Genomic DNA, 72,089 nt, shown 5'->3' with positions numbered 1-72,089 from the left:
TTTTTTTTTTTTTTTTTTTTACCTTCATGACATGCCGTTCCCGTAATAGCTCGAGAAAGCGCGGCCACGTTTTAATCGTTCTGTGCTCCACTGTGCATATAAATAATGCACTCTCGACGCCGGTGGCGTCAGAAAGCGCACGGCTGTTAGCCAAGCTTGTATGGCTACGGTTCTGTGTATATTTCCTGTCTGTAAATAACAACTCCCGAGACTCCGTGTGACTTCGAAGCGCGCGGGGTTCTGTAGGCTGAGACTATTTCCGTTAACAGCAAGGGCAAGACCCACATGGGTCTGACCTTAATCACTAATTTTTATATGCGTGTGTACGTGTGCGGTTAACCATGGCGCCCGACACAAATTTGCTGCACCTTGCGACGCGTCGATGGTGGGCCCGATTCGCGCCTCGGTCAAACAGCGCGCGCGGCAGACGTGCCGCAACTGGGCGGCACACGGCGCCGCCAAGTCTACTCTCCTTTTCCCATCGAGACGGCCGCACCAAAGCATGCCTGGGACGACCGGCCCGCAAAAGACACGCAGGAAGTAGACCCTGGAGACGGCGCCGCTGAGTCGCCTTCCCTTTCCTGTCGTGGCTCGGCTGACGCAATGACTTCGCCTACATTCGAGACCTGTGCCCTCTACGGAGAGGCAAAACTTCGCCCTGTAAATATTTTCATATTAATAAACACTTTCTCTCTCTCTCTCTCGCCTTCATTCGCCGAATTCAAACTGCGGCCAGTGGTAGTCCTGATTGGAAAGATTCGAACTGCACGCGGCTGCGACGGAACTCCGGGGGTATAAAACAGGTCTTGAAGCAGCTGCTGTGCGGCGGCATTTCATCGGAGGCACTGAGTTGAGTAGTGCTATCGCCTTTGTGCAAGCCATGTAACAACGCTCTTGCTACCATTTTATATACTGTCTATAAATGCAGCTTAAAATCACCGTCGGCTCGACAACTTCATCGCTCTGCTCTGCGCCGCGTCGATGGCGGACTGAGCAGGGCAACGTCCCAACAGTGGTGACTGAGCTGGAATGCCCCAGTCCCAAAAGTGTGCGTGTACGCGTGCGCGCGTGTGCGTGTGCGTGTGCGTGTGCGTGCGCGCGCGCGCGCGCTTTGTGTACTGGAGAACACGTTTTGCTGACGCTTTTTTCGGAGGCGTGATAGCTTGCACTGCCGTCACTGTATTGCCGTGGTTGCACAGTGGAAATCTGCAGCTCTTATCTCGAGCAGCGCGGATGAAGCTGACAGCGATCGACCAAAAAGTGCGCTGGCGTCGTTATGTGCAATCCACATGTTTTACGAGACGTTCGAAGACGCGAGCTTAAGCGACGATCCCGGCGTCTGGCGTTGGCGTTCATCATTTCAAAACGATTCCTTCACGAGGCCTCCCACAGTGCGAGCTTAAACTCGGCAGTAGTTGCTAGCGAGGGGTGGTCGCCCCGCCTGTAAACAGTAGTGAAGGTAGAGGAATAGTAACAACCGAAATTCACCGTCATCGTCAGCGCCCTCATTACAAGGTGGCATAAACGAAGAGCGGCGAAGGGGGTTGCCACTCGAAAGTAAAGCCATTCGAAAGCAAAATGCTCCTCCAGCGGCAAGATGCCAGAGCTCTCCGACAAAATATGCGAGGATAAACAAAGCGTCGCACGCGTTCAACTGGATATTATGATGTCCGATTCACAACTCACAAACGTGCTTAGGTGTACCTGGATAGTTTATTTCCATTGTTGGGGCAAATTCCACCGCCGCGCTTGCACGGTGGGGTTATATGCTTACTTGTAAATGACACTACACGAGACCATATTGCTAGCGAAACTGAGCAAAATGTTTCAAAACGGGAACCTAATAAAAACATATGGGCGCACGTACTGTCGGGAGCAAAAGTCTGGATTCCACGCGAGCGGCGGCCGAAATGCATTGCAGCGCCACCCTGCGAAACTCGCCTGCTGTCGAGACACCGGCTGTAGGGCCTATCTTAACTGCACGCATGTTCGTTTGCTCGCACGAGTCTGATACGCTTTTTGTTCACGGAAAGACCGAACGGTGTCGCTTCGGCCGTGTCTAGCATTTACGACTGGGCAATTCCGTCGGCGTGTAGCATTTGCGATACGGTCTCAGTGAGTGGCAGTAAGCGGCCACTGATGCGTTGAACGGGTAGTTTTTCGTCACTCTTTATCAGCGTTGCACATCGAAAGTAGTTGCAATCTGCGACTGCACCGCAAAACAATAGTCTCAAACTGGTTTAAGGAAGCGTGTCGCTTCGCGACTGCTTTTATCGAATGAATCGAACGAACATGCGTGCAGTTAAGATAGGCCCTACAGCCGGTGTCTCGCAGCAGGCGAGCTTTCGCAAGGTGGCGCTGCAATGCATTTCGGCCGCCGCTCGCGTGGAATCCAGACTTTTGCTCCCGACAGTACATCATACAAATTGTCGCTTGAATACGCAGAGCGGAATGGTGCGGACAATTTCGGCGAGACAAACGTTACAAAACACGCAGTCGGTTTGACGCGAGTTGCGTAAATTAACTGCGACTCCAGAAATGAGCGGTTCCGCTCACGATACCACTACACAGCGTGACATGCGTCTACGGAAACTTCTGAAGACCGCAAAAGAGGGACTTCAGTAGGCCTAGTGCGTGCATAGTTAGCAGCCTCCACCGCCTCTCCCCTAAAACAACTGGAAGGGAGCAAGCGCAATGAAGCCACCACGCGTTCACAGGCCGCGTCAACAAAAATAACTGCGGCAGTCAACAAGTGCCATAGGAGAAGAGCAACTGCGGCCGCGTTTTCCGCTGGGCCCTCACCCCCTCGTTTTTCCCTCTTCACCGGGTCCCCTTTGCCAGCGACCGCCGAGAAACGCTTACAGCGCCAAACAGGGACCGGGAAAGGAGGGAGGTGCAGTTTTCGTTGTCTAATTTTACCATCCTTGCCAGTTAAGCTGCACAGCGGCACCGCTAAATGTTTGCGACTCGTACACGCGCGTCCGGACTCGAGCTCTTGATAAAACTTGTTTGCACTACAGCACTCACGTGTGCATATACTCAGGAGTGCAATCACTCGCAAAACCAGTAATCATGAGCATTGTACTCATGAGTACTGTGTACTCATGAGTACTGTGTATTCATGAGTACTGTGTACTCATGAGTACTGTGTATTCATGAGTATGTGTACTCATGAGTACTCATACTCACTAGTACTCAAACTCATGAGTACTGTACTCATGAGTACTCATACTCATGAGTAGTGTACTCATGAGTACTGTACTCACGATTAGTGGACTTACCCCTGTACTCACTCGTCATCGTACTCACTTTTTTTTATGGGTGTGTACTCACTCATGATTGTACTCACTCGTGAGTTTGAGTACAAATGAGTACAAATGAGTGCACTCACGAGTGATTACGCCGACCTATGCCTCTGTCTACGTCTAACTACCTCTGTGTACAATGATAAAGAATGGATTTGTTGGTTTGCAACAATGCCGAATTCACCTGTGTTTATGTAACGCATCCGCGAGGCTGACGTTGGTAAGTAGTAGCACGTGGCATGCTTTTCTGACACTATAAAAAATTCACAGCATATCCACGGGGTGAATGATGAAGAGTAGGCGAAGCTCCTGAGGGGAAATCATCGGTAAAACCGTGACTCTTCAGTGAAAGTTCGCCCACTACATCTGTGTCCGAACGTAACGTCTAGAAAGTCTCGCTTAAACCGCGCGTCGGCACCTTGGGGCTGAGCTCGCCTGATGCGTTTTGCAGACGCCTCACGAGCTCTCACTGCATCGGGGTCTGCCTGCCGATACGCGCGCTTTCTCGCCGCTTCCCGTTCTCTGACGTTTTGGAGATCCTCTTCGCGCCGCAGCCGTGCCGCTTCGCGTACGGCAGGGTCCTCGCGCCGTTGCCGTGACGCTTGGGCCTCTCGTTCTCGAACGCTGGGATCTTGGCGGCGTCGTCGCGCAGCCAGACGACACGCTTCGGCCTCCCGCTCTCGTACGGCAGGATCTTGGCGGCGGCGTCGCGCAGCTTCACGGAGCGCTTCTGCCTCGCGGGCTCGCACATCTGCAGCCTTATCCACCGGGCGACTCCGAGCACGCACCAACAGCGAACGGAGTTTATTACAACGCTCCCCGCCATCTAGTAAACAATCCAAGAAATAAACTAGAGGTAGCCACGCCATCTAGTAAACAATCCAAGAACTAAACTAGAGGTGGCTACATACATACGTCGAGGATGGACAGACCCACGCCCTAAGGAGCTTCGCCCCTAAAAAGAGGCGTGGCTCAAAACAAGGAGACATGTTAGGTGCTAAGACAAAAAAAATATTCTTCAGTCAATCAGTTCGCTGTTGAGGACAAATTTCCTCGAGCAAATTTCCGCAATAACCGCTCAGGATAACAATTTCTATTATTTCAAACAGAAAACTTTTGAACTGGGTTTTCAATACAACTGTGCGCGCAGACAGGCAAGCAGACGATAATAATTTTCGTGACTCGTAACACGCAGAAGTACTCTCCTCTGTGTGGTGTTGCGCTTGCTCAGTCGCCTGCCCGCCAGTGCTGTGTGTAACCGTTCATCGTAGAGCGTTCTTGGCTGCATCATTCGAGGACCACACGTTATAGCGGAACAATGCTCTGCTACTATGAGTGCGCCGGACAGGCTAAAAAAGCGGGGACCCCCATTTGGGCCTGTTGGCGCGCCACCAGCCAAAAGAGCAAGTGCCTCCGAAGTATACCGGTCGCGTATTGTAGATGCCGCTCGACGAGGTGAAGATATAAACAAGATAGCCCAGGCCCTCAGAATCAACCTCAAGACTGCCAGATCTGTTGTGGCGACCGACCGAGAAACGCCGAAGAAGAAAGGTGGCTCTACCCCGAAGTTTGGAATTGACGTTGTGGCGGTGGTTAAGGACATTGTTTAAGGTGGGTAAGGACACAACAATCAAATTCAAGAAGCCGTCCAAGAGGCCTTGCCTGGGCTGAGAATTAGCACCAGCAGCATCGACCGACTTGTCGATGCACATAACTACACCATCAAACTGGCGAAGTCGCAACCTATGGACCGCAACCGCACACACGTCAAGGAGAACCGGAAAAAGTATGCCCAGTGGCTACGAACCGATGGGCAGCAAGTAAGACGGTATTACTTGGACGAAACCAATTGCAACATATGGTGCTGTCGCAACTTTGGATGCGCGAAAAAGGAAGCCCTAGGAGTTCACACTACGACTGCAAGTAAAGGGGCAAATCTGAACATTATGGCGTGCATGTCGGCTCGTGGTGTCCTCCACTGGAACACGGTGAACAAAGTGACCTGGGTCGTGTTCAACGACTTCCTCTCCGAAGTATCGACCCATGTGCAGGATACGGAGCCAGACCGCGAGGCTGTATTCGTGTTTGACAACGTCCCAGCCCACAGCCGAGCTGAGCAGGCGACACTCGCTAGCTCCAGGCATTCTTGAAGCGACTGCCCCCTTACAGCCCCTTTTAATCCCATCGATGAAGTATTTTTTTAAATTCAAACTGGGCGTTAAATCACTTCTCTGCCACCAGCGGGATGCCATGCTGTCAACGCCCCATGGACAAACCAAACAACAGCGCAGGCGCTCACTGCTGCGCTGCTCCGCAGAGCGTTCAATGGTGCGGATCCAGCCGGCCGATTGCGAAGCTTACGATCGGCACAGTTTTAGCTTCATCCGGGCAGCCCTGCGCAAGGAGAACATGTGAGGGGCGAGTTTGTCACCGCTGGATTGCGTGTGGCCAAGGCGCCAAATTAACATGAAGGGCGGAGAAAGGAAAAGTAATTTCAATAAAGAATGTTGTGTTCTTGCCAACCATTAGGTTTCCTCCCACGCAACAATTACCCGCGAAGCTGGACGCAGTCCAAGGAGTGCACGAAAGAAACGACGCTTGTTGGTGATTTCCGATGAAGCACACTGCCTAGCTAATTAGCTGAATGAACCTTCGAAGGACCCAAGCTTTCTTCTCGCGTACAAACATGCAGCTGTCTGTGTCGCTCCCGCGTCTTAAACATATTACTGTTAGCCCAACACACTATCCCAATACTCTCAGTCACCAAGGTCACTAGAGTTTCGTTATTTTAATCTGTGTATAATCATAACCTTTTCTTTATCTCTTGTATTTTTGCTGCTATATATTTCACCCTGATTGAATAAAATTCAGTTGGAAGTTCCGCTTGTCCTTGTCTTCTGTGTCCGTGTATTTTTCTGCGCTTAAGATAAACGTTATGGAATACCAACTAGCCCGAACGCAAGCCCTCCTTCACTAGAGAAGTCCCGTTGGGCCATCTGACGTCCACGTTTATACCTCCTGGCTGCACCGCGGACATATCATTCATTACTACGGGCGTGAAACCAATAGCTGCGCATGCACGCCCCCCTCCTCTTCCCTATTCTCCACTACAAGCCGCATATAGCGCATATGCACGCCTACATCGGCAACCAGCCATGTGCGCGTGCTCAGAAGTGACAAAAGAGGTGGAAAATACCCTTCTGAAAGCCGTTAATCTGATCATGTGATATTGGTTTGCACCGGAATTTTTAAACTGACAAGTTGGTGTTCATCCGGAAGAGATTCTCCACTACTCGGCGAGCTCGCGCTTAAAGAGGTAACGGCGGTGGCAGCAGCTTTCCGTTGTTTTTGCGCCCCTTCGCGCTTCTCTTCGGCCCGACCCTTCTTGAATTTCCGGTGTACTTCCTCCAAGCGAACGAAATGCGTCCGTTCGGAAACCATTTCAACACTGGAAGCCTTTGAGATATTTTCTCGCGTACAGTCATGTGGCTGTTGTTTCCCTTCCTCTTCCCAGGCATCCTAACTGAATGTGTAACACATAAACCCAAACCCGTTCCACTTGATTAACAAGGACCTCGGACACGCTTCGGACACGTCAGATTGAGACGTGAGACACGTTTACATCACCCACGACCCAAACCGGCAATTCATCGGTAGCGGCTTGATAGCTGTGCGTGCGCGCTCCCTTCTACCACTCCCTAACCGTGAACACGTAAACTGTATCCCGTACTGTTGCATACTTAGGCGCGAAAGACACCGGCGAAAATGTCGCTCGGAAGGCCTTCCCAACTAAAGAGGAGTTGTGGGCTCACGCCGGCATTCCAACTGGGAAAGTCGCTCTTCAGCCGGGAAAGTTTTCCTGCTGCTGGGTGAGGTAGAATTTGAGCTGAAACTGCGGTGGCTACATGTTAAGGGACGGCGGCGGGTGTAAGACCTTTTTACGCATATCGACGCATCTGTTTATTCTTCGCAATCAGCTGATAACGTCACTACCATCGTTATCAACTGACTGCGCAACGTGTCAAAAAGGCATCCGTGGAAACGATGGGAAAATAGTTGTCAAAGCGCGGTCACGCTGGCGAGGAGCAGCCCTAGACGGCAGCGAGTAAATCGGCTTTACCGGAATGAAAACAGGGGGGGGGGGGGGGGGGGGTTACACATATACTGGTTTGTAGTAAACAGAATGGCATTAACACCTCAGTACCGTGCACCTCTGTCAATATTTGTTAGGAATGTCCGTGCTGTCAACAACGGAAATTTGCCCTCAAGAACAAACCCTTTGACTAAAGAATATATTTTGTCCAAGCACCTAACGTGTTTCCTTTTTTGAGCCACGCCTTTTTATATAGTGTCAGAAAAGCATGCCCCGTGCTACTACTTACCCAAAGTCAGCCTCGTGGATACGTTACACAAACACAGGTGATATCGGCATTGTTGCAGACCAAAGAAATCCATTCTTTATCATTGTACATAGAGGTAGTTAGACGTAGACAGAGGTACATAGAGGTGTTGCAGTTAAAGGCACTGTTGGGAATCGCGTAACAGAGGAAGACGCAGCTCCTGGCACCTAGGGCATGGGGATTATCATCATTGTTAGAGAGCCATCGCCATTAGAGATGTTTGATCAGAGGTCTCACGGTTCTGTTTCCTGGCGGCGCACCCGCAACGAGGTGGTCGCTCTGCAACATATGGTGCTGAAACCCCAAGGTAAAACGAGCGGCTCCCAACGACGTCGACAACGAGCGACGGCGACGACGAGTTTCTGCTAGAAACGGTCGCAAAAGCAACTTGAGCCTCCTCGGAACCGCGCCCAGGAAGACAACGCGCGGCCCTGACTGCCTGCCGAGCGAGTAAGCCGGACTTTTTCACCTAACGATGGACCGGGTGAAGGCGAAACGCGCGGCCAGGCGAACCCAAGCGACAAAGAGTTCGACCAAGGCGATAGCACTCATCAATAGCGGCTGCTGTGACCACCTCGCGCTCCGAAAGGTGCTGGACCAGCTCATGGCTAGTCACGACGAGCTTACCAAGATCGACTCCCAGGTCGAGGAAGCGATTCCTGTCGAGGAGCTGGAAAGGGAGTACGAGTCAGCGGTACATTACAACGACCAGCCGCTCGAGGCTCTGACTCGCCTTACGTACCGGCTCGAGGAACTCAGCGTCAGCGGCACGGCGAAACCCGCCCCCTCGGCTGCGATTAACACGCCACATGCCCCAACGACGGTTCTATCCCAGATATCGGGACCCCGTCTGCCCACGCTCAACATCAAGCCCTTTTATGGGGATGTGTGTCAATGGAGGTCGTTCTGGGAAGAATTCAACGGCGCAGTCCACACCAACCAGGCTCTAACCACCACCGACAAGTTTCACTACCTCCGAAACTACCTGGAAGGTGACGCAGAGGCGGCCATCGCCGGACTGCCAACAACGGAGGCGTGCTATAAGAGTGCCATCCAGCAGCTCCAGGACAGGTTCAGGAACAAGCGCCGGATCGTATAGCGGCATTTTCGAAAACTCCGCGAGCTACGCCACGTGACGTCTTCCACGGAGGAGAAGGAGCTGCGCAGACTTTACGACTGCGTCCAGCTGAACGTGCGCTGCCTCAACGTTCTGAACGTACCATCCAACACCGTCTCGTAGATGTTGTACGGCCTTTTGCTCGGGGTCTTGCCAAAAGAGATCGTCGTAGCGTTTCACCGACACGTCCGCCTCCAGGAGAAATCAACGGCCACGGCATCATATTCTTCTGGCGAAGCAAACGTAACGAATGCCACCAACTGCACCAGCTTTTGTGGTACATCCGAATCGAGCTCGAGGCGAAGAAGAGATGGGCTCCTATGGAAACTTCGACAGATTCAAGCCACCCCCTCCAACGTAACGGCCAGTCAACGTTGGTTTTTCACGCCTCGCAGGCTTCGATTACCGAAATTAACGAGTGCTTTTTTGCAAATCAGGAAAGCACATTTCCGGGGCATGCCACGCTGGACTGAGCATCCCAGAAAAGAAGAAACAACAGGAAAAAGCTATGCGGTGCTACCGACGTACTAGGGGGTGCCACCAATGGAAGTAGTGCCGAAGAAATGTAATGTGCACAACATGCCAGGGAAGGCATGCAACTTTCATGTGCGACCCAGACTGTGCGTGCAAAGTGAAGACAGAGATGGCGCACACTGACCCCGCACTCAAAGTCACGGTGCAGAAGGAGGACGTTAAGTCGGAATCCACCGCCCTCACGAGCTGTTAGCTGGACAAGGAGTCCACCTCCAGGCCTTCAGGTCGTGGATCATCAGTTCCAGCGACACCCGCTACATATGAGGCATTTTGGATGGTGGTAGCCAGCACACGTTCATGAAGGAAGACCTCGCTTCGAAGTTAAAATTAAAATTCATAGGAGAGAGAGGGACGCATCGCCGTCAATACATTTGCATCTACCTTTCCTTCTGAACTACGAAAGTGCAAAATAGTTGAGCTCCGTCTTCGTCACCAGTTGGACGATGCACATCGAGTGATCGAGGCAATCACTATACCCACGCTCTGCCGAAACATCGCGGATACGGACATCAACGGAGCTTTCGCTGCACGGCTGAGAAAGAGACCATCGGCTGGCAGACGAAAGAACGGTTCCGAGGTATGTGAGGAGCCAGGCATCAGCCTCCTAGTAGGCTCCGACCAGCTGTGGAGAATAGCGACAGGAGACACGATTCGGTGCAACAAGGTTAATGGTTTAGTGGCCCTAAACATTACGTTTGGATGGACACTGCAAGGTCCTGCCCAGAAACGGACCACGACACCTTGCCCCCAGAAGCAAACTGCTGCGTTCTTCAGGCGCAAGTACTTGAGAGCGGACAGGAAGGACAGGACTTGAGCGGACAGGAAGGCTGGCCCTAAAGGCATCACTTTGACTTTTAACCCAATTTGTGACTCATGCGACTATCATGACTATAACCGGGAAGTAATTTTTAATTTGTCCCACGTGATTCTCCTCATCGATACCTTTATCTGATACCTCACAAGCCCTAGTGGCATCACTTTGACTTTTAACCAAATCACTCACGTCACCTTCTCATGACTATAACTAGGAAGCGATTTTTAATTTGTCCCACGTGACTCTCCTCATCGACACGTTTAATTTGATACCACACAAGCCCTAGTGACATCACTGACTTTTAACCCAATATATGACTTACGTGACTGTGTCTCTGACTATAACTAAGAAGCGATTGCTAATATGTTCTACGTGATTCCCCTCATAGAGACCTTTAGTTTGATCATTTCAATTTTCATTTATTTAAACAGACCATGTCTCGGCAGGAGAGGCAAAAGGAATATTAACCCTGCCCGACGGCGGCCATCAACAACGGACATGTAACATTGCATCATAAGGACTAGTGGCGTCACATTGACTTTTAAGCCTATTTGTGAATCACGTGACTATCTGATGACTGTTACCAGGAAGCAATTTTTAATTTTTGCACCAGATTCCTGTCACCGAGACCTTTAATTTGATACCTTACAAGCCATAGTGGCATCACTTTGACATTTAACCCAATCTATGACTCAAGTGACTATCGCATGACTATAAGCAGGAAGCAATTTTTCATTTCTCCAACGTGATTCCGCTTATCGAGACCTTTAATTTGGCACCTCACAAGCTCTGGTTACATCAATGTGACATTTAGCTAATCAGTGACTAACGAATAAGGAATTAAGTACCAATATTAGGTAAACAATTAAACTGAACGCGTGTCGCCCGAACCAAATTTCTCACAAAAAATGTGAGTTTCGTATGGCTAACATCATCACGGTAACAAGAGGTTGCCCCTTTAAACAACACGGAAACTCGTGTTTTCCACACCTACACACCAGGGCATGTCCCTACCATTTTTCCGATTTTCTTCCGCGGGTGGCGCTGTTTAACGGCGCCAGCAGCGCCACCTGTTCCACGTTCGGGCCCGCATTGGGTTCGAGAGTTAGGCATTCCGGTAGTTTCCCCTAAAATTTCGAGGAAGTGAGCAATTTAAATGCGATAATTCATACCCATGATACCATCCTCGGATTGAGCATAGTAATTAAGCGAGAGTGCTGGATAGTCACGTGGCTGTTTTATTGCACAGTTCTTAGGTCGTCTGCATAAACTGGACATGCAATCTACTCCATCTAACTTGGATGAAAATACACTGCGCCCGGATTTGTAGTGGTTGCCAACTAAATTACAAAGCTCTGGCATGTGTTCTCCACTGCGTGGGTCCTGGATTATAGTGGTTGGCGCCTTGATTATATTGGTTGGCCCCTGGATTATATTAACTGGCGCTGGGATTACAATAACTGGCGCTGGGATTATATTAACTGGCGTTTGGATTATATTCAGCGGGAAATCCTATAGTTGTGGCATTTCTGAACCCTACGGTTGCATCCTATTACCCTTTATATTGTTGTGAACAGCATATTATGTTCTTATTAGTTTCATTGTACCAGAGCTTTGTATGTATTTCTGGGTAATGACGTACATTTATTGTATTTGAGCCTACAAGATTTTCGCACTGGAACGAACCCGGTAATTTCATGAGTTTCTTACTTGTAATGACTAGTCTCCAGACATTTATTATCCTCCTCAGACCTGGTGGAATGTGTGGCTACACAGGGACGAGAAAAGCACATTTTTGGAATGTCTGCAGATAGTTTGATGCACAATAAAAAAATTGCACTTCTAGATAAAGCGGATGTTGCGCATCAGGGTGTGCATTATAATGCACACTGGGTCTTAAAACATACTATTTGTACAACACTCATGTACAAAAGAATTCAACTGCTGCTCCTTACAAACAGACCTCTTATTTCGAGTGGAACTGCTTGTAGCAGTTTCGCATTGCTGTTACGCACAGGAAAATGTTGCACGTTGTGCACACGATCAGCTTCTTTATCAGTGAGCCCTAGGAGAAATAAACGCTAAATTTCACACCCAAGAGCAAGGAACACATGAGAGTGTAAAGCGGATAGGCATGCAAAAACATAAATTGCGACCGAGAGTGCATTATAATGCACACTGCAAGAAAACAGCTTGCGCGAACAAAAATGTAGGCATTTAAAGTTGCAGTTCGTGCGGCAATTACTCCTAAACACTTTGCGAGTAGATTAAAACAATAATTAAAAAGTATTACCCGACAGGTATAGCGTAAGTTGCAACTTAGTTGGACGCCTCGAGTAGAACGTTGATGTCGAGAAAGACGCCATGTTTCAAAGCTCAGAACGGCGCTCCCGCTGCGGTGCGCTTCCTGAATTCGTGGGCAGATGGCAGCACATGATAGAGGATGTGGTCGCACGCGCGGTCTTTGCTGCAGCAGGGGCGCGAAATTTAAAACCGAGGTTGAAGCAAATGTGCATTTTAATGCACGCGAGGTCTGAAGAGGTTATGGGCACTAGCCTATTTCGAGTACTCATAACTATATTGTTCTTAAACTTATCAGTTGTCCCTCGGATGTGTATTTGTTTAGGAATTTGTGGCAACCCCTTGGACTGTGCGCGAGATATGTAGGTGTCATTATTGTTATTTGAGACATTGTACTGTACTAGATTTTGTGTTTGTACGAACTGCAACTTTCCTGGCTAAGTGTGAACGACGCATACGCACGACTTTGTGAGTTTTGGGAATATTATTGAATGTGTCACAAACTCGAGCGTACGACGCCTAAAAGTACCGCAGTTTTTCGTATTTTTGTACAGCGCCTAATTCTTGTCCGATTCTGTCCGATTCATTCCGATTAATTCGGTTCTATTCGCCCCATGAAAACATTGGAACTCGCTCGAACGAAGCGGCGGTAACGCGAGCACTCGTCGGCTCGCCGGCAAGAAAATACCAAAATAAAAGCTCCGCCGCTCAGCTTTCACCGAAGCTTCGAGTACTTTCGAGGGGGCGAGTGTACCTTTGCCAGTGCTAAGGCGCGCCGATGATGCCAGAAGGGAGAAAGAGGGAAGTTGTGTGCTCGACAGCGGCGGGCGCGTTGTGTGTTGTGCCCTCTCTTTCCGCGCCGGCGCGGTTATAAAAAGAGAATCCGTGCATAAGATAATCAGCTACGTTTGGACGTCGTGAAGTGACAACGGCGTCTGCCAGTTTGTGCACCACACCATCGGCGACCCGCGCCCTGGCGGACTCAAACGTACTCCCGGGCCTCGAATCACCGTGAGCGTCTCCGACGGCCTGGCCTACGACGAAGCCAGGCTTCCCAGGTAGCCGAATCGCCTCCGACAGCGGTGCATCGTCCGGCCCGGTCGGTGAATACTGTGGGACGCTCTCTCATATGCATCGAACTATCTTTTAGTTACTTCTTTTACCTCGTAATATTCCTGGTCAAAGCTCCCTCCCTGTTGTACCGTTTGTATTGCAGCTGTTTCCCGCAATAGTATTCGTTTTTTGAGTTACCTCTCGTTAACGCTAATTGTCCTCGTGCTTGTACCGTGTTTTGCCTGTCTTAATATAAGACTCTGTTTGTTCAAGGCTCTGACTCATTCTTTTCACTCTGGTCGGCGAAAGCCGCACATTGCACGGCCACTCCCTTCGTCACCTCTGCCCTGTAGATTCGTTGGGGTTGTTTGCGCACTTGAGTCGACTCCCCATATCTTCTGACAGCGCACCCAATTAAGGAAAGGGTGACAGACACACAACGTAGCCTGTTGCTGTTTCCTTGTATGTGACTATAGACCTTTGCAGAGTACATTCAGTACAAGCTTTGAACTTTTTACTGCAAAGCAGTATGTGTCTAACCCCCCTAGATTTCATTCCCGTGTCATCGATTTACTTGGCGCCGCTCCGGGGCTCGTCCTCACCACGGCTGACACCTCTTCCACAACTATTTTCGCTCTTGCCTCCACCGATGCCCTTTGGCAAGTTGCACAGTCGGCAGTTAACGGCAGTATGGGTTAGCAGATGATTGCGAAAAATAAAAAAGCACGGATGACCGTAAAAATTCCCTGACGATTACTACAATCCTTAATATGAAATTTGTGCGCAAGGCGAGCTGCAGTCTTCTGGGTAACGGCGCATTTCTGCTGCGTCTCAGGAAGGGTTCGCGTGATCAGCGATCGTACCGTGGCGTGCGCTTGTCTGCTGCTACCTCGCAGTGCGCCGCCGCCAGCGGCCAGCATGTTGCAAATCGCGTTTGAACCTTCCGCGCAAATGTCATGTGGTTCGGATTAGCCCCACACAAGGTAGCTGCGATCATATTGTTGCATATCGTGTTTGAACCTCCCGCGCAAGCATCACGTGGTTTGAATTAGAGAAGAATGAAACAACGTCTGGGTCTGGGGAGAGTGTCAAGGGAAGGGCGCTTCTTGGTGGCGACACATGAAACATGTGTGAGGGAAAGGCAGTGGGAGATGACGCCGTAGCCGCACGTGCCGTACTCCACTTCACCCTTCGCTAGACGCTCCTCTCCGTTTCCCGTTGTTTTGTCGCTGCAGCGTTCACTGGGTAATGCGAACATAAACAGACGCCGCTAACGCGAAGCGATGTTAACGGCTGCCAAGGGGCTGCCCCCTAAAAGGACCGAAACCCGCCGTCACGGCGTTTGTCACTTCTAAACACGCGCACATGACCGGTGGCCGCTTTATGCGTGCGAAGGTTTGTAGTGAAGAATTTGAGGAAGGGAGGCGTGCACGCGCAGCTATAGATGTCATGACCGTACTGATGGATGGTATGTCTACTGTGCTGCTACGAGATCTAAACCCTAACGTTCAGCGGCCCAGTGAGACCTGTACGGAGTACTCAGTGGTAGAGAGAGAGAGAGAAATTTTATTGAAATGAAAAAACACAGAAAGGTCGGCCTGATGGTAGTATATCTGATTCTGTGTGTGGGAAAAGAAAGGGGAGGAAAGAGTGTGGATAGAGGACGAGAGAGATGAAGATGGCGGAGAAATAAATAAATGGCTATGTATAGAAGATGCCTATACCGATACTGTGCATGTGTTAAAGTTAAGCCGGACGGGCCTCAACTACAATATCTCTGAGAGGCCGCTGCTGCGCAGAAATGTCAGCACAGCTTTAATTAAATGCCTTGTAGAAACGCTTCGTGTCTGGCCAAGGTCCCAGCAGCACTTCCTCCGACACCACACGAAAGTCCAAACGGGCCAATGTTCTCGCTAATTGTACTCGAGGATGCACATAGCGTGGACAGTGGCAGAGAACATGCGAGATAGTCTCTGGTACATGGCATGTCTCACAGTCGGGGTCACTCGTAAAGCCAATGAGGTGCTTGTAGCGACGGGTAAAGGCTACGCCAAGCCGTAGTCGGTGAAACAGCATGGCGTAGTTTCGCTGAATACCAGGAGGTAACCGAAACTTGCAGTCGGGGTCCAGGCGGTGTATTCTTCTATGACGATTTTTTTTTAATTTTATTTGTCAAATCATACAATACAAAGGATCATCAGACTGCTTGGACCCATAGCCAATGGCTAGTTCTGGGTCCAAAAAGAAAATGTATGCGATGCAGGCTTTCGTCTAGAGAAAAAAAGAAACTAACACTCCAACACACAGGCTGTTGTACAGTACTAGTACAAGCATTTTTAAACATGCAATCTTCGTGCCCAACAACAATAAAATTTATAATCGCGATAGTGTCAAAAGGTGCACCAATGCAGGCAAATCTCTAAAGTGTACATAATAACATAAAAAACAACTAAGAAACATTTAAGTCGCCAACAATACCAGTACCGGTATTCCCAAATACAAAACAAATACAACATTCATTGCTAGGCCACAACAAGATTCACAATCAAGAATAGCGGCACAGATTTTGAAGAATGCACAAACCAAATAACCATCCAGCACGTATGATATTTCTGTGACTGCAACACGACATGCCAGGAAACAAAAAATCGCAAAGTTAGCTTGCATCATTCAAGCTTAGATAAAATTTTTTTATAGAAGTGTTAAAATTTTGGGCTTTCTTTATTTCAGATGGCAAGCTGTTCCATATTTTTGCTCCAATAAACGGCAACTGACGTTCTCCATACGCGTTGCTTGTGGGGGGCAGATTGAAATTACCAGACGCAGCATTTCTAGTGGGCCGAGAAGTAGTGTAGAACAAGGGTGCATCGAAAGGGTTGTTGTGCCGTATGATATTATTTACACAGCTGGCTGTCTTTGCTTGACGCAATGCATCAAAAGGTAAAATTTGCATATCATTACACAGTGGTTTACTCGGATGATCATGCTTAGAGTATGTTATTGTTTTTAGAGATCGTTTCTGTAATTTTCGAATAGGTTCTAGGTAAGTCTTATACGTCCATCCCCAAGATTCAATGCAATATGTAATGTGAGAATGAATGAATGCGTAGTATAATGTTCGTAAAATGTCTCTATCGAAGTAGTTACGGGCCTGCAGTAAAGCATAACATCCGGACGCCAACCTAGTACAAACTTCCGTTACGTGGTTTTGCCAGTTTAAGTGGTTATCGAAATAAACGCCAAGGTACTTGTAAGAGGTTGCGTGAAGAAGAGAGTGGTTGTCGATAGCTATATTGATGGAGTTAATGTTTACGGTCTTGTTACGAGAATGAAAAATTGTATATTTAGTTTTCTGGGTATTAATTGTTAATTTGTTGGCACAAAACCATTTGGAAATTCCTGATAACTCTGAGTTTGTTTTAGATTCAATTTCCTCGATATTGTTACCTGTAATAATTATAGCTGTGTCATCAGCGTACATCAAAATGTCAGAGCAATGTAAGGATAATGGCAGATCGTTTATATACAAAGAGAAGAATAAGGGCCCAAGGACTGATCCCTGTGGAACTCCAGTTTCTATAGGCTGCGGCAAAGAACATACATTGTTAATGCGAACTATCTGGTACCGGTCATGAAAATAACTTGAGAATAGGTCGAAAGATGTACCTCTAAAACCGTAGTGCTTCAATTTGCCTAAGAGGATGGAGTGATCTACGGTGTCGAATGCTTTTTTTAAGTCTAAGTACACAACAGCCACCAGTTTGTTATTGTTTAGGGCCGAGTTAATTGCTTGTGTTAAAGACAGCACCGCGGTTGATGTTGAGCGCTCGGAACGAAAACCGTGCTGTTGTGGGCAAATTATGTGGTATTTATCTAGAAATTTATGTATTCGGGTTGCAAGAATTTTCTCATATAGATTGTTAAGGACGCTTAGCACGGATATTGGCCGATAACTAGATGGGTCAGTGGGGTCTCCGTCTTTATAGATCGGTGCGACCCTAGCTTTTTTTAGAGGACATGGGTACGTAGAAGCATGCAGAGAATGATTGAAAATATTACATAAGATAGGGCACAGGATATCTATGTTTTCCTTAAGAAACCGCACCGTGATGCCGTCTGGTCCGGCAGCCTTATTCGTAGACGTGTTTAATACAACAGCTTCAATATCCTTGGATTCAATGTCATACATATAGAAAGTGTTGGTTAAACGGTGTTTTTGAAAGGGGTACTCAGTCGAATTGTCAAATTTTGCTGCCAAGGCACGGCCGACGCTCGTGAAATATAGAATAAAGCTGTCAACAATACTTTCGTCTATGAAGTCGGGCAGAACCTGCTGTTTTGGGCTGTTGCCAGTAACTTCTTTAACTATTTCCCCTATTTTTTAGTATTACCATTTGCGTGCTGTATAAGACGGCTATAATATTATTTTTTGCGTGTTCTAATAACCGACACTGATTTATTACGCAACATTTTATAATTGCGCAGGTAATACCCATTGTGTTTATTCTTCTTCCATTTATGATACCAGTAGTCTTTTTGTTTTAGGGTGGAGAGGATGTAATCAGTCATCCATGGGCACAGTGGTTCCTGGTAAGACCTAGTAGATATAGTTTTGCTGCTGTTGACAATGATGCTAGTGAGATTGTCAATCAAGTTACATAATTCGACGTTAACGTCGTCGTTGTATATTAAATTAGTGTCTAATGACAAAAGCTTGTTCCGTGCTAAAGCATAGTCGACTTTAGTTGAAGGTGCTGTTTTCTGTGGTTTTGGTTGGATCAGGTCTTTGATAGTCACGGAGATAGGGAGGTGATCAGAAATTGGCACATCATACACGTCAGCCTTGGCATGTGATGGTACATTTGTTAAAACATGGTCTAATAAGGTTCAAGATTTAGCCGTTTGTCTCGTAGGAATGGTAATTAGGTTCAAGTAATTATAGGACTCTAGCAGATATGTGTATTCATTATGAGTTGTAATAAGGGTGTTAATGTTGACATCACCAACGATAACTACTTGGTCATTGTGATTCACTAAGTAAAGAAAGATAGCTTCAAGTTTATCTAAGAAGGCAGCTATGGGTGAGTTGGGAGGCCGATAAAGTACGCCAACAACAAGAGAACAGCCGAGTCTGATAAATAAAGATTCAATTTCTGGGAAACTGAATGTGATCGGTGATAGCTGTAAGTATGTGTGGCGATTTTGAACAAAGAGGGCTACACCCCCTCCCCTTGATCTGGAAAGCCGTGGATTTGACACGGCAGCGTATCCGGGGATCGTAATGTTCTCGCCTTTTTTTAACCAGGTTTCAGATGTTGCAATAATATCAAAAGAAGTAGTGTGCTGCGACAGATAGGCGATAAGCAAGTTGACGTTTTTATTTAAGCTACGAATGTTGCTGTGAAAGATGGATATACTATCGTTTGGCTTGTGGTTGTCATGCGCAGTTTGTCGAACCACCATATGGCCGAAGTACTTTTTTAGGGGTTGTTAAGTGCCGACGATCACACAATTTTGGACAGGTCATCTTCACATGTAATCTGCACGACTTTCGAGTTTTCTGATTTCCGCATTAATACTTTGTCGTCTGCAAACCAGGCGAACTTCCAGTTCTTTTCTTTTTTGGCCTGAATGCTATTGCCGAGCAGGACCTTATTTTCGGGGCATAGGTGGGCATTCACATAGACTGGCTCACTTCCTTGGAACCCAAGGGATCCTACGTTCAGCCTGTTTTTCTTGGCCGCAGTCAGAATGCTGTCTCGTACCTGCTTTGCAACAAACTTCACGACTATGTTGGGCGGCCCGGATCCCTTGGTCGGCACCCTATGTGCGGCATCAACGTCTTGCCCGGAAAGTTCCACCTTGAGAAAAGTGGCAACTTTCAGAACTATATCGGCTACGTTCTCTTCCTCGGTCAATGGTACTCCCTTCAGTTCAATGTTGTTCCGCCTACTATATTGCTTTAACGCTATGATTTCTCGCTTGGTATCCCTCAACTCTCTTTCTAGCCTCTGGCAGTCTTTCTGGCTTCCCAGGCTACGGTTAGTAGCCTCGGTGACTTCCTGCCGGAGAGTCTTGATTTCGGCTTTGAAACCTTCAAAGCATTCATTTATGAATCCCATAGAATCTTTAACAGCGGCAAGCTCGTCAGTTATTGTACTGTTTGAAGCAGCAACTTTTTTTATATCTGCCCCCAGGCTTGCCACTGCATCAAGAATCTTTGCTGTCATTTCCCCGAACACCTTAGCTAGTTCCTTAACGGAACCCGGTGCTTTTTCGCTCAAAGCCTTGGAGAAGTTCGCCAACTCGTCCATTGCACCGGGGCAAAGGCACAAAGAAGAGGGAAAAAAAAAACACTAGCACATATACACACAAATCGTTCAGAGCAGACTGGCAGTAAGGGAATGATTTAACATAGTGTAGAAAAGTAACCAACCTGCGGTACAGAAGCAGCGGGTTTAGCAGGCGATACGACTGCCAGTCCGCTCTGAAGTGGCAAGCGAAGATTCCGTTCGATTTTATAGGTGTCGGGAACGCCTCCGGATGCTCGGGCGATAATTGTCGTCACGTGCTGCCGAGAAGATCCGCAGCAGTTCCAGGCGCTGAGGGTGCGAGTATCAGTGCGCCTGCGCCTCGTGTAGGATCCGCCGGTTTTAGCCACCGGAGACGAGTTGTTCCCGAAGCCGTGCGTTCTTGATATTCCTGCGGTACAGAAGCAGCGGGTTTAGCAGGCGATACGACCGCCAGTCCGCTCTGAAGTGGCAAGCGAAGATTCCGTTAGATTTTATAGGTGTCAGGAACGCCTCCGGATGCTCGGGCGATAATTGTCGTCACGTGCGGCCGAGAAGATCCGCAGCAGTTCCAGGCGCTGAGGGTGCGAGTATCAGTGCGCCTGCGCCTCGTGTAGGATCCGCCGGTTTTAGCCACCGGAGACGAGTTGTTCCCGAAGCCGTGCGTTCTTGATATTCCTGCGGTACAGAAGCAGCGGGTTTAGCAGGCGATACGACTGCCAGTCCGCTGCCAGGCGATACGACTGCCAGGCGATACGAATCCCACCCTTGTCAGGGTGGGACCAGTGACTCGCCGAGGCGTGGCGGAGAATGGTAGACAGAATGGCGGCCGTGTCCGTCCTTGCGAAGGGCAGACGTACAACATCTGCATTTGCAGAAACCTTCTTTGCCTGCTGGTCAGACCAGTCGTTACCAGCTTGCCCGCAATGGCCTGGTACCCACTGAATGGTGAGGACATGTCCTTGTTGCAGTGCCAATGAGCATAATTCGAGTACTTCCGCAGAAAGGGCATAATAAGGTCCTTGCCTCATAACTACGTTGAGGACCTGGAGTGCTGGCTTGGAATCACAAAACAGGGTCCAAGCTTGAGGTGATTCACGGGAGACTAAACCAATCGCCTCCCGTATGGCAACCAACTCAGTAGCAGTAGAAGTTGTCTTGTGGTCTAGTGCGAATCCTCGGGTAACGCATAGGCTTGGAATTACCACAGCCGCGGTAGACCGGGATGCAGTCACAGAGCCCTCAGTATATACATGTACGGTTCCGGCGTAGTTGTCTGTCAAAAACGCTAGAGTCAACTGTTTGAGGGCTATTGATGGTAAAGAGGTTTTCTTCCCAATTCCCGTAATGGAAAGGTGGATTGATGGTTTTGATAGTACCCACAGAGGATTCTGGGAAACCACCATTGGGGCGAAACCTGATGGGATCCTATGCTGGTGTTGCAAAATGGCTGCCGCAAAACTACTTCTCGAACACGTAGTAGGAAGAGCCGATAATGGATGGTGTTCATGCCTTGTCAAACATCTAAGGTAGACTCGAAGGGGTTCGCCCAAAAGAAGTGCATCCATTGGAAAAACACGTGCCTCGGCGATTGTGCCCACAGTAGAGGTACATCGTGGTAGTCCCAAGCATATTCTGAGGGCCTCTGCTTGCTAACCCTCCAATGTGCGCCGGGAAGAAGTTCGCAGGTTTGAAATGGCTGGCAGGCTGTAACGAAGATGCCCCAAAAACAGGCTCCGGTACAACTGGAGAAGAGCGCTCTCAGATGGACCCCATCTCATCCCCGCCACGAAGCGAAGAACATGTACAAGGCTTGCAAGTTTAGTCTTCAACGAGGCGATGTGTTTCGTCCACGACAGACCGCGGTCTACAGTCACTCCCAAAAATCTGTGGTGCGTGACGTAAGGTATCAGGGTCCCCTCAATAATGATAGGATACCGGAGCATCGACTTTCTGGTGAATGCAAGAACGGCGCATTTTTCTGGCGCTAAACTCAGACCTTGACGGCGCAAGTACCGAGACGTCGTTGTTGCGGCTCGCTGTAAACGGTCTCGCAGCTGCGGTCGAGTTACACCAGAAGTCCAGATGCAGATATCGTCAGCGTACATAGTGACTCTGACGACTTCAGGCATTTCGTCCACGAGACCAATTAGGGCAATATTAAAGAAGGTGGGGCTAAGTACTATCCTCAGTGGTAGAGCGGATTGGTTTGTGTGTTAGGCTATGTTCAGATTATCAACGCAAATCCAGTATCGTGAGCTATGGACGTAAAAAATCCCATGTCAGGCAGTTCGGTGGGCTGAGACGTAAAATGACGTCATTCTTTAAAGTCATTACGACAGTTGCGGCAACAGTCGGAACTCGGCCTTCCAGAAACAGTAAGATGCTTGCGACGAGGGATGGACACAGGCTATTCCATGATTATCTGAAAGAACAAAGCTTGTGTCTGCCAGAGGTTCAGTCAGCTAATTGACTAGGAAATAACCTCCATAGCAAATTACGATAAACAAGTTTGGTTTCATGCACTCCGTGGACTGCGCCCAGCTTTTCAGGTCATCCATCTTCACAGAGTGAAAGGGCACTTAAGTTTTTTGCTTTGAGCGACTGCCCAATTTCTGCCATATTTTATAGCCAATAATCTCTGCCTCTTTTTTTCCCCTTTTTTCAGATAACATGCAATTGTTGAGTTTTTGGGGGAGCAACAAGTGGAAGTTGTTCCTACACGTTGGATCGGTGATGCATACTGTGTGTGGCGGGATCATCTGAAAGGAGCCAGGGCTGTCATTAAGGTCAAGAAACATGTAACACTCGATGCTTGTCAGTGAAAGGGGTGTTTGGTACGTGCCACTTTCGATCAAGTATTCACTTGCAATATCTCACGAGAGAATTGCACGACTTACTTTTTTTTTCTTTTAAGCAACGTACGAGCAAGCAATAAAGAAGTTTCATAGAAGTGAGATGATGTCAGACCTAAGAAGTGACGCAGATGCTCCTTTAGAAAAGAGAATCAGGAGGCGGCCCCAGCAGTGGTCTGATTCGGAAGCGGCTATGGTGTTAGAGCTCCCACTCCATAAATTGTTCAAAACTTGCCACGGCTGCCGGATAACTTCCCTCGAGGTAATTGCTCCATATTGGAGTGTGTATCCCGCATGCAAAGCAAGAAGTCGACAGAGTCTTTCTCTCATCTTAAAAATATACTTTTACAATGGCGGAAGTGTCGCACTGGTTCTTAACAAAGAAGGGATGTGTTTTCTACTGGCAGGAGCATTTAAGTGCGGCTGTCACTAACCTGTAGACTGGACAGGGGTGGGGAACTCATAAAGAACAGCTAATTTCTTTTTCTGCTCTTAATTCTAGATAAAGATACACATAAGCGTCTTTGACAAGAACATGTGTAATGCTGCAAGCAGTAAAACAGCACTGAACTGGCAGAAGAAGAACATTTACAAGCTAACAGGTGCATGCTTCTTCTTTGTTCCTGCCAGTGCTGTTTTTAACATTTTTTGAGTGCATGAAGCTACTTCTTTCTCAATGCTTTGACACTTCAAGTGGCATTAATGCTAAACTACCACTGGAAATAAAATGTATTAACTTTATAACTATAATTCCCCTCCCAGGGTTTTGTCTGGTCAGGCAAGCAGTGCTGCAGCAAGTAATTGTAACCAGATTTGCATTTTTTGCAAGCTAAACTAGGTGTCCTCATTTTAGCCATGCATAGCTGCTCTGGTGGGGTAACTGAGTCGGGCATGTTGATTAATATTCATAATAGGAGAAGTGCTACCGAAATGAAGACTAACAACAATGTGAGAAGCACTTAGTCCTGTGGTCTTGTTAGTCTACATTTCAGTAACACTTCTATCATTTTCACGATAGCTACCAGCTTAGCTGTTTGTAAAAAATCCCGCGCCATCTCCACTAACGTGAAACCTGGGAGGGGCGAAGCATGCCATTTATAAGTTTATTTTTGGCACCTTTCTGTTTTTGCAACGGATATGAGACCGCTGGGGGTAGAGGTATACAGCTTTGCTCTAAAAGTATCGTATCTTTGAAGGACGAAGCTTTCTAGCTCGAGGCCTAAACAAGTATCCCGGTGCTTTAGTGCCGTGACGACATGAGACGACGGTTACTACGACGACATGAGACGCCAACAGCCCAAGACCTTAAGGGGCTTCAGACCTAAAAGCTTTGCATACAGTAGACTAGCGAATCGGGACTGGTCTGGCTGCTTATAGGATCTTTTCTCGTGGGGGGTTATAACAGACAAGTTATATTGAAAGTATCAATGTTTTTTTTTTCTCGCAAAGTGCTGCTGTAGCCAGAAATGCCACCTCTTTAACAAGAGAAAAAGCTGCCCAGCTTCAGCATCAGAGCAAGTCTGTGTATTACACCAGAGGTGTCCTGTTTTCAACCCATTTGACATTTACGAGGTTTTTGTTTAGTATAAGGCAGCCAAAAAGGTATGTGGTTAGAGATGGTTAGTGAAACTGTAGCAGACATCCAGACAATCTAGTGGACAATTCATAGCAGCCAACAGTGGATGCCCCACTTAAGTAATTTGAGTGCTTGTGCAAGTAGTTTTGTCAAGATTGTAAAGGTTCCTACTTCTTCGAAATCCCTGCAGAGTTGGTTCAAAAGCTGTTTTCGCCCCTTTTGCAGTGAAACCTTCTTTGGCTACACTTCTCAGGGGAAAAGTACCACCTAACAAAATGGCAGGAATGAAGACACCATACCACCTTATTTTTTTGAAACATCCAGACCCTATACCACATTACAAGTTGTTTTGGCTAGAAACGTTGTGTAGATTTACTTGATTGAAGTGGGCACTAAAATTTACGTGTTATTGCAACAAGGTAATCGTCAATGTAGTGAAGTTGTATGTTGTCTTATGGTTTCTCACCCACCGAGTAGCACAGTGGCTAAGGCGTTGTGCTGCTGAACCCACGGATGCGAATTTGATCTTCGTTACAGCCTGCCAGCCATTTGAAACCTGCGAACTTCTTGTCGGCGCACATTGGAGGGTTTGCAAGCACAAGCTCTCAGAATATGCTTGGGACTACCACGATGTACCTCTACTGTGGGCACAATTGCCGAGGCACGTGTTTTTCCAATGGATGCACTTCTTTTCGGCAAACCCCTTCGAGTCTACCTTAGATGTTTCACAAGACATGAACACCATCCATTATAGGCTCTTCCTACTACGTGTTCGAGAAGTAGTTTCGCGGCAGCCATTTTGCAACAACAACATAGGATCCCATCAGGTTTCGCCCCAATGGTGGTTTCCCAGAATCCTCTGTGGGTACTATCAAAACCACTTTTACATCCTGGGAATTGGGAAGAAGTCCTCTTTGCCATCAATGGCCCTCAAACAGTTGACTCTAGCGTTCTTGACAGAAAAGTACGCCGGAACTGTACATGTATATACTGATGGCTCTGTGACTACATCCCGGTCTACTGCGGCTGTGGTAATTCCAAGCTTATGCGTTACCCGAGGATTCACACTAGACCACAATCGTTCAGTCTCTCGAGAATCACCTCAAGCTTGGACACTGTTTTGTGATTCCAAGCCAGCACTCCAGGTCCTCAACGGAGTTATGAGGCAAGGACCTTATTGCGCCCTTGCTGCGGAAGTACTCGAATTATGCTCATTGGCATTGCAACAAGGACATGTCCTCACCATTCAGTGGGTACCAGGCCATTGCGGGCTAGCTGGAAACGACTGGGCTGACCAGGAGGCAAAGAAGGTTTCTGCAAATGCAGATGTTGTACGTCTGCCCTTCGCAAGGAAGAACACGACCGCCCTTCTGTCTACCATTCTCCGCCACGCCTTGGCGACTCACTGGTCCCACCCTGATAATCGTCATAGAAGACTACACCGCCTGGACCCCGGCTGCAAGTTGCGGTTACCTCCTGGTATTCAGCGAAACTACGCCACGCTGTTTCACCGACTACGGCCTGGAGTAGCCTTTACCTGTCGCTACAAGCACCTCATTGGCTTTACGAGTGACCCCGACTGTGAGACATGCCATGTACCAGAGACTATTTCGCATGTTCTCTGCCACTGTCCACGCTATGCGCATCCTCGAGAACAATTAGCGAGAACATTGGCCCGTTTGGACTGTAGTGTGGTGTCGGAGGAACTGCTGCTGGGACCTTGGCCAGACACGAAGCGTTCCCACAAGGCATTTAAAGCTGTGCTGACATTTCTGCGCAGCAGCGGCCTCTCAGAGATACTGTAGTTGAGGCCCGTCCGGCGTAACTTTAACACATACACCGTATCGGTGTAGGCATCTTCTATACATAGCCATTTATTTATTTCTCCGCTATCTTCATCTCTCTTGTCTTCTATCCACGCTCTTTCCTCCCCTTTCCCTTCCCACACACAGAATAGCTGGCCAGATATACTACCATCAGGCCGCACTTTCTGTGTTTTTTCATTTCAATAAAATTCGTGTCTCTCTCTCACCCATTGCGGCCGCTTTTCATATGAAAGTGAAAAGCAGAAATGCCTGTCTGTAAAGATTTCAGGGTCTCTTCAGATGCCCAGGTGGTCAAAATAATCTAGAGCCCTCCACTACAGCATGCCTCATAGCCCAGATAACCATAACCCGAGAATTTTGTTTTTATTTATTTCAGATAGTGAGGATACATCAGATGTGCTGGATATATTTTGTTTCATGCGCAGCTTTAGGTGGTCGCCTAGACTCCCAAAACAGTGTGAGTGCGTACCTTAATCTGACTGGTATGCCGCTGATACTTTTTAAAGCCTCTGATTTGAGAACAAAGATAGAAAAATAGGAGCCAATTCACTCTGGGGTGGTGGATGACCAATGAAGCTTTTTAACATAACAAGCTTTTTAGCAATGCCACAGCATTAATTTTTCTTGTGGGGGGAAGACATACATAAATTAACAATTAAGAGTTTTTCCCCTATCCCCCTTCCTGCGTCTTTTCCTTTGGAACAAGCGAACGATTATATGATTTCACTGTGCGAGCGTACGAGGCGCTGGCTTGAACTTGGCTGAACATGAAAGTCAGATAGATTGATGCTATTAGGAACGAGCTGTTCTCTGGGTTTGATGGGGAGTAATAAGATCCGCTTCAACTAAATAACAGCCTATCACGCGGGGAGATGCGTATATTATTCCGACATATATACGGCATGTGCACATTATTCAGGATTTTGTGCATAATTCGGACCAGTAATTAAAATTGAGAATCTGGGATTTACTATCAAGCAAGTAGTATTTGCACAAAAAAGTCATTGCTTGAGGCCAGGTGCAAATTGCATTAGATGATAAGCTTAGAATAAAAATTGGAGCATTGTGGATTTTTGCGTACTTTCTAAGTGTTGTGGCCGCTGGTGAAGTATGATCCAAAGATTGCAGCCTCCACACTCTAAATATGGTTGTGCCTAGCGTTCTGATAAGATGTAAAACTACCCTTTAACATTTTGTGCATAAAATGAGGATTTGAAATTGTTTTCACTTCATATTTTTTGACTTCAGGAATTTATACCTTTTACAGACATGGTTTGCAAGGGACACTGACAAGCGCTGTGCCTCACCTACTCACTAGTATACATGCACCTTGCCGTTTGTAAACCGTGCGGCATAAAATGCCAAGCAAGAATAATTTAGTATAAAAACCAAATTTCCACTCCTTTTCAAGGCGGTGCCAGACCAGCAGCGTCAGCTGAGTCGGCTGCACTTCTCGTGTCCGCTTGCATGTTCGCGCTGAAGAAACCTTTTGCAGCTACCTCAGGCTATAGTATGAGCAGCGTTCTGTGTTTATGCTACTTGTGGACGTTCCTTTGTCAACCGCACGCAAGAAGAATAAATAATTATCGTCAGGAAGTTCGACCACCCGACCTGACGATGTGCCACGCTGCGATGATTGCGATAGCTCGCTCAAAAGAAATCCGGTAAATCGAGTTGTTGTAGCAAATATTATTTTGTCTAACCTCTACAACCACCAGTTAAGGGCTATTTCATTCAGCATCCAGTAATCTATACGCACCACAGCGCGATTAAACTAAGTACAACCAACTTTCGCTCTGGCTTATAATTAAAAATACATAGAGGACGGCAAGGATCGTGGGCTTTTTCTCTACCCAGGCGCATTGGACACAAGGGGTCGCTGCATGTCACCAAACTCCAGCGCGGGAGCTCTATAGTCATTCATGTAGCCGGCGGAGACTGCCCACAGTTGCTCCCCCAAATTGCTAACAAACATGGGAGGTTGCTTGCTTATTTAGAAAGGATTCATGATTGGAAGGGGAATTTTGGCCCAAAGGTGATTAGTTTCAAACGTGAACAGTTTTTTAATGTAGGCTGAGCGAAGGCGGGACTTTTTTTTATTGGGTTTGATTTATATTTGGATTAGGCATGCTAGTAGGTATTCAGAATCAGCTGAATAAGTAGGTGCGATTCAGAATGAACTGGTTTCACGTTTGCAAGTGTGTGGTTCCTGTTAGGGCCTGGAACTGTTAGTTCTTGCCATTCTTGAGGCTTAAACAGGTGAATTGATATCCGTAGAAAAGACATTTCCACTTCAAAGGGCTAACATAGAATACAACGTTTTTCATTTGGAACAAACTGGCCTTTGGTAACTCGCAGCTTTATTCCAGGCAGGGATGTTGTTTTTAGCCAAGAAAACACAAGAAATATTGAGACGTTTAAACTACACACTACAATAACATAAAAAATGGTTACAATTTCACCCTGCAAAAGTGGGTGTCCAGTGAAGATTTTGTAAACCACTACACATGCTGATATGGGATGGTGTGAAAAGTGCTTCTTAGTCTCGCCGGGCTGGTGCACTCACTTGCGCTCGGCTTTTCTTGCTGCAGAGCCGGACGCTTACGGTCGCCCTAAAATGACGCCAACCACCCTTTTCGCGAACAGCTGCAAACGTAGTCCTTACCAGGAACATATAGAGGGGTTCTACTGTTCACAGGCGCCTCATGATCTATCGTGCGGTTTTGATGCTTGTTTTGTGTTTTAACGAATACTGAACTCTATGATGTGTGCCTGATGGCAAAGAAAGATTGCGCTGGGCTTCTCTAGTGCCCTGCCTTAAAGTAAACTTGAATTTGGTCATTCCAGATTAAGAATGCTTATAATGTCCCCTCAGCAGTTTTGTACCTTGTCTGCCCTTTCAGTAGTGCAGGAAGCTCATGGCAGTTTCGGCACTTTTGTTTAAATGTTTTATTGAATGGTCTTTGACTGCAGGTCCTCAAGGTGAAAAAATGCTGTATGGCCACACGGATCCACAGGATGCAGGTAACTTTACTTGCTGTGCGTTATTTTTTGTTTCTGAAATAGCTTTTTCAATGGGAAGTACAAAAACCAGTGTATCTTGGTTAAAGTAACTATCTCTACAAATAGAAATAACGTGCGACCTGAGCAACAAAGGATAGTTCCTGGCAGTTGGCTACTGCCTGTTACAGTGCAATTGTTAGCTAAATTGGAACAAAGCTGCGGTGCATATTATTTCAGAAAATGCAGTTAAAACCTGATTTTATGACCAAATTGTGAACCTGCGTCAGTACATTTTATTGTTGTTCCAGTGAACACAACTTGTGAACAAACTGGACTGTCGTGCGACGTTTTATGGGCCTCTTCATTATGTTTTTATTTCCAAAATAAGGGTGAAAAGAGAAAAATTTTGACCGTCACGTTTCAGCTGTGCACATGGTGACCCATTTCCTAACTTAATGGGGAAAGCTGTCTTAACATGCGGAATGAGCAGTGTAACGCGAGCACATTCATGCCTCAATCTTAGAGGCCAGCACACGTGAACGGGATATCACCAGAGCAACTAGTGGTGCATGATAATTTCGACATTCAAACTGTTTCGCGCGGCAGCAACCCAGGTGCATGCCTTAAAGGTTGTGGGGATTCTACCCTGTGAGCACTCGCGTTATTCTATTCAAACGGCCGCGAGACACCTCTCCTGCCATCTGTGAACGCATGGCGGAAAGACTGTGCGATGGAGGGGGGGCGTGGCACGTTTTGGGCACGCTAGATAAGGGAAGCGGTGCTGGTTACCGGGGAAGTGGCCGCCCGGGAGTGCCGCCAGCCAGAAGAGACAAGCCACCGCGTGCCACCTTCAAGGAGCCCGCACGGCAGCAAGCGGTCGCCGTCCGTTCCGTCTTGCCGTAAGCCTCCGGACATGAAATGTGTTGGTAATGTGCTTTGGTGATTGTATTTTTTGTGCTCTTTATATTTCGTTTTCACTGCTTCAGCGAAGGCCCTTATTCCTCTCGCAATGTTCTCTGCAGTAATGTTTTGACGAGGCGGTTGCCTGAACCCTTTTGGTAGGCAGCATTACCTACAAGGTGTCCTGAAATACCTTCCGCCGATGCATGGATGTACATGCAACCAAATAAAGCAATGTATTAGCAATCTTCTCCAGCAAGAAGTTTGTTAAAGCGATGAGTATTAGCTGAGAAATCGTAAAACAAAAAACGCGCATTATCGTCGCGCCGTATTTCCTCCTCCTTTCAACTTTTTCTTTGCTGTTGTCGGCGCGCCAGCCTTCCCTCCCATGATGCTGATGTGAGAAGTCGCGCCTGCATCTCCGTGTACAGTGATGTGCGAACTCGTGACTGCCACTCCATGTGTGTGATACAACGCAGTCACATATTTCTGTGCCTCAGAACACTCGCGGTCATCACTACGTGCATCGAGTCACGTAGGCCAGACAGGTGTGAAGTGTATGTGTCCGTGTAGTGATGTGAGAACTCGTGCCTGCCACTCCATGTGCGCGTAATGCCATTGCGGTCTCATGTTCACGGATACTCGACCTGCTTCGCGCCATGCGAACGCGCCTTGAGTCACGTACGCCAAGGCCTCCCCCTTCTCCCCCCTACCCTTTAAATTGAGCAGCTCCTGTGGCCGGGGGATCTCAATGGCTCCGACGAGAGAAGACGTGTAACTTGCTTCAACAAGTATTAAACGCTTTATCTAACCCTCAGCCATGGACCTGCTCACATATGGCGCAGTCGACAACGGCATCACTGTCCTGTTGTGCCAGCAAAGATTCAACAAAGCGTTTTGGAGCTCACGCACGACGCAAGTGGGCACATGGATATCAAACGCACGATGGACAAACTGCAAGGACGGTTTTGGTGGCCGAACATGTTATCAACCGTAACAAGCTACGTGCAGGCATGCCAACGTTGCCAGGAAGACAACAGACCAACCAGCCGGAACGCCGGCAAGATGGAATTCATGCCTACTACTGACGTACCATTCAGTTCGATCGCTATGGACCACATAACAATGCCATCCAGCGACAAACAGAGCTACATTCTGAACGTAATTGACTTCGCCACACGGTACATTGTTCCAAAACCCGTACCGAATACGTCCACGAAGGAAGTAATCAGGCACCTTCACTCTGTTTTTCATAGATTCGGAACTCCAAGTGATCGCCTCTCTGACCACGGAAAAGCCTTTGACTCCAAAGAATTCAAGAACTTCATGAGAATGAACGGAGTCACGGTACACTATTCAGTGGCATACAGGGCCGCAAGTAACGGACTTGTCGAGCGAAGCAATGGCACCCTCGTCACCGTTTTGCGTAAAATGTGCAACCATGACCAGTCACAGTGGACAAAAAAGCTCGACGAAGCCGCTTTTGCCGTGAACACCAGCCTGAACTCCAGCACTGGATTCTCCCCCTTTGAGTTAATGTACGGATATACGCCAAATCTACCATACCAGACCATCCACGCATCAAAGCCCACTTCTGTGCAAGAGCGCCTTTTGGCACTGCAATCCCAGCGAGCCGAAGCAGCCAGCAACACGGAAAATGCCCAGCAAGCGCGCAAAGCGTACTATGATTGGGCGCACAGAGATCACTCCTACAAGGTTGGAGACTTTGTTTGGGTGCGCCGCCAACAGCCTCTTCCGCATGTGTCAGAGAAATTGGCTCCGAGGTTCAAGGGAGTCTATCAGATCCTCGAAAAGAAGACCCCGGTTACTTACCTCGTGACTCAAGTAGGCCGGAATTCGGGAACTCCTGACTCCAGAGTGGTGCATGTGAGCCAGATCAAGGTATTTAGACCACCTTACATCGACCCTATTCTTGCGTCATCTGAAGCTTGACCTCAATGTTAGCAGACTGTTGTTCAGTTTTCACGTCACCAAAGGGACTTGGTCATTTTGGCTAGGGTGGGATGTGAGAAGTCGCGCCTGCATCTCCGTGTACAGTGATGTGCGAACTCGTGACTGCCACTCCATGTGTGTGATACAACGCAGTCACATATTTCTGTGCCTCAGAACACTCGCGGTCATCACTACGTGCATCGAGTCACGTAGGCCAGACAGGTGTGAAGTGTATGTGTCCGTGTAGTGATGTGAGAACTCGTGCCTGCCACTCCATGTGCGCGTAATGCAATTGCGGTCTCATGTTCACGGATACTCGACCTGCTTCGCGCCATGCGAACGCGCCTTGAGTCACGTACGCCAAGGCCTACCCCTTCTCCCCCCCTACCCTTTAAATTGAGCAGCTCCTGTGGCCGGGGGATCTCAATGGCTCTGATGAGAGAAGACGTGTAACTTGCTTCAACAAGTATTAAACGCTTTATCTAACCCTCAGCCATGGACCTGCTCACACTGCACTCCTCAGCGTTACGTACTTCCGCTATTGCGCTCCTCAGACTGCCGTCTGCTACGGGCAATCGGCCTTTTCATCTTAGTTGACACCATGGACATGGATCCCGCACTCCGATCAAGGCTGGAAAAGCTAACGAAAGACCTGGCCACATGTCTGCCGCCTGGCCTTGCCCTTTCGCGGTGTACGTTGCTGCAGTTGCTATCGGCGGCACGTGACTTTTTATCTGCGGCGAACTCGCAGCCGCACGTGGAGAATCGTGCGCTCGTTCCCTTTGATGCACCGCGCACTGTTTATCCAAAAAGCCGTCTCAGATGTGGCCCCGCTGGTGCGGGGTCTTATTTTGCAGCAGCGGTAATTCCTACCGGCGGCATGTGAAAAATACATTTTAAAGCGACACAGAACCCGTGCACAAAACGCGCCGGATCGGATCGCTTTATCAGTGGCGATGAACGGGAAGGCGCAGAGCAAACCAGCGCCGCACTCGAGCAGCGAGCACCCGTGTTCTGACAAGCTGCACCCATGTGTTGCATTCAACATTGACGGGAAAGTGTTTGCTTGCACTTGTTTCGATAGTCGTAAAATGTCCAAGCACTCCGGCACTCCGCTAGCAGATCAGCCGGCGCGACATTTCGCAAAACATTCGACAGTTCGACAGATGGCGCCGTATGCATTAGCGTGTCGCTACCCAAAAGTGATGGGACGCTCAACTAAAACTTCCCTCACGGTGTTTACGTAGCCGGACGCAAAAATGTAGCGTTTAGCGTATGCAAAGGCAACAAACGCTGTACTAAAACTCTCAATTAGCAGCAAAATAGCGTGCGTACGTGAGGCCCCAACATGACGGCAAGTAGCGCGAGATGGAGGAAATATTTTTTGCTTCCGATGAACCAAGTTCTTTGCCCCTGTGTTTTTAAATACGGCAAGTGGTTAGCACGTAGCCCTCACGAGCTCTGTATCGTCGATACATCGCCGACTGTCCGAAAGAAGCTTGCAGCTAAGCCAAGACAGCGACCGATGCTGTGTGTGTGTGTGTGCATCGCCTCCTTTGTTGTGGACGCGTTCGTTTCGCGATGAAATGCGGCGTTGTACTTCTGCGGGAGGACAGTGCTTCCTATGGTCTGGATTATCTTTCTAGAGCGACGCAGAACTCAACCTCGCATGGGGTATGTGCAGTGTGCCTGGCTAAAAGCCCTTGCTCGCCAGAGTTAAGTGGCGTGCTGTTCATCCCCGGAAACCGGGCGCGAGGTGAGTGCCGAATTTACGACGGGCAGGAGGAAGCAACCGATCATCTGTCAATCGCGGTTCACATATCCAACGCATGTTGTGGCGTTGTGTTCGTTCGAAACGCAACTCTGGATTGTTTTGAAGTTGAATAAAGTGTATGCGTCAAACCCGGGCAGTCGGCTTAGTGCGTTCTCTGCGATTGCACGAAAGAATTGCCAGTGGGCTTCGACGCTTTCTTTGTGGTACGTACTCAGGTAAGATAATATCGATGTCGTGTTAGGGCCGTCATTCAATACAAACTGTTAAGCGTTTGTTTACACTTGTTTCGTTCGTTGTAAAATGTCCGAGCACTACGGCAATCCGCTGGTAGATCAGCCGGCGAGCCGATGCTGAGCAGACGACACATCGCTTTGCCGGAAGTGCGTGAAAAAGCCGCCCAATAGGAGGATGCCTACCTGATGACGAACATCTGGGAATTTATGAAGTAGACATGTGAAGATGGCGGCTTCCAAAAACACGCAGGGAAGAGTGAGGAAAGGGGACAAACTTTAAAACAAAGTGTGAGCTTTCCGCTGCAAGTAAAAAAGTAATACTTGGCACAGCTGACGTTGACGCCCCAATCTAACGATTGCGCTAGGTCATTTAGTGTGCTCTAAACGCCTTCCAGGGCCCCTTTAAAGGGTCCCTCCAGCACTTCCCTCTGACTATTCGGAATGTACCTGGGCTTCCACCCGCAAGAATGATAAAAATCCATTCAAAATCACTGAAGCTATGTGAGGTGAAAAATTGCGCATAATCATCCCTCTCAACTCGACCACCCACTATGCGACAAAAGCTGTGCGCACTCTCCCGGGAAGAGGCACGGGAGGGGGCTCGTGGCGTTCCCTTTGGCGGCCTTCGATATATCACAGGTTGGGGAGTTTTCTCTTTTTCACCGCAACGTATTGGGATCTATTTTCAGTCTGGTGCAACAAAAATAAGGCAAAAGTGCCTGCTCACCAGCACTCTCTCAGGTTGGTAGCGCATTCTTGAAGCAATAAACGTTTGTTGTCAAGAGGTCTGGTTGAAAGGGACGTATTGAGCTGGCCACTCAAACTCCGCACGCACTCAAAACACAAGAGAAACACGAAAAACAGTTCGCACAGGTTCAGGCACAGAACAGGTTGGTGCACTCCACCGACGACACTGGGTTGTCACAGGAAATGCGAGAAATAATCTGCGAAGTTGCCCAGCAACACCCACCAGGACAGCCACGGCTCTAGTGACGTAGTTACAGCAAAAGATAATGAGGGAAATTGAAAAGCGCGGGGTTGTTTTTTTCATGTCTTTCACAATGATTTGTGAGGTCACCACTTCACATGTATATGCAGGGTCCTTTTACATAAAGGCAGCCTTCGATGCACCTGTACGTTGTTGCCACTTTTGTGTGCCTGATAAATGGGAAAAGATGCAACCAATTATACACAACAGAAAAGCACAGAGAAAATTTGCAAAGCAACCAAGGGATGCAACAGAGATATATTCCTTGAGGTAGTGGAGGAGGCTGTTTTTATCCAGGGATGCCACAGGTTAATCTCGGAAAAACGTTCACTAAGCCCTCTGCAACAATTCCATCTGCCTCTACTTTTTTTTCTGCCAAGCCTTGACCCCAATGCAGGAAGGTAGCTTTGCCACATGTCATATGCGAACTCTTCTGAATTTTTCATGAAATGTACAATTTTAGACTTGTTCGCCAATTCTACAAATTTTGCCCGAGATTTCTAAAAACGTATAATTCTCTGTGAAATTTTTTAGTGTTGTAGTTTAGTAAAGTGCATCGCATACAATGGGCTAAATTTCGGGTGCAACTTGCTGTTGTTGCTAAGAGGTGCTGCTGAGTTTGAGGATCCAGGTTTTATCTTTTCTGCGGCAGCACTTTTTCTAATCCTGACATAAAATGAAAATACTTGTGCTATAAAAAACAGTCATCTCCAACTGACTGCTGCTAGTCTTGACGCGACCAGCCTCCGTACCTACTTTCCCTCGCGGCGATCCAGCCGCAGGGGCGGCCGTAAGTAGCGGCCAAGGCCTGGCGCGCCTTCCAGCCATGCTGGCCGGGTTCATCGGTGGGGCCACGGTGGCGGCACGGGCTCCGACCGGAAGTAACGCCCAGCACCCAGGCGAGCCAGCCCTGGGCGCAGCCTTCCCCATCGGTCGACGTTTTCTGGATTCGCAGCTGCTTCCGCCGTTCGCGGCGTTATTTGTGCGGACTTTAGACTCTTCTCCGTGAGTGACCAACCTTTCGCAATGACGACCACTACACCGAACGCCAGCCACCCTTTCTGGACTGCCAGGCTATCAAAGAGATGTGTCAGCAGCTTCACGACCTCATTCCCAGCCCGTTTCAATAACCACCCATACGGGCGTCCGGGTCTTCCGAGGGTTCTAGGACGATGCTGTTTGGTAAAGCTGATCGATGCCCATGCCACCCACAACGCGTGGCCGGACCACACAAAGGGGTTAGTTGCACAAAAATGCCTGTGCGATGCTCTTCGAGCATGCCACCTTTATGAAGGTCACTGTCATCCAACTTGGGCACGCTGGAGCGGGGCATTGGTCGCGGCTATCAGCGGGTTGTCAGCCAACGTCGACGTTCCCTTTATGAAAATGTGTGCCCGTCACAAAGGCCATAGCGAGAACGTCATGATCTACATCTATGACAAGCTGCGCATGCTCGGGGACTGTGACTTCGCCTGGGTGTCTCCTGCTGCGAGGCAGAATGTCATAGGCGGCCTGGCCGACCTCGCCCACGCTGCAGTCTTGACCGTGCAGCCTCCTGATTTTCACCTGCAAGATTTCATTCGCATGGCTACAGAACTGCAACATAGTGCAACCCGGCAGGAGCAAGAGCCTCACCTGCAAGGCCCGGTGCAGACCCTGGTGGAGACACGTGGCCTTCGTCCTGAATTGAGTAATGGCTCGAAAGAGTTTCAGCTTTCATTAGCACTTAGCTTATATCGCCCTTGATGTCTGCGCTCTTGGTGGCTAAGTGCGATGCTTGCACGGGCAACAATTTTTGCAGGCAGCTGTATGATGCGGGCTTCCAAATACAAGTGGCTCACATACTATTTTACATTGCCTAACTGGTGAAAAGAGCAAACTTTAAATCGTAAATCAGTGGGAAGCTGAAGGCATGTAAAGTTTGATAACTGCACCTCGCAGGCAGCCAGTGGTGATCAGCCTTTCTTATATGCACCTCCTGCAGCTGTAACTGCCCTACCTGGCCTAATTGCACCTAATGACGGTACAGGACGAGAATATTAACAGATAAGCCATTTGCAGTGTCGTGGTATTTTTTTTTTCAACGTTTATTGAAATGTAGAAAAAACACCAAGGGGTCTCTTGCTAGTGCATCAGACCCCCTTAGGGGTAGCGATAAGTTAATGTTCACGACGGGTATGGGTGGGAAATAGCAATGGAAAAATAGTGGGTCGGAATATGAAATGCAGGAGAGTGTCCCACACTGCCTTCGCTAAATTAGGTAGGTAGGATGGACGCATGGGATCATTTAACGAATTCGGTCGTAAGTTAGTGGGAATGGTGTCTAGGAGAACCTGTCTTTCAGTTTGAAAGTGAGGGCATGTCCGAATAATGTGTTCAGTGGTGTCCGGAATTTCACAGGGGATACACATGCCTTGATTAGGTGACGAATGAAAAAACTGTTGTCGTTTTGCAGGGAAAAGGTTGGTAACTGTCATTAGCTGTCTGAGGCGGACTTGTTGAGAGCGAGAATACGACTTGGGAATGAGAGTGTGGTTGACCAGGGAGGTGAGAAAGTCTTTCCGTTGTTGTTTGATGGCGGTCCGGTGCTCGTCAGGGTCATAATCGCAGTCCGAAGGCGTCCAGCTGGCTTGGGGCACGGTTGTGAACAATGCACGTGCCGCCAAATGGGCCGCCTCATTTCCAGGGATTCCGGCATGGCCGTGCACCCACGTGATGGTGACGTCGATGTTCTGTTGATGAAGGATGCTCTTGAGTTTTTGGATCTTCTTAACTCGTAGGCTGTATGATAGTTGATGGCGACATTCCAGGAAAGCTTCCCGACTATCTGTGTGAATGTGTATGAGTTTGTACATGGAAAAACATGATATGTTATGAACAATGTGACGAAGTAAGAGGATGATGCTTTCTAGTTCTGCCCCTTTAATGGTGGTATCTGGTGGCAAGGAATGAACGCTATTCAAGTTAAATGCCAGTATATGCCACGCCGAAGTTGTGCTGGATTTTGTTTTAGATGCGTCAGTGTAGATGCTGAGTGTATTAGGGTGGCAAGACCGTTTCTGGTTTGTTTTGCAGATTTCCACCTGTTTTGTGGTTGGGGATCGGGTTTAGGATCCGTTAATGATAGGGTGGTCGATGGTTCTGATGTGTTGGCTATGTCTGGTAGCTGCGAGGTATTGTGGCCAGTGGCTTCAAGTCCTCCAGGACTGCCGTGATCGTATAGCGGTTAGTACCTTGCGTTGTGTCATGGTATTTTATTGTCTCTCTGTTTCCTACACACGCAGCTCAGCATCGTCACAAACTTAATAAATGAGAGCAAAGCGAAGTTCATCCAGCTGTGAGTGGTCATAGCGCTGTACTCTTATTTTTATGGCAAGCCTTCCCTGACCAAAACACCTTTTCCCATGGCGTTTTACACTCATGAATACTATTTCTGAGACCCACTTTGGGTTGCCCATAGAAGCAGCCATTCCACTGAGAGAAGGACGAGTCATTTATGCGAGCCTTCCGCATCGAGATGTCAATAGTCACCTGCACTCATGCTATTGTCACTCCAATTGCCTTTGAACTCTCAACTGTGCATTGTGCTGTCAAAACTGCAACTGCTCAACGCAGGAACACACGTGTACACTATCTCAATCAGCGCAGTAAAGCACTGGACAGGAAGATGCTTCGAGTCTTCCAGCATATTCATGGTCACTATTCAATATTTTCATCCGGTGATTGCAAAGACACAGGCTAAATGTTTCTAACCACTTTGCCAACCACATTTTCCCCTTGCCATACCAGACGCTTTGCCCAATTACTGCCTTCAGGTCCTTGCTTTCTTAACACTAAAAAATCTCTGCCCCCAAAGTTGCCGATGCATCTGCTCCCTTCTTTGCACTGTTTCCGAGAGGAAGTTTCTCTCCAAAGGCATCCAGTTGGAGTGGCCCTCACACTTTTTCGATCTGGACACATGTAATACTCTGTCCACTGAAATCCACATACATCAGTCACTAAGTCATAAATTTGCACATTGATAGCAGGTATAGGTTCTAAAGAGTGGACTCCGGTGGTATGTTTTGGGGCAACACGTTACGTAAAATGGACACGGCAAGTCTAAAAAGGCATTTTTAGGGCTATAAAAAGCCAATATAAGCACGAATCTCAAAATAAGCCCTTATAGGCACAATAAACAGTTGATTAAATTTCGATTCCTGTAGTTTGTGCTTATTGGTTGAATAAACTTTACAGGGACTCCAGGGGGAAAAAATGGGCATTTTGCCTAACGTTTCGATCTATAGTTATATTTTGTATATCAGGGCATGAGCTGTGTCACAAATGTTTTGTGCCTGTGCATGACTGTTTTGTGTGCTGGAATTTGCTTTTTTTACTGAAGTGCACATGGTTTTTCAATGTACAGGAATGTACTTTAGCAGTAATACTTTGTTGCACTTGTTCCTGTCATCCTCGTCTGCCTCGTGTCAAAACTTTGCCTGTATATTAGAGCACTGCACGGGCCTGATTTTAAGGCCCGAGCCCGACCTGAGCCCGCTTTGTGAAGCCTGGGACCGTAACGCTGAGCCCCGGCCTGGGCATTCATAAGTGAGGCTAGCCCGGGCCGCGTTTCAAGCCCAGGCCCGGCCCGGGCCCGTCGTCTCAATCCCAGGCCTGGACCCATCATCTCAAGCCCTTGCCCAGCCCGGGCACGGTCTTTTTTTGTGTGTGTGTGTGTGTGTGTGTGCGCCTAGGGAGGGCCCGCGTGTGTGTGACCAGGCCTGGTCTTAAACGTTGAAGAAAATTTGTTTATTATATTTGGTCGAGTGTCTGAGTAGCGGGAAATCAGACAGAGCATCTAGTCTGTACAAGCACGCCCTGAATTGTAACGCAAAAAATAAGATTTTAAAAGTACACGTAGTTTAGCTCACACCATCTGCAGTTCACGCCGCATGGGCGTAATAATAGCTCGTCTTCTTACACGAGAGACACCATCACCTTTGATGACCAGACTCTTGGCAACTTCATGTGGTTGTTTCGGTCACAAGTTGGTATTAATGAAATTTCTTGCTCTCCATTTGAATCCACGAGTATGTGCATGCGTTGAAATATTTTCCCTGGAGTGGTTGTTAAGCGGTGGCGCTTCTCTAGCACTCGAGTTTGATTTCCAGCCACGGCAGCCGCATTTAGATTGGTTCGACATCTAAAACACACGTACATAGACATAAATGCACAGCTACAGGGTGGCTTAATTAATTCCTTCCCCGCTAGGGCATTCCTTGTAACCGTATCTTTGATATGCTATACACCAAAATATAAAATCTTGATGCAGTACATGAAATGTCATTAAAGCTAGAGTATAGTGACTATCAGCCCTAGCAAAACACGTTTTTAAACCAATGTGTACAACTAACATCAAGAAGCGCGTAAAAGTATATTCAGAATATTCAATTTTATGCTCATGTCGGAACTATTAACGGCCGGGCCTACGAATTCAAGCCCGAGCCTGGCCCGTGGCGTCGAGCCTGAGCCCGGCCCGTGCACTGCTCTACTGTATATATGCGAATGTATGTTACCAATAAATCCTAGTTGGAAATAGCACTTGTTCATGTCTTCTTTCTTTAACTCTCATCCAAATTTTGCACTTTACACGTGTGAAGTCGCCCAAAAGTTTACATCGGTCAGTTACCTAGAGATCCACAACACCATGCACTAAAAGTCTGCATGGCTTCACCTGATAATTAGGCTGTAAGCTTCAAGTGATACCAACTAGCCATCCAGAGTTAACATCTATGGAGAAAAAGTGAGTAGTATAATGCACAAAAGAAATTGGAAAAGATACGAGGCTGTTTGGGCACAACTTGTTATTGAAATCGAATATTCTGAAAAAAAGAGTCAGTGTTGGGTGCAACAGGGCCTCGGAACACATTGGCTTTAATATTTGTTTCAGTGAAGTTTTTTCTGAGCCGACATCACAAGCCCAGAGTTAGGTAACAGCACTGTATCTATATCAAAACTATCATGCATAGAGGTGTGGCTTCTATACTCAATAAAGTGCAAAGGCTTTATTAGAAGAGAAACAAAAACTGCATGCAGTGCCCTTAAAGCAAGTAAATATCTTCATTCAGTGACTTTTGCTTCACCTAATGGGAATGCACTGTCCCCTTATAACTGGTGAAGGTGGTTCAAAAACAATTCAGCTATTATCAACACACCCACTGAAAGGAAAGTGCTGGTGATCCCTTTTACATTCCTGTGTTTGAGGTGTTTGCAGCATATTGTGGCAAATTTTAATTTTTCTTCCCAGTGCAAATTACGAAAGGCACAAATTGTGGCTCGTTGAATGTTATGTGGTGCTTTTGAATGGACTGCGTATTAAGGGTGGGCGATTGATCGACCAACTTTCCGATATATGCTTTAGTTGCCATTAATTTTTTAATCGGTTGAAGTCATGTGAGCAAACCGAAACAGGAGTGCCGCATTGAAATTGTGTGCATGTTGAGGACCATATTTGTGTTCAAATAACCCACCTGACGTTACAGCAGAAAACAATGCAAGTATGCTCAGAGATGACAGCGATTAAAACTTATAGGGTGGAGAAGCATTTTATTATTATTATTATTGTATGGATATCATTAAAATATTATTTTTGGTCATTTTTCTTTTAAAACCAATGCTACCAATTAATTGATTAATTGAGATTAAAGCTAGCCAGTTAATCCGATTAAAACTTTTAACCAAAGCCCAGCCCTACTATGTATGCAACCTACACCTTGGCTTTATTCAAAAGGTCAGACAGTGAACATCATTACTACAATACTGTTGTGTGAGGAACAACACTACCACCAGACAGGAATTAGAATACGCATAGATAAATTCCACAAACAGGCAGCCAGAATGCAAAGGAAGCCAAGTAAACCAGGGGAGGGCATCCACTTATTAAACAGCCATCAGTTCAGTTCTTGTGCAAGATGGATGAAGCCTGCCACATCTGTGGTATCAAAACAGCTTGTCAGAGTTGCTGCTGCTCCTTCCTTTTTTTTCTGCCATGCTATAGGCACTCGGTATGAAATGAAATCATATTTGCTACCACTAAACAAATGCGGTTTTAAGTAGGAACAAAATGCCTGAACTAAAAGCCTGCAACCCTCCTAGTTTTATTTCTTATAGGAGTTTTTGTAGAGACCAGCCACACCAGCGGTGCGAGAATATGAAATTCTGCTTTTGAATCTGTTTTATTGGAATAGCTTTTAATAGAAACAAATATTTTCAAGTTAAAGTGCCCTCCTAAAGCACCATTCTCTTGAAAACGCGTTTTTGGTTGAGTTGGTCTACGATATTGACAAAATAAATAAAAAATATGAGCGCTACACGAACAGCGCACGAAAAGAATAGACGACAAATACACCAGCTGCTTGCCTTTCTCGTCGGTTGTTCTTGTAGAGCTCATATTTTTACACCTCCTTCCTCCTGTTTGTTCAAACCTCCTCTTAAGAGGTTTGAACATTCGTAAAGCAATTTCAATCTTTCCGAAAGGCGAGAACGGCCTCAGGCATAAGCTTCGTCCAATGCCACACCATGCTCAAGAAAAGTGGAAGTTCTGGTGCAATTCGCAGCTACATCCTCTTTGGAAAGAACTTTATGGCTATGATATAATTCCCCCTTTTCAGGAATGAGTATCCGCACAAGTGTCGTAGATGAAATTCGCACCCGCCGCGGTGGCTCAGTGGTTAAAGGGACACTGAAGTGATTTGTAAACATTGCGGGATTACTAGCGCAAATTGTAGTTCGGAGTCCGTAGGCATTGTTTCGACCACTTTGGCCGCGTTTACGCGAATTTATTTAGTAGAAAAATCAATTCGAAAATGCTGTCCTCCTCTCTTTACGCTCGCCCATTTTCTGTGGCGTTTTCGTGTGACGTCAGCAGGAGGTGAGCTGGAAAATGGCTGCGCTACTGCACGGTTCGCCGACCAGCCGACCTACCGATCGAGTCAGTCGGCCCAGCGTTTCGTCCGCCGGCCGCCGACGGGTCGTCGCTATTCGCTCGCTCAATTGAAACTAAGCCACAACACCTTTGTGAATGAAAGAATGTGCCTTTCCTTACTTTGTTAGTTTGTACACTGTGTCAAACTCAGAGTCCGGGTCGCTCCACACAAGCGCTGCACATGTGCACATGCGACGCTTCGCTGACTTTACGCTAGTAGAAAATCTAAGGCCAATTGAAGGCGGGAGAAGAGTCAGCGAAGTCAATATAGGTACTAAGAAAATAAAATCAACTGAAACTTTTACCGTACAGCGCAAAACTAGGGAGCAGGAAGCACTTTTTGCGCTGGGTAAACAAGCACAGCGGTTAGCAGCACGACCGCACATCTGCGAACGCTTTTCCGTCAAAGAAATGCAATTGCTAGACGTGAGATATTGTGGAGGTTTGGGGGACACTTACTGCAGGAGTGATATACAACAAACAGTCACATAAAGTACTTAAAATGCTTAAAATAAATAAAAGTGTAAACTGGTCATACATTATAAACCTATATATCCCAACCGGCCAGCACCGGCTCGTGGCCTAGTGGTCTGAGGCGCTGGAATTACTGTTTTGAAAGTCGCAAGTTCGAATCCCCGAGGGTACATGTATTTTTTTTTGCAAGTTGATTTTTTTGTATGCGGCCGATGTTTTCTGAACTGAGTTCACCATTTTTGGGCCGTAACGTTCACTGCTCCACGAGCGAGATCGCAGAACGCGCGCATACTGACAATGACGCGCTAGCGAGTTCTCGTTGGCGTGCTGTTGCCACAAGCACCGACTGCTTGCGGGCAGTGGGCCCAGGCCTGAATCAGCACACCCTTGGCCTGGTGCGAACTAGCTTTTTACGAACAGACATGAGTGAGGCAAGCTGCGAATATGCGGGAAAAGCGCATGGCATTTGAGAGTCTGCGGTGACGCGGAGGGAGTTCATCCACTGCGTAGGCCTCGTCTAGTGATTTCTACGATTCCAAGCCGCCCTGGGAGGTTTATCTTAGACATTTGACAGCCGATAACATGGCAGAAGCGCGGTACGGCGATAACTGAGATATCGAAAATGCCCATCCAACAACGCCATCAGATGTCAAGCATGTTGTTTTACAGAACCGAAACCGAAACTTGTTTGATTGCTAACCTTGAGCATCGTCCAATCACGGTGCCCCCCCCCTCCTGACGTCACAGCCTTTAGTTGGTGCGGCCGCCGCAAACCGCGCATAGTAGTTTTTCTTCTTTCGCGCTTTGTAAAATAATTACCGATTTGTCAACCGGATAAACGATGAATAGTGTGTTAATTTGAGCCAGTCTACACAGTGCAAGCAAAAACGGGAGCTTGACAAATTCACTTCAGTGTCCCTTTAAGGAGTTACGCTGCTCAGCACGAGGTCGCGGGTTAGATTCCCGACCGCGGCGGCCGCTTTTCCGATGGAGGCGAAAAGCAAAAACGTCCGTGGGTACGAGATTTAGGCGAACTTTACAGATCCCCAGGTGGTCAAAATAATCCGGAGCCCTCCACTACAGCGCGCCTCATCGCCTGCGTTGCGTCGGCGCGTTAAACCCTACAATCGATCAATCAGATGAAATTCGCAAGGCACCAGGTGAACTTTCTAACGGTTTGCTCTGCTTTTGGGCAGCTCCGCAACCGTAGAGTGTGCATTTAACGGAAGAATTTTATGACATACGATGCATGAATGGAGGAATGTTTTGTAGGATGCAGACGCCAAACACAATCCATGTACTGGCTATTTGGGTGCATTGGTTGGACACAACAGAAAAAAACTACATAGCTGCAATGACAGATATGTAAGACGTGACCCACTCAGCACTCGCGTGTGTGGTAAATTGCTTGCTCATGCCCCCTCCTTCTCGCCAATGCAGACATTCAGTTCAAGTGCTAGGCATGAATGCTAGTACAGTAGTCTTCACGGAAGAGAGTGATTTAAAATGAAGCACTCATAATCCCTAACCAAGTACTGAAAAGCATGAAGATGAAGTCAACATTCCACAATGTCTTTGGCACCTCACTGCACCTAGCCTAGCTAGAACTTCGTGCTGTGGAAAGTAAAGATTGGCTCGCTTCCGCACGTGCCTGTTCTTTTAGACCAATAAAAATTAAAGCACGCAGCTGCAAGCAAGCATCAGCAAAGACCAGGGCCGTAGCCATAATTTTTTTTCAGAAGGGGTTATGGGCTTATGGGCTATCGGAAGGCAGGAGTTTTGCCCAAGGGAACACGAATTCTCGCTTAAGCGCTGCCCGGAAAACTTTCGGAGGAGGTTCGAACCCACAACCCCCCCTCATCCTCCTCGCGCAACGTTACTGGCAAAGACTGTACCCAAGGTCTGATGAATCTATCACACGAATGCTCGAGTTCACCACCCTGCCGCGACACTTTTTTTTTTGTTTTGTTTTGGTGCAGTACGATATCGGTCATCCAAACTTTTTATGGGCCTGGTACTGGTACTACAACGGAGTTATGATGGAGTCAGTGACTGCCGAACAGGCAACATGAGCAACACGCTTACAGCAGATACGCGACGCGTTCATCAACCAACAGCTCGACGAAACACTTGATAATCGTGTAAGCACTGTCCACAGTGGCTACGTTGACAGGAACTCGGAACTCGGGCATCAAACAAAGCGCCAAAGCGAACCCACCGCTGCAGAAGGGCGCACTTGCGCAATAGTGATAAAAAAAACTCCTTACCGCAGTGCATAGCTTCTCGGTGCTATGCGCAGTAACGTTGATGCGCAGTGCCTTCGTGATAAAAGTAAAAACAACAAAAAAAGGTCCACGGCCCGGGAAGTGACGAAAATGTCTTTATCACGTGACTTTTGGCTGTGTCGTCACGACCTCGATCTGTTGATGGCCGGAGAGAGCGTCCCCCTCCATCGTCAGCAGCGCGTCGCCTCGACACGCACGACGAGCCACCCGAGAGAGGAAAAAAAGAACACCCAAGCTTCTGCTCTGCTCGGCCGCATTTTACGTCCGCTCCCCCACTCGCGGACTCCTGCTGCCATCGAAACTCATCTAAAAATAAATGTAGGGTTAGCCGCACGACTACATCGGCGCCTACAAGACAAACATCTCACAAAACTCGTTCGCTAACGTGGCTGAAGTCTCCGCTAAAGAAGACACAATGGTTACAACTCAGTCGGGTGCCAGAAACGGGGTATCAAGCGTTGAAATGGGCAATGCAGAGAGCAAAAAATACAAGGCAGCACGTCCCTTTCACCATCACGTTCTAGCGACACTTCTCGAAGCAGACGAAAAATTTGGAGAACGTAAAAACGCAGAAGAGAAGATGGAGTCGCTTAGCAAAGAAAAAACCAACCAAGTCAGCTGCATGACGCACCTCTTGGGCGTACAGAACCTGATTATCCGGGATAGCGCAGTGAGACAGTTCCACCGAGCACAGACGTACAACCGCCTCTTCCACCAATGGTACACGGACCTTGATGTCGACCTTCAATGGAGAGTAAGGAGCAAACCCAAAAAGTTGTTCGGTGCGCCTCATCGCAGTGTGGCCGAGTGTGAAGGCGTGAAGGTTTGGCAAGGAAAAGCTGCAAGACAGGTCAGCGGCCAATCGGCGGGCGAAGCGAAGAGGACGCGGCCGATTGGAAGAGAGAGAGAGTAAACATTTATGTATTTCTGAAAATTGGGTGAGGGTAAAGAGAGTGTTAAAGAAGACGGGCAAGGGCGGCAATGCTAGTTAGTAGGCCACGTGCCACGGCCGCTGACCTAGCCCGTTCGACCAGTGTAGCTTGATCCTTGAGCTGGCCTCTGCGCAGCACGCATTTCCACTGCTCGTAGTTTGGGTGGGTGGGGTGTGAAGGGTTAGTATGGCACTGCCATACCAAGTGGAGTGTTGTCAATGGGGAGTTGCAGTGTGTGCAGCTTAGGGAGTAGGTGGTCAGAGATATGCGGTGTAGATGTTGGTGGTTATAGCAAGCGTTGGTCTCTAGGCGGTGCCAGAATATATATATATATATATGATGAATGGCTCAGAGGGGACACGGTGAAATTAGTGAGATTTCACATCACGCGAAGCTCCAAGCGGCCGCTGGAAAGAGACACCACCGAAAAGAGGAAGACGAAGGCGCGGCGGGAGGAGGAGCTGCGAACCCGGGTAGCGCCGGGCGACCAAGACAGGGCACAGTTGAATTGGGCATTCCCACTTCAGACGTCCGCTCGACGTACCCTCCGTTACAAGAGAATCGCCATCGATCACCAAGACGAGCTGCCGTCTGGGTGTGGCTACCCACTCGGGCACGAGTGGCCACAAGGCACTGCTGCGTCGTCCCGCTCCGGCTCGAGCCAGGGTTCCTGCTGCTGTGGGACCGACGTTCTTGGGGCTGGTCTGCTGGGTCTCGGAGGTGTTCCGGAGCGTCTCGTACCGGCTCGCTGGTGACCTGCCCAAAAAACGGCCGGCTAAGCTCTGCGAGACTCACCCTCGACGACCACTGTTTTCCAGCAAGGCATACATATGAGCCGTGCTTAACGCAACTGCTTTGCGGGCCTAGCGGCAGCCAGTGCCGCGGGGATCTAACAGAACTCTCCTTGTGAACATTTTTGTGTGATTTACCGTTATTTTCTTTGAGTCGTCATCCAACGTGTCGAATATGTTGTAAATACACTTCGTCCCGCGTGTGCGTCCGGCATTGCTCTCACTGAGATCCAAGAGTAACAAAAGTGGCGAGCCTGCCAGGATCCGCCCATTAAGGGGTATTGACATGAAGGAGAAATCCGCCGTTTGGCTCCTAGGAGTGCGCATCACGTGACCTCTACGTCACGGTTTCTCTCAGGCACACTGCTCCCATCGGAGGTCGGAGCTTCTGCTCGCGAGCTACAAACGATCCGATGCTTGGCGGCGGAGGCGGCGAGATTTCGTCTGCTCGTCGGGCAGCTGGCCGCGACTCAAGTTCTAGAGCGGTTGCAGGTACTCTATTTTTACTGCTTCTTATTAGAATGGACGCGAAAATGCGCCGCGCGCATACCACCAGCACGGTCTCTGGGCGAGCGGCGGCCGCGAAGTGGCGCTGACCGGGGCAGGTAGCTCGAGCGATAGCTTGTTATCGCTCCCCGAGGCGCAAACAGAGCTGCACATGCGAGAAAGGGGATAATGATGTGATGGAAAGTTCCATTAAAAATCCACATCTGCGCCGCTTGCGAGAGCGGCAGTCAAATATTCGCCGCAGTGTAAAGACTAACATCTGTATGCGGGCCCGTAGGCGGACCGGCCGGCTGCTCCCAGCGCGCACATCCCCACCCACTGCCTCGCGCGTCGCGGGACGTTCTCTACCAGCGGGAGCGCCTGCATCACGTCCACGGCCAATTTTTGGGCGGCTGACAGGATCAGTACGTAGGGGTTTTAGTACAAATTGTCGCCGTAGCGGAATCGGCGGTGCTACAACTGCTCTGCTTTAGAGATAGGCGACTGCAAATACTGATGTCCGTCCGAGAGACGCATCCTCCGTGTCAGCGAAGGAGTTGGCCGAGCGGAAGCCCGCCTGCGGTGACGTCACGACCATCCTTGGATTTTTCCGCTGAAACACTCCGTCGTGTGAATGCCCCTTTAACATCCACAAAACTGAGTTGGATGCCGAGCGCATATTCGTGACGTGAGTGTAATAACAACATGAATGTGGAGAAGTTATTAGAGACAGGGACGCAGCTAGGACTTTCGTGGCCGGAACTTCGAGCGTAGATCGACACGCTATGTGCGGAGCAGTGTGCTGAGAGGTCGGCTGAGAGAGAGAGGCTTAAGGAAGCTGCGGAACGAGAAAAAGAGGAAAGGGGTGAAGCCGACGAAAGAGCTAGGGAAGCTGCCGAAAGAGCTAGGGAAGCCGCCGAGAGGGCAAAAGAAGCTGCGGAGAATGAAATGCGAAACCTCGAGCTGAAGATCCGCCTTCAAGAAGGATGGTGAAATGCCGCACATGTCACTGCCGGAAGTGAAACTAGCCACAATGTACCCGTGATTAATCCTCAAAAGCTCGTACCCCTATTTGACAAAAGGAGCGATCATCTTCCCGCAAATCTTCAGCGTTTTGAGCACGTGGCAACTGTACAGGGGTGGGTCCAGGCCAAATGGGCCGTTGCACTCAGTATGTGCTTGTCCGGAGAAGCGCGCCCCGTGATTGGGAGGATGAATGCAGAATAATCGCTGGGCTACAGCAAAGTCAGGAAAGCATTACTCCAATGGTTCAAATTCACTGCCCAAGGGTACCAGGAAAAGTTCCGCAAAGCCCGGGCAGAAGACGGCGAAACGGACGGCAGTTTGCGGCCAGGCTGTCGAGTTACTCCGATCATTGGGTTGAGATGGCTAATATTTCTAAATCTTTTGAAGACCTCCGCGACCTAATGATCTCAGGGAAATTTTACCGCTGTTGTCATTCAAAGCTCGTGGTGTTTTTAAAAGAACGCGAGTGCAACAGCTTGGATGGGTAAGCGGATGTTGCGGACCGCTTCCTGGAGGCGCAGAAGCTTTCTAACCTAGGGAAGCTTCCAAGTAATGCGCCGGAAGGTCCGAAGGGTGCGGCCAACACACCGAGACGAGTAGCACAGAAATGCGTTGTATGCGATCGTCCCGGACTCCGCGCACAGGACTGTCCCACTGTGCCCAGAGTAAACACCAACTGTTCTGAGTGTGGCAGGTCAGGTCACAGTGCGGATAACTGTCGAAGCGGATGGGGAGGCAAAGACAGGGTAGCTGCATGTGGCATTTACGGGCCTCCAAGGAGAGCCGCGAAAGCCAAGTCCCACAAAGCCCAGCCATCGGACGCCAATAGGAGTGGTCCCAACTCTAAGGACGCCAGCGGCAGGAATTTGCCGTTTCTGGTGAAGGGGATGCCAGTCGTTTCAGGGCGAGTGCTCGGTGAAGCCGCTATAGTCCTCAGAGACACCGGGAGCAACACCGCCAACGTCCGCCGTGATCTGGTTGATGACGACTGTTTCACTGGAAAGACACGCCGTGTTGTCCTTCTAGACGGGTCCACGAAGGAACTACCGGAGGCAAAAATCCAAGTGCACAAGCCGTATTTTGTAGGAAATATTAACGCTGTTTGCATGGCCTATCCCCTTTACGACCTGGTTCTTGGCAACATGCCATGCGTCAGGGAACCTCACGATCGAGATCTTGACTGGAAGTATGAAGTTGCTGGCGACAGTGACACGGGTACAAGCAGCATAGGGGGAACGCTGCCTTCGGAACCGCACTACCTGATTTCCGCCGTGGCAAGCACTGAAGCCCTGCAGGACATACGCATAAGAGCGCCACTATTCCTGCACCCTAAACTCAACGGGAAAAAACTAGCACAGGAACAGCGAGAAGACCCCAGTTTGAGGTCTCTTTACCGGAAGGTTGGGAAGGAGTCTCGCTCTGCAAGGGGCAACCACTACACTTTCCTCGAAAGGGACGACCTCTTGTATCGGGTATGTCGCATTTCAACTGTAAATGTGTTCAAACAGATAGTAACAGACCATCAGAGAGTCAGTCCTTAGAGCCGCGCATGAGAGCGTCGTGCCTCGACAGGCGGGCACACGGAAGACGACTTATCGGATTTTAGAGGAATTCTACTGGCCGGATTTGGGACGAGATGTGAAGCGTTTCGTGCGATCGTGCAATGTCTGCCACAGGAAAACGCCTGAAGATCAAGTTACTGCGGCATTTCTGCTCAACGCTCCTGGTACCGCGACATGCTTGCAACACACCGGTATCGCAATAGAAACCTGTAATCAGCTTTCCGAGGAACCAGGAGGTGATGCAAGCAGCCACGATACACGAGCTGGGCTTCGACACCTGGATACGCAACCTTACTTCTGGTGGCATACTCTGTGCTACTCCCAGAGAAGCCAACGGCAAAAGGTTTTCACAAGTGAACAGGGATTCAGCAGTGTCGTGTTGGGCGGGCGCGTGGGTAACTCAACGGTGATAAAACGTCTTTCAACATAGTTTATTTTTAAGGAACTGCCTGCTGTGCGTGAGTGCGCTGTGACCCTTAACCTTTCTTGCCCTACCTAGTGACTAGTAGAATAGGTATTTGGTCGCCTAACAACTTTTCTTAAGGTGAGGGTGATGTGATGAATGGCTCGGAGGGGCACGGCGAAAATAGTGAAAGAAGATTTCACATCGCGCGAGACACCAAACGGCCCCTAAAAAAAGACACCACCGAGAAGCGGAAGACGAACGTCGCCATCGGTCACCAAGGCGAGCTGCCGTCTAGGTGTGGCTACCCGCTCGGGCACTAGTGGCCACAAGGCACTGCTGCGTCGTCCCGCTCCGGCTTGATCCAGGGTTCCTGCTGCTGTGAGACCGACGTTCGTGGGCTGGTGTGATTGGTCGCGGAGGTGTTCCGGAGCGTCTCGCAGCGGCTCGCTGGTTACCTGCTCGTGAAAACGCCAGCCAAGCTCTACGACACTCACCGTCGACGACCACGCTGCTCAAGGAAGGCATACAGGTGACTCGTGCTTAACGCAACTGCTTTGCGGGCCTAGCAGCAGCCAGTGCCGCGGGGATTTAACAGAACTATCCTTGTGAACATTTTTGTTTGATTTACCGTTATTTCCTTTGAGTCGTCGTCCAACGTGTCGAATCTGTTGTAAATACACTTCGTTGTGTGTGTGCGTCCGGCATTCCTCTCACTGAGTTCTGCACGATCCTAGCGTAACAATAAATATATATTGTGAGGACTGTGTACGGACTAATTGAGAGAGGCGGCTGCCTTGCAAGGAGGGACAAACCAGTGCGAGGGCTAATCCCCTCACAAGTATGCATTTCGATGCATCACGTTTAACCCCCCACCATCACGCAGTAGCCTTAGCCACTTGCTCATTTTGTAGATTATTATCATCGTGTGATTTGGTGTTCTTCGGCCCCGATCACATGAATAAAACGCTACCTCGAGTCTTCGTATTTCAAGTGGTGGACTCAGCGACTGGATCGCGTGGCCTACCTTTCTGACTGCACCCTTGGAGCTCCGTTCGGGTCGTCGCCTACAGCAGGAGGCCATGCCACTGGCAGCGGAACCAGCCAACATTGCGGGTTCGGCCGTCCTACCGTGCTCCGTGGCCAGCCGCCAGTGCCAACCCCCTGCTATGCCGTTGTGACGCTCGGTACTTGGTTAGTCACAAACGTATATTAACGTGGGTCCACGCAGAGCTTGGGGAAATGAGACACACTGAGGCGGGCGAAAAACATTAACAAGAAGTTTAATGGGGTGCCTCAGTGGTGCCGACTTTCTCACCCACCAGGTTGGGCGGAATCGTTCGGGTTGCAGGGGTGGTCAAACGTCGACGGGACGCCGACGGGCCAAGTGGGTCTCGGGGTCAGGAGATGGAGGCAGTGCGGGGCGGTGGCTCGAAAGGCCTGCGCGGCGAATACGAGGGCAGAAACGGGTGGCAGTACCGGACTGGTAGTTCGGCGAGCTCGAGGTGTAGACCAGGTAAGAAAGGCTAGCAGCGAGCGGGCTCCTGGGAGGGACGCGATTTCGCATTGCTCCTACAGCTGCGGCAAGGCTGTCGCCCCAAGTCCGACCCCGATCCTCCCCGTTCGTTCCAGTTCCTACGGCCGAGAAGGGCCGGTTACACGCGGCGGTGGACGACGCGGCTGTCCGCACACCCGCCAAGGACGCGCTAAGTGGAGGGAAGCTTGGCTCGCCGCGAGGCAAAAAGGAAACACGTGTCCTCTCCGATGCTGCCGGGCGTTCCCACGGGAAAACTTCCTGCGGCCAAAGGTTTTCCATCTGGCTCGGAAAAGTCGGGACACGCACGACCGTCACACCGTGCTTCACGGCGAGGACGTCGAGAAATGGCTGGATACCTAAAACCGATTTCGCACGTTTAACAGGTGGGACGAGAACGCCACTCTGGCAGATGTGAATTTCTATCTTGATAAAGTGGCCAAAACGTGGTTTTTTAACAACGAGGCCTGAATCACCGACTGCGCTGACTTGACCGCGCAGCTGCACCGGATTTTCGGTACTCTCGCAGCTCCTCGCCCCTTCGCCGCAAAGAACACAGGAGAGCCGCATCCAGGAGGCTCACCAAACGTACAAAGAGTATATCGAGAACTTTGTTGACTTGTGCCCCTGTGTTGACAAGGACATAACGGATGTTGATCGGCTGCGTCGCATTATTGGAAGCTATGAATTGGTTTACGGCAAATTCTATTGATGTTAATTAATAACAAAAAACACAGCTGATTTGCTTTCACAATCCGTTGAAAAAAGTTGACTTAACGCAATCTTTATTTCTACACACAGCGGCCTGTTCTTGTTGCTGTATTCCTGTAAATTATGTATCCACTGTGAAGCATTTAGGTCTGTATTTTGATAGCGACCGTTCTTGGAATTCCCACTTAGCTTATGTGTGTAAAAAATTCGTGCGGTATCATCTTTGTTGTACACATTCAGAACATTTATTGCATTTTCGCTGCGAAAAGTTATTGTACATTCCCTTTGTTATAGTGTGCTTAGGTACGGTATTACAGTATATGGTCACTGTGCTTTACGTTGGATAGAGCGAGTGAATTCCATTTTGCGTTTTCTGCTGCGTACCATTGCATACGACTTGTGTATTGAGAAAGATGACGATGTATTCAAAACCTTGATGCTGCCTGATTTTACTTCGAACCTAAACGACACTGTTATTTTAAAACATTTTTGGACTAACACATTCAAAACTTGTTACACTCCTGCTCGGTCCCTGAGACCGAAGCAACTTTACGCAATTCCTCGTTGTTCCACAAGGTACGGGAAAAACACGTCGTTATTATGTGCCAGCTATATTTAACACTGCGTGCCATCTGGCTTTTTTGCGCATGCTTCGAAATATAAACTGAAAAAGGCGTTACGGCGCATTCGTTAGAGCTTTCCTCAGATTTTGTGAATACCGCATGGTTATATGATCTTGGTTGGTACGCGGTGCTGCTATATATATGCTTTTTTTTAACGCTTGTCGCCTGTCAGGCTCTGCCATACAAGTACGCTGCAGCTTAGGTAGGCCTGATTATGTACATAACTTTTGTTTGACTAATAAATATTATTATTATTGTTATTAGTATTAGGGGCATGGGCCACTTCGCTTGCACGGCTTTGGCCCACCGAAGGTCTTGCACCGTGGCTGATGTGACAACAATTTCCCGGAGTCTGGATGAGCTGCAATATATCCACCTGCAGCAGCACACCACTCCACCGCAATACCTTGGATACAACAACCTGCAGGCTCTAATACGCGCTATTATCCGACAAGAGCTCCGCGATTACGGTGCTGCTTGTGTCCCTGGTGTCCATTCCGGGCCACCTGCGACCAGCCCACGGGAAATTGTTAAAGAGGAACTTTCGGCAATGGCTGGTCCCTCTTCAACTTCTGCTCCTGCTCCCGTAATGCTTCCGTCGTAATCTGACTTAGCGGCGCGACCACCCCTGCCTCTAACGGCGGTTGTCTTAGCATGGTGCCGGCGGCGTCGCAGCTCTTCCTCGGGCGGTGGGACCATGGTTTCTCTACCCCAAGTGCCGATCACCACCTCAAGACGCACCTTTTGGTCGCCCGTTTTGCTATAGCTGCGGCATCCGCGGCCATATCTCCCGCTTCAGTCGCTGGCTTCAGCAGGATGAACGACGTGGATATGACACTTATGAGCGTGACAACATGCGTTTTAGTTCATGACACCGTAAACGCGATTATTCGCCGTAAACGCGCCCTCCTCCTCCACCTGACTCGGCTGGCCCTACTCGCAACTCTCGAACCCGGCGGCGCCATTCCACATCACCATACGGAACAGCAGTGTTATCCCTTCGACCAGTGTCCCATGATCCCAGCCACCCACCGGAAAAGAAAGTCATGCAGTTTTTCGGGGTGAAACTGCTTTACACGGAAAATTCGAAAATTCCCCGCAACGTCCATGGAACACGTTGTCAGTGATTGTAAAAGGTAATAATGTCACTGCCCTCGTTGATACCGAAGCTGCTGTATCTTTCATTTTTATTTATTTATTTATTTACAAATACTGCTGGCCAGAGGCCAAAGCAGGAGGGGCAAGGTAATACAGTTATTATGCACAACATTTCAATTACAACATCAAGAAAGGAATGAAGAAAATAGAAAGCGGAAAGCGTAACATTTTTATACAAAGTCAATGAAAGGTAAGAGTGGGGAGGGAAACGCGGAACAGTTGCAATAGTTAGAAAAACAATTTCAAATTTCGGCGTAAATAAGCTCAGGAGAGTGTAAACTGCTTGCAGGCAAACCGTTCCACTCTTCAATGGTACGAGGAAAAAAAGAAAATTTGAACAAGTTAGTACGAGCAAAATATGGTGTTAAAGAAAGTGCGTGTGAATGCCGGGTCTGACGTGTTCTTAGTGGTGGGAGGTAGGGGTCAGGGTTCAGAGCAAGCTTGCGGTTTGAAAGGAGGTACAAAAATTTTAGGCGCAAGAATCTGCGTCTTGACTGCAAAGATGGAATACCATTTGAAAGCATAACATTAGTGACAGAAATACCAGGCTTATAGAGAGAATAAATGAAACGAACTGCCCTCCGCTGAATTTTTTCTAATGCATCAATGTTAGTTTTAGTATAAGGATCCCATGCAACGCAAGCATATTCTAATTTCGGGAGTATCAAAGATTGGTAAGCTAAGTGTTTCACTTTTGAAGGAGCATCCTTAAGTTTGTGTCTTAGCATGCATAATTTCCGGAAGGCTGCGGAAGAAACTTGTTTAATGTGAGAATTCCAGCTTAAATTATTTGTTAGAGTGACACCAAGATACTTGTATTCCTTAACTTCATGAAGAGGTTGGTTAGAGAGCGTGTATTGAGTTAGAAAGGGCTTTTTCTTGTTAGTGACACGGAGCAGAACTGATTTATCCAAGTTCAGTTTCATCCCCCATTGGTTGCACCATAGACATATATTGTTTAGAGTGGACTGTAGTGCTGCTTGGGCATCAGGATTAGCTATCGAGTTAAACAGAATACAATCATCCGCAAAAAGACGAACATTAACAGGTGGGTTTACACAATTTACTACATCATTACAGTATATCAAAAATAGTAGGGGACCGAGTACACTCCCCTGTGGAACACCTGAAGTAACAGGCAGAAGAATTGAATTTTTATCCTTAATGCATACAAATTGGGAGCGATCAGACAAGTAGTTAGAAATCCAGGCTAATAGAAAATTGGGAAGTCCAATAAGCTGTAATTTAACCATGAGTTTATCATGCGGGATGCAGTCAAAAGCTTTGCAGAAGTCTAAAAATATGACGCCGACTTGGCCGCCCTTATCAATCACAGATGCAAGAGAATGAATGACTGTACATAACTGAGTTGCTGTTGAGAACCCTTTTCGAAAACTATGCTGGTACGGAGATAAAATGTTATGCTCATCTAGGTGTTTAGATATGAATGTTGTGACAATGTGTTCTAACATTTTGCTACATGACGATATAATCGAAATTGGCCGATAATTAGAGACAAGAAGGGGGTCTCCCTTTTTGGGAATTGGCTTGACACGAGCCATTTTCAATTCCTTAGGTAATGTTGCAGTACGGATTGAAGCCTCAAAAATTGTAACAAGGTATTTGGACAAGGGCTCGGCGTACCTTCGGAAAAATTCATTCGGAATGCCCTCTGGCCCACCGGAAGATTTTGCTTTTATTCGAAGAACCATGTTTAGAACTCCTTCATATGAAATTAAATTTCCTGGTGGAATATTTGGATCATGTTCAAAAGCTACAGGGTGCGAAGACTGACAGAAAACACTATGAAAAAAGGAGTTAAAATGATCAGCAATCGTTTTCGCATCCGATATCAGAGAACCATTCACTGAAATTTGTTCTATGTTCTTTTTTCGATCGCTAATGTAGGCCCAGAACTTCTGCGGATCATCTGTAATAAAATTAGCCAATGTGGTATTGAAATAAAAGCTTTTCTCGCGTTCAATCGCTTCATGTAAAGCAGACCGAACTTCACTTAGGCGGTGGGAAGCTGCCCTATTTTTCCTGAGACGTTCAGCCTTTCGTTTTAACTGAAGTATATGTCTTGTGACCCACGGAGTGAACTTAGTGCGTTTTTTTAGTTTGTTGGGAATGAATGTATCTAAACAAAAGTTACAGATGTTCTTGAATTTCTTCCAAAGGTGTTCCACATTGTCGCCACAAAACTCGGCCACATGATCATCTAAAAACTCAAAAATTCGCGAATCTTGAGCGCGCGCAAAATTTTTAACAGATTTTGTGGCATGCGTATCCTTAGAGCGGTTTACATGCAAGGGAAACGAAACACTAACCAAACTGTGATCCGATATGCCAGTGATTACGGACACGTCGTACTGGACAATTGATCGATGTAAAAATACCAGATCAAGCAATGAAGATGTTGACTCTGTCACACGTGTAGGCTCAACCACAACTTGCGTAAGATTGTGGTCAATCATAATGTCAAACATGCAAGAAATATTGACAGAGTCAGAGCCGGCCTCTAATCTTTCCCAGTCAATACCAGGAAGATTAAAATCTCCTGCTAATATAACTTTTCGGTCGCTGAATTGTAGCATGTGAGCATGCAATTTTGTCAGATAATCGCTAGTTGAATCAGGAGCCCGGTACGCTGCGTACAACACGAAATTCTGTCCACCAAGTGTCACGTTTAAACACAAGCACTCAAGATCGGGCACATGAGATAGCAACGTAGCTCTTATACAGTCTTTCAGTATAACCGCCACACCACCCCCCCTAGTTGCCCTGTCCTTTCGAAAAATTTTGAAACCCGGCGGCACCACATCATCATCACTGACGAAAGTGTGAAGCCACGTCTCAGTAAGGACAACTAGGTGAGGATCGTGCGCTAGAAGTATAGCTTCAAGGTGTTCAGTTTTGTTTGCAATACTACGAGCGTTTATATTTAGTAGTCTTACATGTTGGTTGGTCACATGTCATGCGGTACCATTATCACTATCTTTGTGATCATTGGTCACAACACTTTCGGCGTTCACTGCCTGCGCAGGCCGTTCCTTTCGAGTGATTTTTCTACGTTCATTCGCCGTTTCATTCCAAAAAAAACACTTCTTTGTCAACATGCAATTTATCGTGAACTAGATAAACGTTTTTTCCTTGGGATTTTTCATTTTGTGCACTGTCCAAAAGCAGTTTCCGTTTTTTTAAGGTTTGCTTGGAGTAGTCGTTTTGGATGAATATTTTGGTTCCCTTGAGTTTTGTGGCATTCTTTAGTACAGCGGATTTTTCGTTGAAGTCTTGAAAGAACAAGATAACTGGTCTTTTTGTACCGGGTTTCCCTATTCTGTGTATGCGCCCTACTGATTTGCACGTGACACCAAGCTTATCTTTGAACGTCGCGTCAATTACTTTCTGTTTCAATTCCGCTTCAGTCTCTTTTGGGCTTTCTGAAATACCACCAAAAACCACTAAATTCGAGCGCCTACTTCTATCTTCGAGGTCCGTAAGTTTATGTGTCTGAAAGCTAACTGATTTTTGGTATATTGAAACAACATTGTCAAGTTCGTCTAGTTTGGATGATTTGGCCTTAAGTTCAGTGATATGTTTTTCAATACCATCGAACCGCAGCTTGATGTCCACAAACATACCCTTAAGGCCACAGATTTCATTGTGCAATTTGTCTTGACCTTCTAAAACCTGAAGAAGTAATTCTTCGACAGTAGGTCCGGGATTAGATTCAATGTCTCCGCATAATAACAACCGCACGGCACAAAAACAATCGTAAGCAATCACAGAGCACTGGTGGGGGCACGGCAGGACTATAAGAAAGCGCGAATCGCTCCTAAAGAAACCGAAACAAGGACCAACCTGCACAAGGCAGAAGAACGGCTTGGTTAGCGACATGCCGCTGCCGTGCCCGCCGTGCCCACTGAAGTTGAAGTTCAGGAGGGGTTCATATATAGGCGCTGTATCTGCTGACGTCACGGCTTGGACAGTGATAGCTGAGGAAGGACGAAAGGGGATGTCGCTCGCTGTTGCGTCATGCTGCAGCACATGCGTTGCCGCATAAGCTGGTTGTTGAAACGTCGGCGGGGTCGAGTTTGGAAAGTGGCAGCACTGCATGGCTAAACCTGCGCAGAAGAGTCCCTGCACAAGGCAGAAGAACGGCTTGGTTAGCGACATGCCGCTGCCGTGCCCGCCGTGCCCACTGAAGTTGAAGTTCAGGAGGGGTTCATATATAGGCGCTGTATCTGCTGACGTCACGGCTTGGACAGTGATAGCTGAGGAAGGACGAAAGGGGATGTCGCTCGCTGTTGCGTCATGCTGCAGCACATGCGTTGCCGCATAAGCTGGTTGTTGAAACGTCGGCGGGGTCGAGTTTGGAAAGTGGCAGCACTGCATGGCTAAACCTGCGCAGAAGAGTCCCTGCACAAGGCAGAAGAACGGCTTGGTTAGCGACATGCCGCTGCCGTGCCCGCCGTGCCCACTGAAGTTGAAGTTCAGGAGGGGTTCATATATAGGCGCTGTATCTGCTGACGTCACGGCTTGGACAGTGATAGCTGAGGAAGGACGAAAGGGGATGTCGCTCGCTGTTGCGTCATGCTGCAGCACATGCGTTGCCGCATAAGCTGGTTGTTGAAACGTCGGCGGGGTCGAGTTTGGAAAGTGGCAGCACTGCATGGCTAAACCTGCGCAGAAGAGTCCCTGCACAAGGCAGAAGAACGGCTTGGTTAGCGACATGCCGCTGCCGTGCCCGCCGTGCCCACTGAGATTTGTGTTCGCGTCTCCGGAGATTTGTGTTCGCGTCTCCGAAAAAATCGAATTCCTTACAGCGGACCTTCATTTTGTGGGGCCAACGACGATATGATTGAGCGATGCGCTACCTGCACTGTGCGTGTTTTTATAGACGGTATTTGACATCACATTCAGTATACAGTTATCTTTCCCTGCGGCAACGAACGTATTCTAGGGTGAGATTTCTCAGCTCAGCGGGCGCAGTATTATCGTGTCATCGACAGGAAATACATCTTTCAGAGACAGGGTACTCCAGTGTTGAGGAGGTCACGCCGTCTCACTCGTTGCTAGTGTTTTCATTGACATCAACCCTGGAGAAGAGAAAATGTTTTCGGTACGTTCCGACATCATCTGCGAAGGGGACGTCCTTACCTTCCAATGGCACGGTTCCTTCCCAAGGGTGTCCTCATTCATACTTGTCTGGTCCGCTTCTCACACGGGATTGCACTACTAGCTGCAACCAATACCTCTTCCGAATCAATCTTCATTCCCGAAGGCGCCATTGCAGCAACCGTTGTGGACACGGCTGCTCTCTTGTCCCACTCTCCTGCTTACCATCTGGTTCCCGTTCCGGCAGTACAGTAGCGCCTTTCGACGCTTCTGAAGCCACAAACAGCTTCGATATCTCTCCAACAGAGGACTCTTTACTATATTTTTTGGACGAACACAAATTGCCAATTTATTGTCATGCTACCTCACTAGGAACTACTTCAGCAGAGTGGTGACTGGCCATCAGCCACAACGCGGAACAAGACGATGGCGACTAGGAGATTTGCCAAGTGAGAAAACAAATAATAAGAAAAGGTGGAAGCGGTCGGTAAAGCCGGGGTGCGTCTCGCTGGCGGATCTGGAAAGCCCGTCGTCACCGGACGAGGCCTAGGACCAGCGAGGACCCCGTGGATCCGGGCCGGGAGGACACCTGGACTCACCATCGTGTGCGGCTCCAGCCCTCCGTGGAACCATCAGGCATCATCACAAGTGGAAGGCCCGATGTTGCAGGGCGAGGCCTAGCCACATCACACTGCAAGCACCTCAAGGACGCCTAGACACGCCACTGCGTGCGAGTCCGGACGGCCTAACGAAGAGCCATCTTGGGTTCTTCTGTCAATCTGGCCTCTAGTGAATCGACAGTGAATCTGGCCTCTAGTAGCCGATACCTGTTTGCTCTGCACATGACATCTGCCTTACCCTATGACCTTTGAACGAAACCTGAAGGCAAAGCCTGTCAAGAAGAGGGAACTCAAGTTCTTCTTCAGCTCCTGGGACGTTCGTGGAGTCAACTGTGTCTGTACAGTCATCCGCTGCGTAATTATCCTGGACGCTGCTCCTTTGTGCTCTGCTCCTGCTGCCATGTGGTCAAACAGTGTGTGCCGTTCGCGATTTGCGTGGTGTTCCCGTGCATTCGGATGGGCACGGCAGGCCGTGCGGCTACAAACTGGCCGAACGTATATGAACTGGCCCAAAGTGTACCAATATGTGGGTGTATTTAATTTTGCATTCTACAAATTGGCTTTTTCTAAAAACGTATGTGTGGGGTATAACCCCTGTTAATTCATTTTTTATTGGCTGCAAACCTGCCATAGCGTTGCTGGAGCGGGTGTTGTTCCCGAGGTTATTCTTTTTTACTTTTGGAGGGGGGAACATGGAAGAAAAATTGGGTTCAAGTGTAGTCGCTTCGAGGGCAACAACGCAACTCTCCTGCCTGACTGGTACGCGCCTACTTCACCAAAGGCTGCTCCTGCGTCGTTCCGTGGACATGCGACGATCACTACACCCCGAACACCCGTGAGAACGTTTTCTTTGCTTTGTGAGGCATTGCAAAGGACCATGGAGTGGTGGCAAGTGTATGCATCGAGAGCTGCGCGTTAATTGCGTGGAAGTTTTGCTACTCAGCGGGGCGTTGCTGTAAATATTTTTTCTAGTTGCCTTTTCGACATTTTTCCTGTCAGTATAAATATACTCCCGTTGTTCCCTGCATAAGCCGTAAGTACCGTGAAGTTCTCCCTACAATCTTCACAAGCAGCCACCGTGGTCCCTACCGTGTGTCCTCTTTTTAACGCCGGGTTATTAGTGAACAAGTGGGGGACATGCTTAGCCGCAATATAATTTGCCCGTCATGTAGTTCCTGGTCTTCACCAGTCGTTTCGGTGCGTAGAGGAGATGGAGCTGCGCGGTTTTGCGTGGACTACTGTGCACTCAACAAGATCACCCGCAAAGACGTCTATCTGATACCCAGAATCGACGACGCGTTGGACTGTTTGCAAGGAGCGGAGTATTTTTCCAGCCTTGATCTCCACTCCGGGTATTGGCAGATTCCGATGCATGACGACGACAAAGAAAAGGCAGCATTTGCAACTCCGGATGGCCTGTATCAGTTTCACGTGATGCCCTTAGGACTGTGTAACGCTCCTTCCACATTCGAGAGAATGATAGACAACGTGCTCCGTGGTTTAAAATGGAAGACATGCTAGAGCTATCTGGAAGATATCATCATTTGCAAGTTTTCTGAGCATGTTAGGCGCTTGGACCAAGTTCCCGCATGCCTTGAGACAGCGTGCCTGCAGCTCTCAACGAAGAACTGTCATTTTGCTTGCAAGAGTATAAAAGGTTTGGGGCACGAGGTCAACAAGGATGGTAGTCGGCCCGACCCGAACCCGGCCTGCTGTCGTTAACATTTCCCGCCCTTTCCCCACTCTTTTCGTGGACTGGCATCCTATTTTCGTCGCTTTGTTAGGGACGTCGCGAGTATCGCCTTTTCCCTCAACAAGCCTTTAAAATGTGGCACCCCTTTCAAGTTGTCTGACGATTGTGAAGAGGCAATGGAATAGCTCAAAGCCGCTCTTCACTTCTGGATTTGTCCTCAGCCACTTCAACGAGCGAAAACCGTGCATTCTTCATACAGACGCCAGAGGGCACGGAACAGGGGTGTCCTTGAGAGGAGTGTCTTGCCGTCGTTTCGTCAATACAGAAATTTCGCCCGTACCTATACGGCCGCCCTTGCAGTATTGTGACGAATCACCATGCACTCTACTGGTTGTGGTCCCTGAAGAACATCTCCGGCCGTATCGGCCGCTGGATTCTTCGCCTACGCAACTCGACGCAGATGCCCTTTCGGGCTGTCCCTTCCTTCCATCTTACGGAAGCGTGTTTTCTCTACGGGCGAACCATACCACGACACCCATCGACTCCGCGGACGACCAGAGCCGCTCCAATTTTGGGGACGGTAAGTGATCAGACGCCTATTGGTGAACACTAATGGACCGCATCACCGGAACCACACAGCCCCGCAACAGTCGCTTGCGCCACCAGCTGAGCCACGTTAAGCTGATTGATGGCGCATTATACCGGTCCAGTCATCAGCCGCACGGTCCAAAATGGCTTCCTGTCGTTCCCCGATCACTTCGCTTGCAGGTTTTGGCTGTCCTGCACGAAGGCGCTATCGCCGGACACTAGGGCCTCCAGACGACTTGCGATCGTGTCTGCAAGCGTGTCTTCTGGCCTGGACTCTTTTGCTGTCGCTCGATATGTCGCTTCGTGCGTCCCTTGTAGCAGCGAAAACGCTCTACCTCTCCATCTGCTGGACCTCTGCAGCCGCTTCCCTGCCCTGATGCCCCTTTTCATACAGTCGGAATTGATTTGTATGGACCCTTACTTGCTACCTCCCAAGAATACCGTTGGAGTGTAACTGCCGCGGATCACTAAACGCGATATGCGGAAACGGCATTTGCTGCGCCTCAGAGATCGCTGAATTCTTTTTACGAGCAGTCTTTCTGCGTCATGGCGCCCTTCGTGTTTTTCTGAGTGGTAGGGGGAAGACATTTCTGTCCCAAGTTTTCGCTGACGTCCTAAAAGCCGCCAGCACTGTCCACAAGACGACCTGTAGCTATCATCCGCAAACAAACGGCATCACCGACCGCATTTATCGCCCCCCTCCGGCATGCTTTCTATGTGTATTCAACCTGACCACAGTTATTGGGATTCCATTCTGCCGTTCGTTACGTTCGCCTACAATACTGATATTCAAAGCACCACCACTTACTCTCTATTTTTCCTTCTATTCCGCAGCTACCATCACACACTGGAATCAAGTTTCTTCATGGCGTCCCCTCTCCCGCTGCTTCAAACTCGTTACCGGAACTGTTCATCGCCCTGTGGACCATTGCCGTCAACAAGGTCGTTTGCGCACCCAAGCTTGCTAACAAGACCGCAAGCATCGCTACGATGCTTCCCACAGAGAGGTTCCTTTTCACCCCGGTGACGACGTCTTGCTATGGACTCCTGTTCGGGTCCCCAGACGCTGCGAAAAATTTTAGATGCAGAGCATCTGATTCACTCGCCTTGCCCCTCCGGCGTCGTCGTCGTCGGCGTTGTCCACCCCTCCCCCATTCTCCTCGCCGCGCCAGCTGCGCTCTCTGCCGCTCACCCCCCTCTCCTCTCCGATAGCGAACACCCTCTCGCGAGGGGCATTGGATTGGATTGGATTGGATTGGATCGGATTGGATTAAAGTGGATCGTGTTGGATTGTGTTGCGTCATTGCCGCGGCAGACGCGCTGGGGCCGGCTTATGTGCAGTACTCTCTCTTCCGCGGTTTCCTCTTCTTCGGGCGCGCTGCGCATTTAACCGGTGTGCCGTTGTCCGGCGAACCAACGTCCACGCTTGGCTCAAACACCTAGAGTCCACGCCGCTTTACAAGTACGCCAACGTCGTCATCGACTGGGACCGGCTTACGCAGTCCCCTCAACGTTAAGCGCGCTATAAAACGCGGTCCCTTCGCCGCTCCGCCTATGCGTCGCATCTACACAGGGGTTCCCGCGAGGGGAGGTGGGAGTTTTTTTTCATCGTTTTCTCGGCCCGTACACCGCTCTTGAAGAAACCTTGCGCGCCAACTACCACATCACTCCTAGCTGTGCCTCCACGGACCGCCGCTGTCCTTGCACTGAAATCGTGCACGTTTCTCGACTGACGCCCATTGTTAGCCGCGTTACACCCTAGAGTGCAGCCGGGTGCCTGCCTTCACCCAGACGGAGGAAATAGTGTGCGGACTGATGGCGACGGTCGCCTGCCTTCACCCAGGAGGAGGAAATAGTGTGAGGACTGATTGAGGCAGGCGGCTGCCTGGCACGGAGGGACAAACTAGTGTAAGGGCTTATCCCCTCACAATTGCGCATTTTCATGCATCACCTCTAAATCCCCATTTTGTAGATGATCCTCATCATCGTGTGATTTAGTATTCTTCTGCCCCGATCACCTGAATAAAAAGGCTGCCTCGAATCTTCGCGTTTCATCCGGACGCCAACTCCAGCCATGAGGTGGTGCTTAGTTTTGCCGTAAAACGCTTCAAAATGACTGTGAGCCACCCCCCCCCCCTTGCAGTTGGCAGCGCACTTCGGATCTGCGCTGAACTCATCCTCTCTGTCACTGCAGGGGAGCGTCCTCGCGTTAAGTTGTAAGATGTATTGATATTGCCACCAACTGCACATTGCCCGCTGCTTTTTAGCAACATGGATGACGTGTGAAATGTTTGTTTTGAGCGGAATGATGGTGAGATTCTGTTTGGAAGATGTGCCGATTGTTCTTGCAAGTTCCATTTACTCCTGGGATGCTCAGGAGTGCCGGAATTCATTTGCCAGCCTGATTCAGAGAACGCTCCATTCCTTCTGTCTGACATTGCTGAGAAGCTCTTCTGCTCCAAACCATAAAAACTCAAGTTCAATCTCAAATTAAATCAAAGTTAAATCGCCGCAACGAGGCCTCGCGCGGAACCCTGCGTCATCCGGCGGTCCACGTGCTTCGCCGCGGTGCCCAAGCTGCAAATCAGGACATTTTCGGTTGACAGGCGGAGCTGGCAAGCCTTTTGGGATTCTTGGGCGCCACCATTACAGAAATCCTGCCTTCGCCCGAACCGAGAAATTGAAGTATTGGACATGTTACTTGAGGGGCAAGGCGAAGGCAGCAATCGAAGGGATCCGACTCGCGAAAGCGAACTACGATGTGGCGAAAAGCACCAAAACCGCCGGATTTGGCTACGCCGACCAGCTCGTGGAGGACCTTATTGACAGTATTACGGAACAACGACGGAAGGCAGATTGGGGCCATGGCTGCCCGAAATGGGGTTGATCACTGTAATGACATGGCTCATTTCTGCGCGATGAGAATAATAACCGGTGTATAACGCAGCCGGAGATTTAACATCTTGCCGCGCCCGCACGTTCGTGTGTTCCCTCAATTACAAGCCCTACACAGCAGATGGAACTTGCTGGCTAGTCGATGGCTTCTCTAGGTGGCACCGCAACTGCGTCTCAACCAAATTTCGTGATGCCGCCTTCACTCCCTCGGGCCCATGATAACCGTCATCAGTGTTATGTTCCATAAAAGTGTCGTCGGAACGGGTTATGGCGCCTCGTTCCTTTATCAACATTTTTGGTGCCGAAACCCGAGACCAAGGGACCTCCGCAGGTGACGGAAACTGAGCGGATTTGCGTTACCTTCGACCGCCTTCTCACCTCTGAGGAGCAAGAATAAAGCCGCCGTTTCAACGAACCCGCCGATAAAGCTGGGGGCCAGCTAAAGAGGAAGAAGAAAGCCGGACCAATTCATGCTACACCTTTGCCTACTTATGAAATGCGCCTACGCGGCTCCGTAACTCCCGGTGCCATGACGTCGACTTGTGCCCCGTGAGTCTGATCTCCAGCAACATCGCAGTCCGTGACGCTGCACTCGACCAAGGAGGCCCTCACCGAAAGACGGCGCATAGTCCAGGAGCGACTTACAGATTGATCGAACGGGTTGACGACTGTCTCCGCACCGAACACTCACCAATACATGACTTCACCGATCTTTCAAAGACTTTGACGTAAAAAAATCATTGCTTGGGCCAGATCAACTGAGAAGTGGAAAACACTGTTGACATTGACAACCTTCAATCAGAGATGTTTGATGTGTTTAAGTTTGAAGCCACAGTGATGTCTGCAAAAGTCACACGGCAAATTAAAATAACTGAGTCCAGCCGTAACCCGCAAGGTCGTATTACGTCAATCAAAGCCCCAATTCGGTCACAGTAAGCACAGCATGGGAAGACGATGATATAAATACGGATATTCAAATCTTAATGGAAATAATAGTCCCGCAACCGAACAGCCAAAAACCAGGGTTGACCAGAAGTGAGCTGGCAACATATACCTGCAACAGAAAACAACTGTCATGGTTTTTGTGTTGAATCCACCGCTTGTCATCCTATTTATAATGAATGCTTAGCAGAAAGGGAAATAAATACAACAGCTGTGAGACATGCGCGACGAAAAATCAACGCTGAAAAGGTGACGGTCAGTAATGGGACATCAAAGGCAACAAATTCAACGTACACATGTCCTGTGAAAAGAACCATACCTAAAAAAAAGAAGCGCACTACTGGTTTGGATCGCGACGCTGCTCATTCAAGATGCAAGTGGCCCCAGACGAAGCCGATTTCCAGGATGCAAAGTAAACACCGAGTGGAAGACAGCTTACGTGCGATAGCGAGGGTGAAGCGCAAGAGAAGAAAAAGGGAAATGGTACCTTTGATTCCAAAAAAGGCTGCTGAATGGAACAGCGAACGAAGAAAGCAAACTTCTGTGAAGAAAAGAGCCCTGTTCGCGAACAAAGCGTTTTGGATCGACAAGCAGTGATGAAGGTTTGATGGCTCTCGTCTACGCGAAAGGTAGAGCGGCTGCTCACCCACGTAACAGTTCTGCTTACGACGACGAAGCGTAGAAGTGTTGCCTGGGTTAGCAACAGCATTCACCCAGCATGTTTCGGCATTCAGTGGACGAGAACACGAAGCTGTCCAACGCTTATCGCTTCCACTACTTGATACCTTCTGGACGGATCTGCTGCACAAGGCGTTGCTAGAATTCAGGTGACAGACTTCTGCTATAATGATGCGCTCGAAATTCTAAAGCGACGTTTTGGGAACGTTAAAATTATCGAGCACAAATACCTGGAGAATTTGTGAATGCTGAAACCTCTAAGTTCAGCTAGCAACATGCCTTCTTTGCGCAAGCTTTTGGACACGGTGGAATTGAACAGGAGGGGACTGCATGGCCTGGGAATCACGGAGTCTTCCTACGCAGTGATGCTAAACGAGGTGCTGCTGAAAGTGGTTCCAGCCGACATCGTGGCAGCGTACTACAAAAAAGAAAGCACGAAGATTGCGACAGGAACCAGCCAAGCTTCGTCTGATGAACTCGATCAACTACTTAAGTTTCTTCGAATCGAGGTCGAGTGCCGAGAAATGACTTCTCTCAACAATTGGCCGAAGTTACCTGAAGGCAATGTTGGTCTTCAATCGATCTTTCAAGGAGCAGACTCCGACTCCTGCCGCCTGGGATCTTCAGAACAAGACGAACTCTTTCTTTTCGTTCTATTTTTTCTGCTCGACCACCCAGCAGAAGACTGAGGACTGCAGGAATGACATGACCTTCGTAGAGAACCGCGAACTGCTGGCATCCGACGGTTAGTGCTTTAGGTGCACGGCAAAAGGTCATCTCCTGCGTGACTGCCGACAAGGAGTCCAACGTCAAGCACGCAAACGACGACACGCTTAAGCTATGAGCAACAATTGTAATATGGACATACCATCCTCGACGAATGGTGAGCATCTGAATGTTACGATGCGAGTCATCGCACAGAATTCTTCAGCTTCTGGACTCATCAATGATGTGCTACTACAGATATTTCGAGCATGGATGATGGCACCAGAGCGTTCTTGCTACAAACGCGGAGTTATTGAAAATGGGAGCCAGCAAACCTTCGTCGAAGAGAGCGTTCCTTCACAGCAGAAGATCGGTACTGTCGCCGAGACGAAACTCTCCATCAGTGCCTTTGGAAAAGGAAGCGGACCGAAACGACGATACTGAATAGTGAAGTTTACGCTCGCAGTCAGCCCGACAACATTACGGCGGATATAGAAGGAGTAGTCGTGCCTTTCATATGGGAAGAGATGGCTGAACCACCTAGTGATATCCCGTTTCTCCAAGCCATGGCGGCGGAAGGAAAACATCTGGCGCATTAATTGTGAGCCAGGCGTGAGTGTCATCATTGGGTCTGATAAATTCTGGAAGTTGATGTAAAGTAGAAAAGAAGCCAGGTGGGACGAAGACAACCCTGCATTGATCGCAACTAGCACAAAGACGGGCTGGGCTATGTAAGGCCCGCTACCTAGCGGTGGAAGTACACGCAACAAAGCGAGCAGCCGAGTGTGCGTTATTAGAACAAATTACCACTTTAACGGTGAGATTTCTCGGCCACTACAAAGATATTGGGACCTCAAAGACCTAAGTGCTCAGGCACAATCCTCTGAAAAGACCAATCGGGACGACCTGGTCAGCAAAGGCATATCTGCACAGAGCCTGTTTATGAAAAAAATGACGGCGATATGGGCCTGATAGGCAAGCTGCTGCCGAAGAAGCATCACACCAAGGCAACGGTATTTCCATTGAGTCGTTGGATGCGTTACCTGACTTTTCCCAGGTGACCCACACTCGTTACTTGGAACCTTTTGTGGGAAATCATGGGATCCTAAAAATCAATACACGCTCTCAGAACGAAGCGGCTTAAAAGAGGCAGCGTACCAGATCTTGCAACCCGCCAATTACCATTGCCGGAACCTCATCACCGACATGCACCGGTCCGTGCCCATAGTGATTTCAACGACACCCTTGCGCCCTTGAAAGTTTGCTTCCTCTGATGGGGTGGAGTTGATGATAATGTTGACTCATTGCAGCAGCTGCCTGGCTTGGTGAGACAGAGGAGGCGTCCGCGGCATTATGTCGCTTCGATGGCCTTCAACAGCTGTTTTCACGCTAGCATGAGGGGCAGCTCCATGATAGCTAGAGCGCGGATAGTGGTTGGGGCGAAAGGACACAAAGGAGCAAAAGATTTTGACCGGAGACACTCTTTTTCTGTGATTGAGCTGTTTGGTGGCTCGTGCAGGGTGACCGATGCGGCGTTGTATGTTTGTTTTGTCATTCATTTCGGAGCAACGAAGCCTGGAATTCGTCGGGTGCAGGCTGCTGAAAAGATGTTGGTTGAAAAGGCGTTCGGAATTCCTCGCAGTAGTTTTGAGGGCGATGCACGCATCAACGTTGACGTAAAGGCGAATGCAGCACAACCCGCCCCGGCTATTCCGGAGCATGTCGGGCGCAAAGCGACTTCGTTGCAGGCCTCCAGATGGGGGAGGTGTTCGGTTCAGATACTGAAGATAACGGCACTCAGTGCCTGACAACGTTCCCGACCGCCTACTGCAGCCGAGGTTATGTCAGCGTTATTCGCCTCTATTGTGGCACTGTGTACAGCGTTGATTTTCTCATTTGTGCGTGTTTGTAATCTTGAAGACAATTTGGCGAACTTTACGACGCAGGAGAAAAAAACAAGCGAAGCTCAGAGACATTTCAATGATAAATAAAGTGCGGTGGTCATCATGCTGCGGTTCGGATTTTCCGTGCTTTGAGGGACAAAACGGTAAACAACTGTTTTTCACGACTTCAGAAAACTCTCAGTGATGTGCGGAGTTGTCAGGTAATCTTCAGATAGGCGTATTTTATATATCGAATTATCGATATATCGAATTCTTTGGTGATCCCCTTGGAGTTCGATATATCCGTGTTCGACTGTATATGCAATTGTCGATCGAAGCGCCCTTTAACTGGCAGTAGACGGACAGATATGCTTTACGCTACCACCGATTAAAGCGCCCTCTCACTTGTGGTGAACCAGCGGAGCCCGGCTGATAAGGAGGAGTCGAACTGAATAACTGTACATGTTATGACTCACGATCCCTGCGCGGGCTGTCGTTGGCGAGAGTGTCCATTTTGACAGCCTCCATTGTGCAACTGTGAAGAGAAATTGTTGCGGGCTCGACATCCTAGGCAACTTTGCAGTTCCAGATGGCCAAGCCGTGAGTATTTGCAGTTTTCGCACCGTCTGCCTTGCTACGCTAATTACGAAACCATGGGCCTAATTATGTTTGACGGCGCCCTCATTTTCCCTTACGTGTTATTGGCGTGACAAGTGGGTCATTTTATCTTTACTTGGTACTAGTGTGAGAAATACATGTTTTCCTTCGTTCAGGAGTCCTAGCATGCGAGGGCAAAGAGAAAACAAAGAACGCATCTGTCCCTAACAAGCTGCTGCGCTCAGACCGTGTTTACTTTCTGTACTCGCTTGCTAGAGTCCGGCGGCGTTCCTCAGGGGATTAGCAACGACTCCCTCGTTGTGCCGGAGAGCGCGCGCGTACAACTGCGGGGCGTCGAGGCGAGGACCCTGGGATGTTGTCCGCGCGAGGACTGCGCTAGGCGTTCGGCTGTGGCCTTGTGTATGTGCCGCCCGCCTGGCGAAATGGTTTGACCACTCCGCGCGGTCAGTGACTCTATGTCTATGAGTGCATGAGTGCTGGGTGACGTGACCGCGGGTGGGGACGTGTGTGGGATTGATTGGTTCATGTGGCCAATCAATGGCTCATATCAATTATTTTGAAAGGGGTCTTCGCTCCTCATTTTTATTGTTACAGTTCTTTCAGGTACATATGTATATATATTTGCTGTGTTGCTGCCATTTCTTTATGCATCTGCCTCACTTCTACGCATGTACCATCGACCTTCACCTGCTGTGGAATTTCTGTACTTGCTCCCCCCTTATGTAATAACCCCGCAAGGGGCCCATAAAAGTATAATAAATGATGATGATGATGATGATGGTGATGAACGAAGGAAAACACGCATTTCTCACATCAGCACCACGTAAGGTTAAAATTATAATTAGGTCTCATGTATGCATTACGGTTTTCAGTGGGTCTTTTAACTGAGCAGAATATAGTTTTTCTGCAGTTCTATTGTTAGGCTTTTTCAAAAAGGCCGTGAAGACACAATACAACGTACATTGTTCATTCATAAGAACTATAGCTCTTTCTAATTCTTTCAGCGCCATTCCAGCCTCGGAAGATGCTTTGCAACAAAAAGAAAAAACGCAGCAAATGGTTAATTGATAATGAGGCTTAAGGCGCCGATGCAACGCAGGAGATGAGGCGCGCCGTATCAAAGGGCTTCGGATTAGTTGTGACCACCTGGGGACCTTTAAACGGCACGGAAATATCGAACACACGGACGTTTTCGCTTTTTGCCTTACCAGAAAAGCGGCCCGCAGCTGAGAATCGAACCCGGTTCCTTGGCCTCAGCAGCACAGCAACACAGCACCTTAGCCACTGCGCCACAATGAAGGGGGGGCGGGGGGGGAGGCAAGAAATGTCAGTAAACTCCAATTTAATGCAACAGTGTTTAAAGGGCAGGTGTGACGCAATGGAGGCCAGCTGTACAAACAGTGATGACTGTGTTAATTGCACATTAACATGAAAGTGACAGGATCAAATAGAACTAGACACTCCACTACAAGCGCC

This window comes from Haemaphysalis longicornis, unplaced genomic scaffold, assembly GCF_048455015.1.
Source record: "Haemaphysalis longicornis isolate Haplotype H1 unplaced genomic scaffold, Haemaphysalis longicornis Haplotype H1 scaffold_2, whole genome shotgun sequence".
Lineage (NCBI taxonomy): Eukaryota > Metazoa > Arthropoda > Arachnida > Ixodida > Ixodidae > Haemaphysalis > Haemaphysalis longicornis.
Note: the sequence above shows the minus strand (reverse complement) of the source record.